This window comes from Solea senegalensis, unplaced genomic scaffold (assembly GCF_019176455.1).
Source record: "Solea senegalensis isolate Sse05_10M unplaced genomic scaffold, IFAPA_SoseM_1 scf7180000015318, whole genome shotgun sequence".
NCBI lineage: Eukaryota > Metazoa > Chordata > Actinopteri > Pleuronectiformes > Soleidae > Solea > Solea senegalensis.
Window position 1 is genome coordinate 1 of NW_025321292.1, and position 72,089 is coordinate 72,089.

Here is a 72,089-nt window from a genome sequence, read left to right on the forward strand (position 1 = left end):
AGTATGTCGCCCAAAAATGTGACAAAAAAGTCATAGTTTACTATGTCGTCCAAAATGTGACAAAAAAGCTTTAGGTTAGTATGTTGTCCAAATTGTGACAAAAAAGTCATACTTTAGTATGTTGTCCAAAATTGCACCAAAAAGTCATAGTTCAGTAGATCTTCAAAATTTTGAAAATAAGACATAGTTTAGTATGTTGTACAAAATGTGACAAAAAGTCACATTTGCGTCCAAAATCGCACCAAAAAGTTATATTTTATTATGTCGTCCAAAATGTGACAAAAAAGTCATAGTTTAGTATGTCGTCCAAAATTTGACCAAATAGTCATAATTTAGTATGTCGTCCAAATTGTGACAAAAAAATCATAGTTTAGTATGTCGTCCAAATTTTGACAAAAAAGTCATAGGTTTGTATGGCGTCCAAAATGTGCCAAAAATCATAGTTTAGTATGTCGTCCAAAATGTGACAAAAAGCCATAGGTTAGTATGTCGTCCAAAATGTGACAAAAAAGTCATAGTTTAGTATGTCGTCCAAAATGTGACAAAAAAGTCATAGATTAGTGTGTTGTTTAAAATCGCACCAATAAAGTCATATTTACATTAAGTTTTGTTTGTGGTGGCTCTGTCTGTCTGCTGCCACAGATGCTTGCAGTATGAGCAACAGCAATTGCAACACTGACAGGATTCAATCACACAACCTTCTGATGGGAAGTCAAGCATTATATCTCTGCACCACAGAGAAAGACAGAGAATGACAGAGGGCGGTTGTGTGAATGGGGTGAAGTCTGCCATCTCTGGTTTCCTTGTTTAGTATGTCGTCCAAAATCTGACAAAAAAGTCATAATTTAGTATGTCGTCCAAAATGTGACAAAAAAGTCATAGTTTCGTATGTCGTCCAAAATGTGACAAATAAATCATAGTTTAGTATGTCTCTGATTGACTTGTTCAAAATGTTAGTGTATGTGCTGGGACATAACATAGCACAATGCCAATGATGGCATTCTCAGGTTACTGCAGGTAAAAAACAAGTGAAGAAATTAAATTAAGATTTCAGGGGGAAAATTTAATTCCATTAATGCCATAAGTCTAAGGAAATAACCGATTTAAACATCAGAATATCTGACAATAAAACACAAACCTTCGTCTTTGGATCAATGAGACTGACTCCATGTTTATTGATGGCGATCAGCAGGATCTCTGGGTAGTTGGGTTCTGTGGTTTGCTAAAGACAAGAGACATTTAATATTTAGACGATCCAACAACATCACTGATCATCTATCATGATAATATTTCTGTGTCAGGAGACAACAAAGAAATGTATTTTAATTATTAGGTTTTGCTGGAAAAAAATACCCATAATATGCTAAATAAGATGAAAAAAAAAGGAAATGAAATGATGGTTAAAAAAAATAAAACAAATGTGGGCTGCAGACAGGAAGTGACACGCTCAGGTGTGTTTACCTTGACCTCAAAGAAGGCGGAGCCAAAGGTCGGCCATTTGTAAATGATCTTCAGGAACATTAGCTTGGCCTCTTCCCTTGATTTACCAGCCTGTTTATTGAAGTATGCCACCACAGACTGTAACACACAAACAGATTTACTTTTCTAGCTTTGCCATGCTGTAGGTAAAAACTCATTTGATTTTTGTTGTTCACCTCGAGCAACAATTTCTTTTATTTTTAAGTATGTATTTATAAGTATGAAAACATTTTTAAACTAAATTTAGAAAATACAAATTACTCCACATTGACTCTGGAGTACAAGAAAACAAGTCAACATACATTATAACCTTAAAGGAATACTTCACTGATTTGCATTTAGCTTTGTATTACTAGAATAGGGGTAGTATTTTTGAACAATTGTGCTTCCCAACCTTAGTTTCCCCTGAGTTGAGACACATCTTCATTCTTTTCTTTATTACATGCCAACCAGTGACACCTGGTCCTGATTAACTGTTAGCAAAGATGGCGGACATTGTTTACATTCTGGGAATGAGGTCCCGTCCCCCTGTGAATGGGTCTAAAAAGTGCAGAATTAGCGCTGCAGTTTCTTGGACCAAGGATCGGACCAAGCACAATTATTCAAAAATACTACCCCTATTCTAGTAATACAAAGCAAAATCCAAATCGGTAAAGTGTTCCTTTAATTAATAATATTGTTTTTGTAGATTTACCCTTTTCCAGTCATCTGGCGACATCTGACGAATGAGGTCCTGGGGAACCAGCTCCCGAAGCATCTTCGGAATTGAAGGAAAGTGGGACTTGTCATCTTCAAACTTGACACGGTAGATGAGCGCCGCAAGCTGGAAAACCTCTTCTCGTGAACATTTGTGGTAACCGCGCAGGTATTTAGGAAGTTCCTGATTAAAGGAAGTTGTGAATTACACAAGGGTAAATCATTTCAAAATTGGCAAATATAGAGAGAAATAGCAGTTCTTCAGTGTGAATACAACTCGACTTACCTGGTAGTAGTGGAAGATGGAGTCGGCAAAGGAGTCCTTCCCTGGAACTGTACTTGTCCACAACTTCTTCATGAAGAACACCTGATAGGTCAGAGAGGGAACAATACCTGGGAGCAAGGAAAGAGGGGTTAATTAAGCTTGCCCAATGACATATCAGCATGTAGAGTGGTGGAGGTGGGAATCAAACCCACAGCCTTCAAGTTCTGACATATCAAATGCATCCCACCATCTAATGGCCATTTGGCAGAGATGATCCATCCTCAATCTTCCTCTGAACTGCACGACAAAGCTGAAATTCCTGCTCAAAATCCAGTCAAAACTGGCTTTAATAGTACAGTGTAACTACAGTGTAACTCAATTTATGTCTTTGTTTAAATAAGTAGAAAAAAAATAGGCAGCTACTGACAAAGAATGTAAAAACATAACTGATAACAGGTTGAACTTGATACGACAAACAGGTGACATAACATTTTAGGTTTCCTTGTGGTGGTTGTTTAGTCTGTGTGATAAAATGCCGGTAAGGACACAGGTACTTTTCCTCTGTATTGTGTCATAATAAACCCTCCTGCCGTGGAAAATGTGATGTATATGGAGTGAACGCCATTCTCAGCAGTGTTTTAACTTATAACAGATACTGTTACTAACCGTCTTTTGCTGGACGTGATTTCTTGATCCAGTCTGTCAAATGTCTGACAAAGTCAAAAAAGAAATCTCCCTCTGGCACACTGATCACCTACACACACACACACTCAGAGTTTAATTATGTGAAAGAAACAAAACCTGAATTACTTGAGGGGTTCTGTCATATTTAACTTGTGACAAATAATCTTTGACTTCTGACCTTGTCTGAGATCTTTACAAAGAGGCTGAAGCCTTCAGGAGATTTGAGCAGCAGCCGGGTCGAAATGTTCAGGCAGAAATCCTTTGCTTTGGTGCTGGACTCCACCTCAAACGCCTGCAGATTTCACACAATTAACTCAATAAAAACACTGATATTCTCTGTTCATGGTATCAATGTGCCATACTCGTACCTCATCTGTGTCATCGGGGAAATAGACTTTATGGAAGATCTGTGTAGTCTTATGTTGGATGGCCTCCACTTCCACCAAATGAGGAGGATACTTCCTGGATCCATTACTGCAAACATAACATGGACAAAAAGACACTTAGATGTGGTGTTTAAAAGGTGTATCATGCTCTTCTCTCTGACAATCCAATCCAACTTTATTTGTTAACCACTTTAAACAAACCACAGTGGACCAAAGGTCTGTACAGAATAAATAAAAGGCATAATAAGTAAAAGGTTCAAAATTAGATATGAATAAATAAAGAAATAATAATAAATCAAAAATCATAAAAAACACAATAAGAAATAGCAGCCATACAATAAAAAACAATAAATTATATTCAAATTAAAATAAGTAAAATAAATAAAAATCAACGTCTCACTAAGTGTCAAAGGCCAAAGAGAAAAGGTGGGTTTTAAGGAGGGATTTAAAAACAGACAATGGACTCAAGTGTTAACTTTTCAAAGCTTCAAAAATCCACATTTATTTGATAATAAATTAAATCCAATTTAGCCCCTCCACACTAATGTAAATGATCTGATGCATAGCAGGAGACTTTGACCAATCACAGGGAAGTTCAGAGGGAAAGAGAGGGCGCTTCCTATTGGCTACTCTACTTAGCAGCTGCACATACAAGAAACCTCAAAAAAAGAAAAAAGGGTAAAGAAGAGTCAGACAATTAATGCAATCAAATGTGTGTCAATTCAGAGATGTAGAGATTGACTCTAATAATCTATGAAGTATGAAGAATATGTGGGTGGGATGACTTCACTCCAAAACTTTAGTTTTTAATCTGCAGAAGAGATTCAAGGACCTTCTACCCACTCTACCTACTGTATCTTTAAACTGTATCTAGTTAAAAGTATATATACAGTTATAAATCAATATAATAAGTTTTACCGCAAAGCTTTGTGCAGCCTCTGCATACAGTCTGCAGAGAGTGGGTGGTGCCTCTTGGACTGGAGGAAACGCTGAATGTGGGGCAGCAACACGTTACTGGGAGGAAACAGACCAGAACACAACCACAGCAGCTCCCAGCCTTTCTCCTCACTGTACCTGCACCAGCACAAAAAACTTTGTTAAGACATCATATAGTTTTACACAAAATGCAACAATACTGCTTAAATTAAAACTTGTGTTCACACATATATTTTTGTGAATCTTGTTTTAGTAAATTCTTAGTAATCAATCAAAGTCCTGGTGTGCGAGTGTTGCGTCGGGATATCATGGCGTTTCATTTCGACTGCATTCCGACACTCACTTGACGTGGTTGTCAGTGAGCTGTTTGATGATCTGACAGTAGATCTCATCTTTCAGAGGTTCGGCCTTCAGCGCTCCTTCAAAGATCTGGTCCGTTAACTCATTGACCGAGCGCGTCCGCTTGGATGGATAGTCACCCATATACTTCATCATAGGTGGGACAAATGTCAAGGAACAACACAATGTGGATGAAAATCTGGATTGGTTTTGCCAAACTGTGTAATGAAAATGTGTGTTGCCAATAAGTCAAGATAATCCTCAATTTACAGAAAAGCAGATTTGTTTAAAATAAATATGTATGAAACTCATTGAATCAAAACATGTTAGAATATTAGTCGCATTCGGTCAGGTTGGTCCCTTGTGGCGGTGCGCTCAGTCGCAGCGACTCTGATCAACCTTCCATCTGACCTCGACATTTCGTTGTGCAATACCGGTTGTATAATGACAATAAAGATGCTTTCCCTTCCCCTTTCCCTTGGATAAGTCACTTTAATTTAAAACCTAAGGTTTTAGTATTTTTACTATATTATTACAAGTTGTTCTTTTTGTATTAGTACTGTCTTTACTAATTCTGACTTAAACTTAACATTTACAGAATATATACAGATAAAGATATTCAGGGACGATACTGAGTCAAGTAAATCCAGATGAGAAAAAAACACATTTCAGAGAGACTGTACAGTTTGAAGGATATCTATGAAGGCCATGCAGGCATCCTGAGCCAGCTCCTCATGGTTCACCACCTTCTTCAGCAGTGGCTGTTTGAGCGGCTCTCTGGTGCAGGTCCACATTTTGTCCTTCCCACGATTCTTAGTGACCATCACTCTGCTCAGAGTGTGTTTGGGAGGCGGCCTGGAAGAAACGCTAGTTTGAGGCTGTTGATGGTTAACATTGTTGACCAACACCTGAACATGTGTGTTTCTCTGTGTTAATAATGGCACACTGGTGATGAAGGAAAAATCCTGTATGTTTCAGACTGAACTGCTACATCACTATGCTTTTAGGAGCGTACCTGTCAATGTTGTGCTTTTGTTTGTAAAGATATGAACACACAAGTGTTTATTGTTTATGTCCAGTTGTGTTTTTTGTGTGTGTGTCTTAACGTCTGTACCGGAAGTAGTCGTAAGAGAACTCCTCCAGTGTGTAGGGTTTTATTTTGCCGTCAGTCTCTGGCATGACGAGCTGCGAAACACGAACTGACTGCTGCCGCTGGTCCGGTGTCATGGTTACTAGCGCCTGAAATGAGGGATTGCACCAGATTACACAACACTAGACTATATCACCTTTGGAAAAAAGGTAGAAAAAAGAGTTTACTGAATTGTTGAATTAAAAACATTAATCTTCCTAAAGATAAAAACGTTTTTGCCAGATAACTACAATTATCTTGCATCCGATTGTGTCACCAACAACAGAAATTGTTATATTTGTGACTCCACTAAATACCTGCATGAATTCTAATAAGACCAGCACATGTCACAAGGTCATCATGTATCACAAACATATCTGATCTAGAACCACATACTGAAGTGACACAAATCTGATTTCATCTATTTTATGATTGTCCTCACAACCCCGAAAAAAAAAAAATCAGATCTGAGTCTAAAAGAATCAGACATGAACGTAGCCTTCGATTTTATATTTTTCCGCTCACCACTATTTCCGGCTGAGGTCGAGTCATGGAAGGCAGGACATACACACAGTCAGCTGGAAAATCTCCTCTTTGATTTGTACGTTCGTTGACACCATGTGCCCAACCAGAGTTAAGAACCTGCTCGCCAGTGTCCTGGTCCAACAGGATCAGGTCGCCTTTCAGGAAGCTCAGGAACGTTGACTCCTCCCCAGCTGTGGCAAAAAAAAACGGCAACGTTTATTCTTAGGTGAGATCGATACTGTAATTTGTTCTCTAAGAATCTTTAGGGACCAAAGTTCAACAACAAAGTACAACAAAACAAAAAAAGACAAATTCCTTTTCTACTCCGAGTTAAAATGACGATGAAGCCAACAAGTAAAGACGATTCCTACAAGTGCCACAATTATTAAATTAATCAGTAAAAATAAATAAATAAATAATTATTTGTCTAAACTTCACGTTTGCAGTTTTACTTAAAGTGATACTAAAATAAATATTTAGAGAAGCTGATGGACACAACAATGATACCAATTATATACACTAATCAAAAAAAACTAACAGAAAATTTCATCATCTTTGATTTTTAACAGGGTCTATTTCTTTCCACTTTTTTTTTAACACAGCTGTTAAATTAAAATTTAAATTAATAAAGTTAAGATTTTCTGTGTGGTTTATGTAGGAGTTCCCTTAATATTTTCATGAAGCAGTGTGTATGAAACTTTGAGGATATACTTGGGTTGGGGTTGTCTTGTAGTGCAACCACAAACTTGGACCTCTTCCTCAGTCCCTCCAGGAAAGTCACAACCAGGTCACGGATGTCTTCTGCATTGTTGGAGGTGAATGTGTACTCGTCTCCTTTGATGGTTGCCAAAGTGAAACTCTGACCCTGCAGCTTTCCTCCTCTGAGAAACAAAAAATATGACAAAAATAGGCTGATTCATTTTTGCCCTGCAGAACAAACTAAAGTTATTACAAAACAATGTAAAAAAAGGAGCATTTAGAAAAAACATTACATTAAGGTGTCATAAAAAGAATACAAAGTTGACCATCAGAGGGAAATTAAACTTTAAACTTCACTGTTTGATCTAACTATCCAAACACTTGGATGTCTCTCGTCTGTAAAGTACTACAACACCCAGCATGCCTCACCTACTGCTGGAAACTGCAGTGATTTCTGGGAAAGAGAGCTCTAAGAGGACCTGCTCCTGCTCGTCCACAAAATAAACACCAGTCCAGTTAACAGCCACGATCAAGTCGTTTTTAGGCAAACTGGGACCTGAGAGAAGACAGCAGAATTCACAGAAAATTTTTCAATGACTCTACAACTAAAAATACATTTAATTTAATATCATAAGTTAAAACATCAACTGATAATGTTAACCAATCTTCATTACACTTAAAAATGCTTTGAATATGGACTTTGGGTAATTTCTGGTACAACATAAAGTTTGAGCAGCAGCTTTAAAGAGTAATAATCTTTTTTGGATGATTGAACAGTGAGTCACATGTGAAGGTGTCAGATAGGCCGTGGCAGACGCGATGGTCACCTGAGAACTTAAAGGCTTCGTAGAAACGAGAGAAGAGCAGTGGCCACTTGTGTCGAGCGAAGTCCACCACTTCCTCCTTCACCTTCTGAGGGTCAAACCTGTTCTGAGTGTAGATTCCCTAAGGAGACACGGTGGGGTGACAAAGAGTGACAAAGAGTAAACGTAATACTAAAATAATGTGAAATGATTGTATTAGTGTTAATGATGGATTCTATTTAGATGAGTGATGCATGTTGGTTGCCAGATAATCACTTTAGTCATATTTATTCTGTTGTTTAAATGAGAATTCCCTGTAATCCTGGCTACACAGACTCCTGTGTAGACATAAATGCAGGGAGAATGTGGATAAACGCTGTAGAGCACCTTCTTGTGAGCAGCCATGATGAAATGAGCCCATTTTTCCACCGTTTTGGAAGGGTTGATCTCTCTGTCTGGGATGTAAGAGGGGATGAGGCTGAGCAGACGCTCCAGAAGAATCTCTGAACCGTAGTCAATGTAATACTGCTGAGAGGCCAGCTCTGACAGGTCATCCTGAGGACACACACGCAGAGCAATCAGTTGGTATGAGGTTGTAATATTTGTTTGTTTTCCAGGATTAGGACATCACTCTCATCATACTAACTTAGTTGTAAGTATGAACCTTACAACACAGTTAGTATGATGAGAGTGATGTCCTATAAATAGCAGAGCGAGGTTGAATGTCATCACCCTGTCGCAGCGATACTCTCCAAACTTGACGCCCCTGACGATTTGTTGATAGATTAGGTTGGTGGCGACCAGGTCATCGGAGGGACAATGCCAGGGCGTGAAGATCTCCTTCCTGAAGAAGAGCCTCCAGGGGGCGTTCCTCTCCTGTGCTCCCTGCTCCTTTGCATACTGCTCGCACTGCGACACGGCATCCATCACATGGTCATTCCCGCTGCCTAAAGAGGAGACCTGCAGGAAGACGATGCTTTCATTACCATGAACAATAATCCAACTTGTAAAACCTGGACTCAGATTTTAATGTCTCCTCCTCGACACACTCCTGTGAAGACTTGTTGTGATGTCACAAAATCCTGCTCCTACACATGTGTATTTTAATTAAGGGCGAGTTCAGAGAAAGATGAAAATAATATTTAATTATATTTCCCACCTTGTCAAACAGTGCGATGTAGAGGGAGAAGCCAAAGCGGTCTTGCAGGTTGATTTTGTCGGACAGAGCACTGCACAGCTCCTTGGCTGTGGTGGCCGAGTCGGTCAGAAGAGTTTTGGTTGTACCGTCCATGAACGTCACCGGCAGCATGATCGGTTTCTTCGACTTTGTAGCCTGAGCAAAGGATTGCAAATTACCCCGTCATGGGACAAACAAAATATTATATTGTCTCATCTTATCTCATCTCAGATTGAAAACAAATGTGAATCAGTGATGAGGTAGTTCTTGTTGTTTTTAAAATCATTCCATACCCTCAGTCAAGCCAAACATTACTAACACTAACATCACATCAGCTGTTCTTCAGACCACATTCACTAGTAGATCTGAATGTTGCCGACTACTTTGAATGAAAAAACTTAAATTTATGGTCATTTGATTAATGCCTTTTGTTTGTGTTTTGTTTGCCTTTTTCATCTCCATGTTTCTGATGTTCTTGTAAATTGCATCTCAATTTTTATGTCAAGTTTTTAATCCCTTGCGATATACTGTGTTTCAGCTTTTTGTATAAAATATGCTTTAATACTCATTGTTTATTTGCAAATGTAGCCTTTGTGTGTGTTGTTGTTCACATCTAAATAGCAGAAGATAATTCAAATATAAATTATAATCATGACAATGATGGCTGCTGCACAATGTGATGATTTGTGACGCATTCGAGACAAAGGCTGAAAATTGCTGCTAATTACAACCTCATTCAATTCAAACTTTTCTTTACTAAGTCAGATGCGTGTGTTTGTACCTGCAGCTCCAGCCAGGATGGAGGTTGTGTTCTTGTTCCGTTCACAAACGTTCGTCTCAGCCTCTCTTCACAGTACGGAGCATAACCCGGTGGCCCGCTGCTGATGAAGTTCCTCAGGTACTGTCGGTACAAGTTATTTTTGTAAATAGATTTAAATTTCACAAGCAAATTAAACAAAAAACATTAAGATGATAACATCACAGAAAGTTACTAACAAGTGAAATATGATTGCAGGTTTTACAGTTGTAAACATCTCATTTTTAAATGTTGATGATCAATTTAGCTGTGGAAAAAAATATTTGTCCTCCCATTTATTCAAAATAAAAAAAAATATTAGAAAATGTTGAGTGTGATCCGACCTTGACAAACTTGTCTGATGGAGCAAAGCAGCCGACGCACAGAGAGATGAGGATCCAGCCACGAGCGTGAGAACTCTTAGACGGGTTCTGACTCAGCTGCTTACAGATCTGACAGTAGATCTCATCCCTAACACACACACACACACACGATTAACTATTAAACTTATATCATTATCACCATAAATGTCTGTGTGTGTGTGCACCTCAGTGCTGGCCTCAGAATCCCATTGCCAATGATGAAGTGAAGTTTCTCCAGGTTGGATGTCGGCCTGTCCTCCAACATGCTGTTACCGTGGAGACCGTACTCGCCATCATTGAGGCGCTTGGTGACCTGTGAAGCATCACAATGTATTTTTTCTAGTGGCTGTGGTTTAGTGATAGAGCAGGTCGGGGGTTTGATCACCAGTTCCTCTAGTCTAAATGGCGATGCGAACCTGAGCAAGACACTTGCTTCTAACAGCTGTGGTGTAAAATGCTGAGTGGTCATCAAGACTTAAGAAGCGTTATATAAATACAGACCATATGGATCAGTATCATGTCAGCTGGAGATGCTGAGTATCAGAAGTATGGTTTTATATTTTCCCGCTGTCTCTCACCTCCTCAGTGATCTTGGATTTCTTCTTCAGGGTCAGAGACACCAGTTTGTGTCGGACACTATTCTTCTTGTGGCTGTCGGCGTGGGGCGTCTGGGGACAGAGGAAGATGAGAGAAATCTCATCAAGAGACCAATTGCAAGATGTTTCTGCTCACAGCAAAAAAGACACGTAATGACTGAAGGCCATGACCCATCTCCTCCTCACCTCCCCCTCCCCCTGCAATGCCTGCAGCTCCCTCTTGTACGTCTTCTTTCCCAGTGTCTCGTAGATTTTGGTCATGACAGGGATTTTCTCGCTGCCGTCGCTGATGGCCGTGTGGTACTTGGGCTCCGGCAGATCCCCCATGAACCTCAGCACTGTGATCCACACCGCCAGAGCAGCCTGGGCCAGGACACGGAGAGATTATTAGTTATTTACAGAAATGATTGAACCAAAGCCTGAATGTATTGGTATTTGACAGCTGTTTATAAGGATTTAAATTTAAACAGGTTTTAGAGAGCATGTGATTAAATATTAAATGTTTTCATTTGTAAAAACAATAAATATTTTACATTAATCATTTACTGACTCAATATAATTTTCTTTTTATTTCATATAATTGCATGTTTTAATCGACACAAATCGACAAAGCAACTGTTTTAGGAGCAGCGATTAAAGGTGAGATACCAGCTGGTCTCCCTCGTCGTCATGGAAGAGCAGTGGCTGTTTGAGTGGGCGTCGGACGTAGGTGTGCGTGGTGGTGCCCTGGAAGTAGGTGGCAGCAAACTTGGCGAACTTGTACTCAGATAAATCCTCTTCATCATCGTCTTCAGGCAGAGGAAGAGCCTCGTCCAGATCCTCCACTTCCATCTCCTGATGTGTTCGCTCCAGGTCCTGCAGAAGAGTCAGGTGAAAACCTGTAGACTCAAACTAATGTTTTTATATCGCACAAAAATAAGACTGTATATTAGCTCACCTCAAAGCCAGCGGGGGCTTGTCCCTCCTGACCCGGGAAAGAGCTTGTTGTGCCCAGGAAGCCGAACATCTTGTCCACCATGTCCGAGTCATTGACAGGCTCCAAGCGAGCCTTCTCCATTTGCTCCACCAACTCCTTCTTCTTACGAGCCTCCTCCTTCTCCTTCTTCTCTCGCTCAGCGTCTTCTTTGGCCAGCTGGGCCAGGCGCTCCTAGAAAATAAAACAGCATCACATTAGATTTAGAATAAAAGAAAACTCTGTTGGGTTGCTCAGCTGGATAGATGTTTTTACCGTCTATCCTCTTTCCCTCCTACTCTACTCTAATGGTGATATTTCCTCTGCTAATCTGTGCTGAAGCACCACTGAATAATAAAGTATTCCCACAGCTTAGCATGACAAGAAAAAACATGTAAAGCAATAGTCTGAATGATGTTAAGTTTTTGAGTGCATGTAAACACACTCTTTGAGTAAAAGCAGGCAAATTAAATTCAACAAACTAAGGTTTTAAATGCATCTTGTTGAACTCCACCTGGTGTTTGCGTTCGGCCTCAGCCTTCGCTCTCTTCGCAGACATCTGGTTCCTCAGTTTGGTCTCTTCAGCCAGACGCATCTTCTCAGCCTCCAGCCTCCTGCGGTACTGAGGGGAGACAAGGAGAAGTCGGCCATTAAAGAACAACAACAACAGCAGCAGCAGGTAATTACAAACACAGTTTGTCTCATTAACATCTCAGTTCCAATACAACAGTGTGACATCAGTGCTGAGTGGAGGGACAAACAGAATAATGGTGAAAGAGGGAATTCGTTTTAGGATTTTTCCAAATTATAGAAGTATAAATTAAAGAGATAAAAAGATAAGTTTGAAATGAAAAGTGTATTAACAGATTATGTGTCTTGAATCATGTTTACTTGTAATTTACAATGTGGATTCACAGTGAACATTCACTGAAAAATTGTTCTTGGATAAATCTAGAACTGCAACAATGAATCGATCAGTAACGTTTTTCACTTAAATAAAAATAATAAAAATAATTATAAATATAATGTTCTTTGCTCTGCTATCACATTATTCTGAGTTAACGTGTTAAACACTTACGGACAATTTTGGTACAGAAAAACAAATCAATTAATCGTGAAAATGACTCTGAGAAAAATCCATAATGAACGTGATTAGTTGCAGAGCTAAATTAGTGTTAACATAGGCAAAGTGAAATCAAAGTGACAAAGTCATAGTTTTGGTTCATTATATCACTACTCACTATATTTGATAAACTGATGAGGTTTTATGAGTAAAATGTTGATCGTTCATATGAATTTAATGAAGCAAAAAGTAAAATGATATATTACTGAAGTGTACATTAGTAGATTTGTTTTTAGTGGAGTTTCTACCTCTCCCTTCAGCCTCTTGTAAAGCCGTCGAGCAATCATGCCTCTGGTGTACGCCTGGATGGTGATGACGGCCCACAGCCGATGTCTGAACGCCCGACGCACCAAGTATCCTCGACAGTGACCCTGGAATCTTGTGATCCGCTGACGGGCGACATGATACGACGCGCACAGTTTCCTAGAACGGACCAGAGCCTGCAGGCGGGAGAACCCTGCCCGCATCTGAAGAGACACAGAAAAGAAAGGTTTACAGTCATGCTGATATGAAAAAGACCTGAAAACACTTTTCTGTCATTCAACATGTTTGCTGCCTGTGTGTGATGTGGGTGTAAAACTCAGAGATGCTCCTCACAGCTCCATAGTTCTTCCGACACTGGTATCCCCTCCATGTTTTTTGGATGAACACGGCCGACTTCCTCATCCTCAGGAAGTTGGACCTGATGGCAGGAGACAAAAGAAAAATCATTATCATTATATCAATTATTATATGGCAAAACATTATTATCAATAAATACAACTGTTCTGTGAATCGTATTAAAATCTGACGTGGTCACACAGGTTTTCCGACCGACCTGTCCTTGAAACCTCGAACCACCTTCTGGATGAGGATGACCTTGTCAGTGATGGCTTTGTCTCTCTCGATCTCCAGCAGCATGTCATGGTGATCCTGCACATCAGCAGAGAAAACCAATCATTTAAGTAACTCTGCTGCTCTGGCTCTGATAACCACATAGCTCCTGTAACAGTTATTACTTATTACACTTATTACTTATATGAATTGTAATAAAACAATGTTTTCGCACCGATTCATGCATGCTGACCTGTTGTCTCTGACCAACATTTAATTATTTAACTCACTCCAATCTCAGAGTAGTTCCAGACACACTAAAATAATCATAAAATACATTTATCTTTTTTGAAGCTCTATACAATTAACTGAAAAACAAAAGTTTGTTTACAAACACACTGATCATATACTGTATCACATCAAAGTTATTAGACTTCCTCCACAGGAAATGATCAATATTTGGTCACTGCTGAGGAGTTTCAGGACACAATAAAGCTGCATTTTCCTCCTACAGGCTTTAATCTGACAGCTTTTTAACAAACGTCTGAAACTCCTTCCGCAAACTCTTCCTCCTGTGATCTGTCCATCTGTCCTCTGGCTGATCTGACCACATCCTGTCGGGGAAGTTTGGGTAGTACTGCTCCCCCCAACCCGATTGCACTTTCTACCTCGTGTCCTGTTTCCTGAAAGGCCGAGCAGTAATGCACGACAGAGACGAACCCTTAAAGCACTAAAGCAGAGAAATAAACCTGACTATTCCAGTGTGACTGTGAAAGAGAAACATACATGTATGTCATCTCCTTTCAGTCAGGGCTGAAAGATTTCATTTCAGCAAAGCAGTTTCTTCAAATCATTCTTTATAGCCAGAACTTGAAACAACTTGACTCTTGCTATTATTTAGAGCATCAGGTGAATGGCATTGAAAATTAAAATTTTAACATGTATCAGACCACATTAGTGCTTTAGATCATTTTCTAAAACATCATAAAAACTAACCTCTGTTAAACCAGGGTGTCAGAGACCTCCTTATTTTGTTACTGAGTTTTGTCCAGGTTTAAACCTCAAACAGCATGCAACATAATAGTGTATTAAATGTTTAAAGAGTATTTCTCGAAAGGCTGACAATGCAGAGATTGAAAAGAAAAACATGTACCAAGTCTCAGAAAATCTGAATTAACTGACGACTGATCAACAGCCACACACAGAGGTTAAAAGATATTAAAAAATAAATACCACTGATCACATAATCTTCAATTTGCTCTTCAGTTTTCAGCTGCAGAGCATGAGAACCAAGTCTAAACCTCATTTCTGGTCTGAGAAAAAAAAAAAAGCAACAGGCTGATGTTGGGTCTGTTCACTTTCACACACTGACAACACAAACTGCTGAACAGCAGTCATGCCCACATGATGTTTTCATTTCACCTTAGGGGACAGAAGTGACAGCATCACCTTGGCAACGAACCAACGGATGTGCCTTTACTGTGACTTTTGACCTTAGGGCGCCGCCTGTCCTCACATGGCGGGAAAGCAAACACAGACAGAGTGCATAGACAAAGTTGTAAAGAAAAGGAAAAAACCCACATGAACAAACATATTCCTGATGGGAACTGAAGCAAATGTGCTCATTTTCATCAACAACTGATCTTAAAAAAACACAGAGAAAGCGATGAACCAAAAAACACAGTCTTTCCAAACACTGAACTGGAAAAAACCTCATGTGTGTAGAAAATAAAATTCCCATTTTCATTTTTTGACTGAACAAGGTGAACATGTACAGTGCATGTGTATTTCTATTATTCTAAAGGTTGTAAAAGACATTGAGAAAACTTTACTGTAATACTGTGGACTATATTTTGTGACTTATCTATTTATCATATAATTTATCTGCCCTTTCAGAATACAAGCTTCTTTTTTTATTTAGTTATTTATTAAATGTCTTGTCATTTCATCTCAATGTTAATCTCATCACTGAAACGGAGTTGAATTGCCCTTTAAGGTGGGATTACCTTGAGGAAGATCTTGGTTTTTCCCATCTGCCAGTCGTCATCTCGCCCAAGAACAGCCTCAGCAATTCTTTGACAGGTTCCCCTCAGGTCCTCCTAATGAGAGAGAGAGAGAGAGAGAGAGAGAGAGAGAGAGAGAGAGAGAGAGTGAGAGGTCAGTTGTTAATTTGCGGAATTTGTTAACAAATGCAACAAATATAGAACAATACAACTTTAATCTAAATGCTGTAATATTTATGATGATCACCATCACTGAACATGACGATGATGATTGAGGATAACAACAATCACCAGAAAAATTTTAATTCATGCTGAGATAAACATCAATATCTGTATTATTTAATTGTTTTGTTTTCCCAAAGACTACTGTGCAACATAAATAACAGTTTAACTCAACTTTATTCTATATGCTATATTCAAAATACGAATACTGATGTTAAGGGACGGACAAAATCAGGAAAACGCCAGTGTCTAAGAAAAACAGATGATGGATTAAGAGTCATTTGATCGATGTCAAGTATCACAAATCACAGTTTCATGACAAACACACACACACACGGCTGTGGTTACACTGTACCTGTTTGTATGCCGGTTTGACTCCAGGCATGAGCACACGGTAGCGATCCACAAACTCCACAAACGTGTAGCGGATGGGATATCCTGCACGTCGGATACGAATGGTCTCCATCATCCCGGAGTACCTCAGCTGACGCACGCACAGCTCCCTGTCAAATAACTACACACACAAACATGTTTCAGGTTATGGTATTAACTGTTTGACACTCACGTTCCCTTAAAATATCCCTTTACCAATTTTCAAACAAAGTGTTTTTTACCAATAATTCTTTAAAAGATTAATATCATAAGGTTATGTTTCTATAAAAAGAGCAATGACTCACCATGGGCTTCTTGAATTCATTGGGTTTGATGCAGCGAACAAAGAACGGCTGACAGACACTCAGCGTCCTCATCAGCAGTTCAAGAGATCTTTTAAACTGACTGCTCAATGTGGGCGAGCGCTTCCTGGTCTCTGCTCCCTAAAAAAAAGAAAAAAAGAAAAAACACAGAGAGAGAGAGAAGTAAAACAGTGTAGAAAGTGTCAGGGTCAGAAACAATGAGGACTCGCTTTTTCTGTTCCTGATCTCTGACACCGTTTCCCTCGGTCTCTAAATATAATTGTTTGGCTGACAAAGCAAGTTTGGAGAATCAAAGAGCCCACAAATCAACAACTGTCCACTGCATCAGTCCAATAATCAAATAATCAATAGAATCATGAGCACAATTATTTTAAAACCTAAACTGACAAGTGTTCAATACCACTATCTTATTTTATATTAATTTAAACACATATACACAAACCCTGAATACTTGAATTAGTAAAAACAAATTATTGGATTATAGGGAATTTATTATACAAAATGTTTGATTATTATAATAAATAATGGCCATTAATGTTTATCATAATCTACAAAGGGAATATGTATAAAATATCTGATTCTGTTCATCTCTTCTGCATTTTAAATCAGGGACAAATACAAATACAACCACATTATTTTATATAATATAGTGCTGTAAAATTAAAAATGTATGTTTCGTATAAATAATCAAGATAAATACATAAATAGTATTAAGTACAGTTTTCTTGAATACTTTCCTCCACTGGTTCAAACACATTTTAAAGCAATGACGATGAGGAATTTGGGGATTTATTACAAATTGTAAATGCTCAATAGGTTTAGAAACAAGTCACCTCTTTCTTACTTGTTAGCTTAACACAAACACTGAAAATATGAACTAGCTTCACGACCGCTGCCTTATTTACACGATTTATCATTGTGTGTATACATATTCTGATTGTAAATAAAAACACACGATTAGGTTCAGACAGTTTAATTGGCTTTTCTGTGTTTCGCAGCTAACAAGCTCAGCTGTTTCCTCTTTGAAATAATTAAAATGACGCTGATATTGAAATTAGCAGTTAATATTTTTACGTACAATTGAGCACCGAGATCTCTCTGTGAATCACACTGAAACAGAAGAAAACGTAGTGTTTCGACGTTTCTCAATGAGCTTATTACTACACAAATAATGCAGCTGCGGGAGAGTTTAACACCGTCATACCGTCCTTTACGGCCATTACAGTCCTCCGAATTTTCTTTGCTCGATAACTGCCACACCGTGACAGAAAAAGTTTGCTACTAACGACCCTTACTCAAATAGCCGGCAGCTGCCTTTGTCGAGTCTTTTATTTTGAAAGTTTTACGCCGACAAAGCGTTTGTTGTATCCGTCTTTACACAAGCTCGGTTCAGAAGTTATTACCGACCTGACAACTGGGTGGCATGCCTCATTTATTGCTGCAATGAGGAACTGCAGCAATAAAGTTGCACAAAGGTATTGACATTAATCGATAGTTATATATAATAGTGCCATTTTTAGTGTAACTGATTCAGTTAATAATTAGTGAAGAGTTGAGACAATTATCTGAGCAGGGCGATAAAAATCACACGTGTTTTCTGCCATCTACTGGACAAAATCATGAACTACAGGTACTAAGGTACTACTATCAGTCAATACTTTCAAAATAAAATCATAAGTGAACTTAAAAAAGGAAATACGTTTTCGTCTTTCTTAATCTTATCTATTAATCATTCATGAACACACTCAACGGGATGTTTGTTTACCCACTAATCTACCAGTTTTACTTGATTTTACATTACAGTTCCTTTTTTTTCATTCATGCTGCTTTTTTTGTGTTTCATCACTCCACAGTCACAGTTTTAATGTTGAAGTAAAAAAAATTCATATTTGAATTTTTACAGAATTAATCACAGAAACAATATATCAAATATATATATATATATATATATATATATATATATATATATATATATATATATATAAAAAAACACTTGAGTCGTGACTGTAAACACCACCACAAAGAGTTTAAGGTGACTTAACTGTACCTGTAGGAAGATTTTTTGTTTTTTCCAACAACAATAATAATAATAAATTGGTCTGTTACCATGGCAACATCAGCCTGGAAGATTTGTTTGATGAACTTGTTCTTGGAGGAGTGAACCAGCTGGATAATGTCACCATATAAAGTATCTCTGTTCTTCTCTAGGAAACCTGCAGGACACACACAGTTTTAGAAACCAATGCTTCTCAAAAAATATTGCGCGCGTGTGTGTGTGTACTGACCTCTTGTTTCATAGAAAACCACTCCAGCAAAGTGCTGGATACCAAATTGCGTCTCATAGTTGTTCTTAGGAGGGATGTAGTTTGTGTTGACTTTGTGCTGAAAGTTGAGCTTGTTCAGCATTGTGGTGTCAGTGCCCTGCAGCAGACACAACAACCACAGACACACAAACAGACGCATGTGCTTGTTTATTTAAGCACCTGGAAACAAGCTTTTTTAAATCTGTGTGTAATCACTGACAATCTGAGTGTCTGAGTGCGTATGATTGTACCTTGGGGAATTTGCTCTCCTCGTCAATGAGTGAGATGATGTTCATGGGTTTGATGGCGATCATGTCCAGGGCGTCCTGGTTGTCGGTGAACTCGATGTGCTGCCAGTTGATGTGTTCCAGGTTGTACTCCTCCTGCTCAAGCTTGAACACATGACGCACAAAGAACTGCTGCAGGTTCTCGTTGGCGAAGTTAATGCACAGCTGCTCGAAGCTGAAGGAGGGAGAAAAGTGACAAGAAAAGACAAAGATGAGGCAAATTTATACTGTGATATATATATATATATATATATATATATATATATATATATATATATATATATATATATATACATATATATATACATATATATATGTGTATATATATATATATATACTGTACATACAGTATATATGATAGACGCTGAAACTGTGTGATGGAACAGAAGGAGGAGAAACAACAGCTTTATTCTGGTTCCTCAATCAACAATTAATGGGATTAATAGGAAATACAAGTTAATGAAGAATGAAGTTACAACGAAGATTATGCCAGAAAAATATGTCTGCATATTATTTAATTATATATTCTGAATGTATTACTGTGTGTGTGTGTGTACCTGTTGACAGTAAAGTTCTCAAAGCCAAAGATGTCCAACAGTCCGATGGAGCGTCGCAGAACTTTAGGATGCGAGGAGGGAGGTTTGTAAATGGCGGCATTGATCTTCTCCACGATCCACACGAACAAACGGCCATAAATACCCTGCACACACACACGCACACAGTGTCAGTATTCACACCACAAATTTTGTGTTAACGTGCAAAGAAATGAAGTAGCCATTGTATCAGACAGAAAGTGCAGGAGAAAAGAAAGTGAACCGCCTTTACTGAACATGCTGATAATCGAGAGATCAATGAAAGATCAATTCAGGACAGTTTGTGTTGATCAGTGTACCTTGACAAAAGCATCCCGCACATCCAGAGCTTGTTCCATGCTGAGCGGCGTGGAGACGGTCTCTCCTCTGGTGATCAGAGTCCGACTGGTGAGACAGTTCATCAGGTCCTTACTGTCCACCTGACACATACACACACACAGATGTGAGGACAGATTTAGTTTCAAAACCATCATTGTAAGGACATTTTTTTGATGTGAGGACATTTTACCTGGTCATCAAAACCTTTAAGGGCATTTTGGGGGTTAAGACCTGGTTGTAGATTAGATTTGGGCTTAGACTAACGGGCTTGGGAATGCATAATGTCTATGAATGTCCTCACAACTGTAGTGTGACTAGTGTGTGTGTGTGTGTGTGTGTGTGTGTGTGTCACCTCCAGCAGTGTAGCAGCAGTGGTGAGGTGAGGGCTGCGGACGACCTCACAGGCATCCAGGTTGTCATAGGTTCGAGCTGCAGATTAAAGTATGTACATTTTTTAAAACCCCACAAAGAAAATACAGAAATCATCTGTGATTTAATCTCTTTCTTATGTTGTCATGTGAGACTGATATCCACTCAATGTGTCTTATTAAATTAAAATAGTTGTTCAGCCCTGTGTGTTGTCTGAAGGTTTGAACAACTCTAACAAAGCCTTACAGTCAATCTACATCATTAACAAATAGAAGAGACTTTTATTACCTTCATATCTGAGGTTACCCATGTGTAAAATGGCAGCTAGCAACTTAGTAATCTCCCAGTTCTCTTTGTCTGTGAACATTAACACCTGCAGAACAGAAGAGGAGAAAAAGAAAAACCATCTATTCACAGTTTCTCTGTGCTATCTTTTCACCAGTGTGTGGATTTAGAGCTCACCTTCATGGCAGAGCGGATATTGGAGTATTCCTTCAGGTCATCTCGGCCGTCACACACTGTGCAGTTTCCCTGCAGAGAAACACAAGGATGTGTGGTCAGCTCGTTTAGTGACTCAGTATGTTGTGATTGCGATTAATACATATGATTAGCTTTAAGGGCTTTAAGTCTTTTCTACAGTATTTTGGAAAGCTATGTGTTGTTTATCTGTCTGTATCCAGGAACGTTTCAGGTGTGAGGTGCAGACAGAGGCAGATTGGCCACAATCACAATTTTTAAGAGACTAAACTAAAAATACACAAGTAAAGTCCTACTGAACGTCCAGGTGTATGCCAATTGGCTGAGGCAGGCAGTAGTTTTGACGAGCATCAACAAAAAACTGCTATACAGAGAAACACAGGGCTGGAAGACCTTATTCATCATTCAGAATAAGAAAACTGTATTTCTTTATTATGGCTTATGTGAACATATTTGGCAATGGATTTTAAACACAGAAGTAATAAAATCACAAATGGAACTTAGTGATGGAAGCAGCAGTGGTCAATTCATGTGTGCTGTGATACAGCAAATGCTGACTTCAGTGTGGGGGAGTGAGCAGTTCACAAAGCAAGGCTGTCTAAACTCAGTGACAGTGAGTGGTGAACTTCACTCACTATAGTCAGGTATGTGTAGTCTGTGGCTTTGCTCAGCCCCAGCTTCTTCTTCTCATCTGCAGTCATTCCTTTCAGCATGCAGTAGAAGACGTGGTAGTTCCTCTCATCATGGGCCTGCAGAGAGACAAGAATCTGAACGGTGTCTGTCTGTAGTAACCTTTTCACCGATCAAGAAAGGGCCACACAGTGCTTTCTGCTGGCAAGTTCTGACATGTGTAACAAATGATTCTCCAAAATTCCACCAAAAAATTTAAATATGTATTCCTTAATGATTCCGTAAAGTTAAACAATTCAGTAAAACCAAAAACAACTTTCCTATGCAGTTTAATATATTATATATCATTATACACGGTCAAAAAACTGTGTGCTTCTCCTCCCAGTTGAGCAACATCCAAACGCTCCCATCAACCTGAAGTGCTGGGAGGTTCCAAACACAAAACAACAAAAATGTCTCTTACAACATGGTTACATTAATTAAAACATAAATAACTTGTGCCTTGGTGTGGTCACTGTGAGTCGTACCTGTCTGCAGACTCTGGATTTCTCCAGCAGGTACTGCTCTATCTTTGCTCCTTCTATGGCTCCTCTCTTGTTGAAGTGGATGTCGATGTATTTCCCAAAACGAGACGAGTTGTCATTGCGGATTGTTTTTGCGTTGCCAAAGGCTGCAAGACAAACGAGAGGAATCTGTGACATGACACGAGATTCCTGGATAATGTGGTCAACGCATTAGAAGTGACACACTAACGTATACTGAGACAACATTTGAATTATAATATTTCAAAACCAATACCGCACATAGCAGAGTGCAGTCATTGTTTTTCTGAACCTGCTACTGATATGAAAATGGAATTTATTCTTTTATATGTCCTGTTTTATGGTTCTAATCTGTGAATTCCTCGATGCCTCTTTAAAAAAATTATCCATGTCTTAGTCACAGGGTGACCTTTTACCATGAACACTTCATTTTAACTGGTGCATTTTATGAAACCACACACAAATAAACAATTTCTAACTTGTCAGTCTTATCTGAAACGCTCTGACTCTTTGGAAACAAGACGTAAACTTCACAGACAGATTTACACACGAGTGAGAAAAAGACTGAAGAGTCTGAACCTCAGCTGGGATTTTATTGTTTGTAAACCTGTCTCCTAAATCTCTAATATTTACTATGACGTAAACTTTACTATGTGCTGTTGACCTCTTGGTCAGGTCACCCTTGGAAAGGAGATTTCAATATCAATGGGTTCTATCTGGTTAAATAAAAAAATAAATAAACACAATATTTGAGATCATCAGGTGAATTTGATCATTTTAAGTATTTATCAGTAAATCTGTGAGAACTGACTATGATGAAAAAGTTATTTTCAAATATAATAAGATGGAGAGGCAGACAGATGGATTGACAGACAGATACCTTCCAGTATGGGATTGGCCTCCAGCACCTGCTGTTCTATCCAGGAGTGTTGTCCACTGATGGCTGCCAGGAACTGAAGGATGAGTTTGGTGCTCTCCGTCTTCCCTGCTCCAGACTCACCGCTGTGAAGCATGGAAGGGTTAAGTTAAAGTCTGACAGGATGGTGGCGCTACATGAGAAGTTAAAGGATCACTAAAGTCAACAGACACAGGAAATGCCACCACACCAATTTGCGCTTTACTCGATCAAAACATTGAATAATTTGGACTCTTTCTTTGCTACCTGATGATGCAACACTGATCGCGGTTGTTCCTCTGCATGTTGAAGTAACAGTTGTCAGCGATGGCAAAGATGTGTGGCGGCATTTCCCCAATCTTCTTGTTGGTGTAGAGGCGGATCTGGTCGGCGGTGTAGATGGGCAACAGCTGATAGGGGTTGACGGCCACGAGGATGGAGCCAGTGTACGTCTGCATGCAGAGGAAGAAGATCATATGTAAGTAAACATACAGATGTATGTAAAAGATTAATCATTTCATAACTTTATAGCAACAGATTAACACCTTAAACATTATAATTTTTTGTCTGTAGATGAACTTTCAATTTTCTTTGCAATTTGCAGTAGTAAATGTTTAGAATTAGTGGCATCTAATGGTGAGACTGTAGAGTCGACTGTAACAAACAGAGGACTCCACTGCTCAAACATCATTATTTCATTCAAGTCAAGAGACTCTGGCATTTGCACAACAGAAAGAATGTTAGTCTTTTTCGTTTGCTTCTGTTTTAAAACACATGTTCTGGCTGGTTTGACAGTTTAGGCTGAAAATAGTGGCACAAGATGGCGGCCACTGTGAGGCAAGCCATTTGCATAAAGTACATGTAAAATGCTTATTCTGGAGCTTAAAAAAATCAACACTTTTTTTTTTTTTTCTAAAGGGATTATACACAACATGCCGTTTGGAAATATATTACATTTATGCCAATTAACTATTATAAATGTTACACACTGGACCTTTAATATCAGTAACATGTTTAGTTACATATTTGACAGCACAAGTAGGAAAATGAATCAGCAGTTTGATTTTCTGTAGTGTGAAATTTGGCTATCATCTCTCAACTCTCCAGGTTGTTGCAAAGACTCACTCTGGTCACTCACAGGTAGACAAGTCAGTTACAGACCGACTGCCACACCAGTAAATCCTGAAATGATTAATGTTATTTTAATACACAGTATTATGAGAGCTACAGACACCAGCTCCTGTGTTTCAGAAACAAATTACAGACCCAAAGCTTTCACATATGTTGTTGCATTTGGCTGAAATTAAGCTTTTCAACTTAAACTTAAAGTGATGATTCAGTGCATGAAAATCAAGTGAAATATAAATCAAACGCTTCTTAAACACATCACAGTCTGTGTTGTGTATGTCGGTGGTTGGTGTGGAGGAGGATGGATGAGGTGACACCGGCCTCGTAGCTCAGATGTTGAGCAACAACAATGAGAAAGTATCAAAGTTCACCACAGGAGAACAGGCGGCCATGTTGAAAATAAATCAACAAGCACTCAGGCTGCAGCGCTGAGGCCAAACCCTCGGTATCAGGGCCGGCTCTACCTAATTTTGTGCCCTAGGCTAGATTGCTCTCCGGTGCCCCCCCCCTCCACACACACACACACGCACGCACACACGCACACGAATTACACCAGCCAAATGAACAATCACACATGTTTAATTTGAACAACACCAGCAAACTTTCAGGTAACTCTTTCCAGCGTGTCTTTCACTTCAACGGAAATTGTACACGTCTGGACTTCCTTGCAGCAAAAGCAATCTGATCCCTGATCCCTGCTCTGACCCTGAGGTCACCCGTCATGTGATTCAGCAGCACCACATTTTAGGAACATTATTGTTTATTCATTTGTTAATATTTATTATTTTCAAGAGAGAACACACAAATGAGGGCGACTGGAAATAGAAAATCATTTTTATTTTTATTGTTTTAAATTTTTTTTTAAATGAAAAAATAAAAAAGCGCCATCTGCTGGAGGCGCCCCTCCAGCAGATGGCGCTCTAGGCGACCGCCTATATCTCCTATGCCAAGAGCCGGCCCTGCTCGGTATCATACAGCAGAACATGACACCGTCACAGCCTCAGCCTTCAAGAAAAACTGTTCTTTTCATCTAATCAGCAACAAATCCATGATTTCTTTCAGTTTCATACAAAACAGACTTTTCAGACTTTTACAACATGCAGACACATGCAGTTTATGTCAGGCCATGCAGCAGTACATTAGGTCAGAACTCTCTATTTCTCCAGCCATGCTCGCCCTCGATAGGAGCAGAAGACTTACCCGACCGCCACAGTTTGTCTTCAGAGGAAACAAGAAGAAGGATAGAGGAAGAAAGACAGCAAGGGATTTGAAGATGTGATGAGAGAATAAAGAAGCAAGAAACTGAGTTGAGAGAGGAAAAGCAGCCAAAAGTGAAAGTCAGAGCCTCAGGTTAGTGAGGAAATATAATAAATATTATAATAATATGTTCATCAAAAAGTTGAAGCAGTCCCTTAAGTAGCAGCGGAGTTTGCTGAGAGTGACACCTTTGCCAAGAACCAGTCTGAGACATGACAGTTTGTTTTCACTGAAAACATTTGCTGCCACCATGACTTTAATCACTTAACAAAAGGCTCATCTAATAAACTTTACACCTGCCTCAGTCCGCGAGAACTCAAGAATATGTTTGACACTTCATCTGTTAGAACAGCAGAAGTTTGTGCACCGCTCACTCTCCCGCAACAAAGTCCATAGAGAAATTCATCATTTTTAGATCACAGGAAACTGAACAAAAAAAAGGTTTTCAAACACAGAAGTCACAAAATACCGAATTTGAACTAGGAGCTATTGTAGACTTAAGCAGGTATGTAGTGTATTAAGTGAGTCTTTAGTTTAGTAGTAAATATTTTCAGAGAGAATGAGCGTCCGTGTCACAGGATGATCCTCAGAGAAGGAGTCGTGCTTGACATCAGTAACTCATACATCCACCACACTTTAAAATCCTTGGCTATTACAGGATTTAAACATATGTTAACAGTTATTGTTGTATCAACACTTACATAGATGAGTTTCTCTCTGTATCTGATGAGCAGATTTCGCAGAATTCCCGCTTCATTCAGGTCTCCCAGACGGATCATGTCCTCCACCCCGTGGATGGAGGTGGGATGCATTGGCTTGATGTTAGTGGCATTTTGGGGAGAGATCCAGTGCTCCTGAAGCAAAAGAAGATGCAAAATTCACTTCAATGTCATTTCTGGACAGATGGAGAAGACATGCACTTGGTTTGATGTAGGGCTCCCCAGATCCCTTTTGCCTGAGGCCCCCAAAGTCTCTTAAATGTCCTTGCTGCGTGTGAACATGACTTCTATTCAAGTTCAATCAACACCACCATCTCTACACCAGGAACAGAAGTAGACCAGATTTAGGTCACTATTTCAGAGCATGTGAAAATCAATCCAGTCCAACACATAACAACACATTGTTTAAAACATTTTGAATATTGTTTATTTTGTTGCTGTAATTATTATTAGGAGTGTTGATTGTCTGATTGTTCAAAATTCTAATGAAGGCACTTGTTTAGTGCCTATTTCTGCTCTTGTCAGTCATGGTGTTCTATTTTATAGTATACACTATCACGCATATGATAAACTACTATATTGAATATATTATATATCTATGTATATATATGTATATACATGTACTACATACAGGGTGGAAAACCCTTTTCTACTGTAGCAATGATTCACTAGAAAAACACACAACACAATCACAACTTCATTTCACACTGCTTTCCCTTTCGGTTATGTGTATTGTGTGAACTACACTAAGATGATGTGTGATGATGAGTGATCTAATTGACATGACCCAAATAAACATAAACATATAACATGTCAAGTTGCATATTTTGCATACAATACACAAAATAAACTATTTGATCATAGTATTGTACAGTAGATATATATATTTTTTTTAGATGTCTTACAGCTCACAATACAATATGTACATTTAAAAAATAAGAACAAAAAACATATAGGATATGAACACATTTATTATTGCACATTATTTTATAACTGTTTTAGTTTTATATGTGGTTCAAATTAACCTCCCTTCTCTGAGTCTGTGCTCAAGCTCGCACTCTAGTCAAAATTGTAATGCAAATCTTTTGGCAGTGGACTTTTATTTCCTGAGGAATAGTTTATTTAGTTGGGTTTTTTTTAGGAACAGGTCAGCTCAGATGAGCTGAGTATAAAACACTTACATTTCCCTCATCGTCCAACACCTGGATCTGACCCGAGTCACAGAGTTTGACCACAGCTCCGATTGGAACCTCGAACTCTCGTCCACTCTTCAAATCCAACCAGACATAGTCGCCCTGGAAATGAAATCAAGAATTTAATCTGAGAATCAGAATCAGGACTGGAACAAGAATGCAGACAAATCAGTGCTGTAAAACGATTAGGGTCAGAATAATGACTGTAAACTCATATACTGTATATAAATCAGAAAGAAGAAGAAGAAAGGAATTAATGAATGCATGAATGTGATTGACGATGATTAGAATGATTACAATCCATGATTAGAATCCTGCCGTGACATTACTGAATCACCATTTCCACACTGTAGTCTACAGACGTGTGAAGTCTTTCACCTTATTCCTCATTTCATCACTGGAATGCTTTACCGTGTTTAAGGAAACATTTCATGAATGATGCAGTCTGAAAATCAACCAAGGACAATCTTCTGGAAATCTGAAACATGTACGAGGAATTGCTGATGTGGACAGGAAAGACAGACGATATGAAGGAGAGGACATTTAAAACTAAATCATAAATCATGTGAAGCCTGAAAGATTTTTTCTCTACCCTCTCATATAGATGAAGGACTTCTACATCATTTTTAAATAACACTTTCTTGACCTTTACTTTTCCCCCAAGATACAGATTAATAATGATGTCACTACAAAGCATTTTAGCTACAGTCTGCAAAGGAAAGAGAAGGATGAGGCAGTAACGCGACATAACGGACGCCAATGGGTGTGAAACAACATAGAAGAAGAATTTATATTGTAAAACAAACGTGTCAGTGATTATGTTTAGTGTCAACATATTTGTGACTTAATGAATACATGAATGAACCTTTCACTATGATGTCTAACCACTATTAAGTTGACACTTACGTACGAGTGCATGAGTTCCAGCCCCAGACACAAACACTCACTCACTCGTATTTTCTTTTGCAGTTGAAGCGACGAATGAAACATGAAGAAAATCCAGGCGAGTGCTGTGTAAAACTGTGGCACAGGATTTTTTTTGGACGAAGGCAACAATTTTATCTTTAAACGTTTGTTTGGATATACACAATTTCAACACATACTAGCTCAGCTCCTTGGTGAATGACGTCAGGAAAGGTTAACCAGGTTCAACTTATTTCACTGGTGGCCTTTAACATTCTGCACTGATGCCTCTGTCTAGACTGACTTCATCAAGTGAAGATGGAATAAATCCTCTTAATGTTGCTTTTAGGTCAAGACATTTACTTTCTGTAAGGACACAAAGACCTAAGCTAACAATTATGATCCATGAATCCATGACTCACACAGATATGTAATTGATGTTTGATGCATGGAACACACACAGGTATTTTGTAAAAAAAAAACAACCACAGACTCAACATATATAATTATGATTCATGAAACACACACACACACACACACACATTTGTGCACCTATTCTTTTAAGGACACTGCACTCACTCTCATTCACTTTGACAGCCTGAACAAAGCATTATCACTAACCTTAACCATAACCAGTTAATGCCTGACCTTAACTTAAACACACTGAAATATTATTATTATTATTATTGCGTTGCAGCATACCGGCAGAAGCGTGCTGGGTTTCGTAGCAGTGTTGATGTTGCGTACCAGAGCCCATTTGGCCTGATCCTTTTCATATAGTTCCACATAGTCTCGACGTTTGTACATCTTCCAGTCAGACACAGTATAATCTCAGACTTCTAATTCACACAAGTGCAGGTGGAAAGCTGTAAACGTGATGTTTGTTATCTCTGTCTCCTCTGGTTCTTCCCACAAATGTGTGCACAGTTCCCGAACATCCATCCAATAATTCTCAGGTTAGTTCCTCAGTGCAGCAGGGTTAGGGTTAGTCTTCATGGTTCATCACAGTCACATTACGCCTCTGTTTCTCTTCTCTGGGTTAATCTCAAACCTAAACTGTTTCCTTAAAATGATGCTCCAAAAAAGGATGTCATGAAAAACAGGTCCAGGATCAGACTTTAGACCACTTTATCCTGTCAAAAAAATCTAAAAAAAACCAAAAACATTTTAAATATATAAAATAAAAAGAAACAAAAAGCACCTTCTGCTACCTGTCTGATCAGTGTAAACTTCTACTGCAATAGCTGTCCCTCCTGCTCTCACTCTCTCACTTTGTTAACCCACAACCTCTCCTGTCGCCCATGGCAACAAGATGTCACTTCCACCTCAGGTGTGTCCCGTGGTGTTGGATTTCTGTATGGATAAATACACCGCGGGCTCTTCTTGCAATGTAAATTCTGCAGATTATGCAGGATGGACGGTGGGAATGCGGAGGACAATGTACGCACATTAGTCATTATAATCTGAGAATGAGACTCATGAGTCTTAATAACCTGGTGTCCATCGAGATGAGTCGCACATTTTCAGGATAAGCAGTTGGTGGTGCCAAATTTATAGCTCAGGTTCCCCACAGAAGAAGGATAAGTAAACTCAACTTGATGATGTAAAGAAAGCTCTTAATGTTGTCGCTTTCAAACCTTCACACAAATCCAATACAAGCATAGAAATAGGCTGATGATGAAATAAAGATTATATAAGATAAAAATAACAGAAGCACAGGATGCAAAAATGTGTATTTACAAAGAACAGAATCAGGAATGGTCGTTTATTGAGTGACTAAATAAGTGTTAAAACAATAACAGTGACCTATACAAATTATCTTCAATCTGAATGACAGAATATGAGTTAATATCAGTGTTTTTTCTGCTCTGACACAGACAGGACGTGTAAATGTTCCTGAAAAACACTTTTCTCTTTCATTATTCTGTGGAATTGTTGGATGGATTTTAGTGAAATTTTGACATGAACAGGGTCAGGGTTAGAATTGGGTTTAAGTTAAAGGTTTAGACATTTACTTGTGACAAGGAAAAGCATTATGTCTATGATTGTCCTCACCAAGAATGCTGTACAAGAATGTGCGTATGTGTGTGTGTGTGTGTTACATACTGTATGTGTTAAATTAAGTAAATACCCTGTCTGGCAAAGTGAGCCACCTGAACATTAACACCACCATGCACCTGTCATTCCGTGGGCTTGTGCATATGTGTACACACACACACGCACACACACACGCACACACACACGCACACACACGACACACACACACACACACACACACACACACACACACACACACACACACACACACACACACACACACACACACACACACACACACACACACACACACACTCAGCCGAAACAAAGCCTTATCCTTAACCTTAACCTAATCACAATTCAAATCTTAGCCGGTTCCTTGGTCTCCATGAGGACTACTGGTCCTGACAAGGTCAGTGTTTATGCCAGAGAAGATCCTAATGACGTAACAAATACAAGCACACAAGTGCACACATACACACACACACACAAATTAAGATCAAAGTGAGCCGGGCCAGTAGCAAACTATCAGGAACCACGTGTTGAATTATTTAACGTGAACGATCTGTTTGGTGTCTGTCGTCTCGTCTCCTTTTTTCTTATTGTCTCTTTTTCTTCATCTTTTCTTCCCTCTCATCATTAACAAAGCTTCCCTTTAATTAAGTCTCATTTCCTGTGAATGTATTGATGCCATATATTGATGTATTGATGGATGTACTAAAGCTGTATGGTTTTTGCGTTTTAGATGAAAATGTCAACATTTTTCATAATTGTCACCTGACTAAACTTCCTGGACACACAACATTCTCATTGTATGCTCTAACAATAATAATAATACTCATGATAATAATAATAATAGTACATTTTATTTGTTGGCACCTTTCTCGACACTCAAGTTCACCTTACATACAGTGAAACACATCTGTCTTCAGGTTTCAGTCATCACCAGGTATCTCCAGCTTGCTCTTATAACTGCCATTTCACATTGTAGACTGTCCAGTGTCACGTGGCACTGTTGTATGTGTCACGTGACAGAGTATGCACTAGACTCAACCTCCTCTCACAGCCATCAGCTCACATGAGCAGATAGTTAGTTTAATAGAGTTTCATGGGGGTTTAGAGGCTTTTTACAGAAGTAATTTAAAGATCAATGACGCCTCAGGGCTTCATTGATCTTTAAATTGATCTTTAAGCAGACACTAAAGCAGGCTCTCTGACCCATTTAATATAGTGGATTTGTTTTTCTGCACCGAGGCTCATGAGTATGCATGTATAATGCAAAGAATAAAAAACTAATCTAGTCAGGAACTCAGCTTTCAAATCAGATTTTATTATATTCAACACTAACCACCAAGATTCAGTTTAACCTTATAGGTTATTGATTATTATAATTATTGTAATACTGAGGACAGATTCTTCCACACAGACACAGACTGCTGTGATGTCATGTCCACGCTGCCTGTGGTGAATGGGTGTGTGCTTACTTCATCATCTCTTTCTTGGGCTAAATAATTCAGGTCACACATGAGCCAAGTATTCACTTACGGCTGCTGGTGTCACTGCTGTGTGGAGAGGTAACAAACCACACAGAGGACACATGAAAAAAGAGCCGTCACAGCTCCTACGTTTCCTACGGTTCAAATGAACCACAAAGTCTGAATCAGTATGAATCAGAATGGCAACACTTATAATTACATGTCTTCTCCATGTCTTTCCTTCATTCCCTGTCATCTAACGTTTACTCTATCATTAAGACAATTATCCTCTGTGCAGACAGATTCTGTCTGGTGTGGTTTTATGTTTCTGTGAGTGGCATTTTAGAGTCATTGTTCAACATAGTGATGCATTACTATTTTGGCTAAATACAGATTTAACAACAAACAACAAATAAAAATCTTCCAAATATTCTGGAAACCTGCTGCTCTTATCACACAGTACCATCCAGAAAACTGAGCAGCAGGAGCAGCAGGAGCAGCAGGAGCAGCAGCAGCAAAGGTTCAGGAGATAATTTGTCCCTACAACCATCAGGCTTTTTAATAACTCAACTAAGCTAGAGTGACACCTTTGTTTTAGTGATGTTTTGTCCTTGCACTGTCCTCTCTGTCTTATTAAACCAGTTTTATTGTTTTATGGTTTTATTGCTGCATATTATTATATTTTTGAATGGAGTGTCATGTATTTATACAGCATGTACTGTTAATCCAGTGTGACCTTTTTAACACAGCATTAGTACTGACCTACATATGACATACATATACATACTGTACATATATACATACATAGATAATCTGACTGGTATTCTGTCTTCTGTGGGTTTTACTCAAGTTAGAATTCTCAATTTGTCTTCAGGTGCATGAATATATTTTCAGGTCCACCTCATTCGGCATTAAACATTTACCATCCAGTGTGTAAGAAGTAGTGACATCTAATAATGAGACAGCAGATTTGATCAAACAGAGGATTCCTCTGCTCACCACTCCCTTACCTAAGCATGTGAGGGAACTAATGATGCTTTTCCACAAGACAGTCCCAGCACGGTACGGCTTGGCACAGAGTCATCATTGCACGGCTGCATGAAACTGCTGTGACATCGTTTTATACACAACACACACAAACTATTGACTTGTAAAGCAGTTGTTTTCAACGTACTGACTCATTAGACTCAGTTCATTAAAAAGATTTGTTTAGTAATTCCTGCGTGACCGGACCACATTCTTGTGTCGGACGTCGCGCTCATGACTCAGAATCCGTGACCGGCAGTCTGTCGACGTCAAATTTTAGTATCGGAAACGCGCCATGAATACTAGAAATGATATCAGTCATTGAGTTTGAAGCTTCTCTCTGGCTGGTTTTTCTGTTTAAGCTGCTGTAGAAAATTGGCAGCACAACATTGGTGGCCTCCATAAAGCAACGCTCTTGTACATATAAAAGCATAAAACCCTTCTTAAATGTTTCACACTGCACCTTTAAATGTGTGCATGGACATATGTGGCTCACACTCTCATAACTGCAGCGTCTTGTTTCCCTCAGTGTGTAACATGTTTACTACAAGTAACGTGAGCTCACAGCTCATCACATCAGCTCATTGACTGTCAGCAGGTATAAGAAAGAGGCCTTTGCCAAGTGCAAGTCTGCCCCCTGCTGGTGTTTATGAAAGTCTCTATCAGCAGTTCAATTAAGCAGCAAAGAGTGCTTTCCAAATATTTTATTTCCATGAGAATAAAACAGCCACAGAAACAGCATTTCAATTAAAAATGAGGATAATCCAATTATACAGGCGCATTTGGAGGCAGGAAGCAGCTGCGACAGCTCAGCTCATTTGCATTTAGATAGATCAAATCAAAGGTCAGAGGGTGAGAGCCCGTGTCAAACTAACAGCGCTGTTATTTATGACCAAATAAAGTCATCCATAAAAACACAAGACTGCGTTTTCTGCTTCAGTGAACAAATAACATTAACATTTTGTCTTTACCTCCAGAAACACAGCAAGAGCCCCGAGATATATTTTATATTATATTATATTATATTATATTATATTATATTATATTATATTATATTATAGTATATTATATTATATTATATTATATTATATCATATTATATTGTATTGTATTGTATTATATTCGAATATATTTATGAAATGAAATGTACTTAAATAATCAGTGATGGAAGAAGAATGTGGATCCTTTAATTGAGTAACTGTTATAATAGTACACATTGACACTTAATTATAAGCCCTACATTAAATCTCTTAAATAAGTGAAAGGACAAGAGTATGATCAGAAAAACAACTTAAGGGTTTTCATACAGCAGTTTCTGAGACATTTATTGGAAACTGGAAATCATTTTATTAACTAACTAATTTAAAATTTTCAGTGCGACAACATGAAGACTATACAGTCTATTTTATTTATTTGGCTTTTTGCACTGAAGATGACTTTAAATGTATATATACATATATATGTATATATATGTATATACATATATATATTTGAAAAAAATCTCCTTTTATTGTGTGGCAATGATAATGTTTGTCATTTGTATACTTCCTGTTGTGTCTTGTACTTGCCATAAACCAAAGTAAAATAAAGTTGTACTATATATTGCATTGTAAACATGATTACAAGCAATTTCAGTTAATAGACACGAACAGTACACATGTAGAGTGTGAGCATGTGTGTGTGTGTGTGTGTGTGTGTGCTGCTAAATGAATGAATGAATGAACAAATGAATTCCAGCTCTCCACCACAGCAGAAATGAACATGGCACTGACCACAGCAGGGACAAATAAACCACAACAGTTTCAGCTTTTTTCAGATTGGACAGAAAAAGTTTGTGTCGCTGTCTTAATTAATCGCTCACTCCCTGCACCAATGTCCATAAAGACAATCAGCAATTTTACATCAAAGCATGAAGGAGTTGTTGATCCAGTGCTGCCTCCACCAGTAACTTCAAATGTGTTCTTTTGTGACTTGGTCATTTAAATCCTTTATCTTGTTCTTTCCTAAGTGACACAAACTTATGACCAAGGTAGCAGAAGACCAGCAGCTTGTGTTTCCCTCTGAGCTTTAAACACTGATTATCTCTGTGGACTTTGGTGCAGGAGAGTGAGCAGTTTACAAACTTCAGTTTCCAGTCAGAAGAGGCTGTGTAACTGCAATATAAGTCATAAATATATTCTAAAGATATCATACACTTCAGTTGACAACTATTAGTTAAGATTTATTTTTTAACAAAATGGACGACAGCAGTGCTGAATATGTGTCAATATCTCATACAAATACACTTAAAAAAAACTGTACTGTGAACTGTATGACTTGTTTGTTTGTGTTGTTTTTATACTTTCTACGGTATTTTATTGTTCTATTGTATGTTTTATTCTTTGTTTTTAGGTCTATTAGGTCTTATGTTTCTATATTTCTTTTGTTTTGTATCTCTGATATACAGTACTTTCTTTTAGCTGTTGTTTTTAAAGAGCTTTATAAATAAAGTTGGATTGGATTGTATTCTGGTTTTTTTTTTCTACTGCAACAAACCAAACCAAACCAGAATAACATGAGCTCAAAACAAAACAACAACCTATTATAGAAATCACTGTCAACATCAAAGTCTGTCTTTCTGCACATAAAGCCAGGAAAACACCACTCATATAAAACAACAAAACACTCCCACATGAGACAAATAAAGTTTGACAACGTCCGATTCACAGTCAACAGTCATCAGTGATGAATCAACTCATCATCTACCTCTTTCCTTTCCCCTGAAAATGAGCAGATTAACGAGTGTCAGTCGTACTGTTGACAGAATCCTGACTTTACCTTGGTGAGGAAGTTGTATCTGTGGCTGAGACGACGCACATTCCCCTCGCAGCCCTCCAGCGGCCAATCACATTGCTCCTTGTTCACTTTCACTGCCATGTTCAAAATATGTCTTTAAATGTTGTATCTTCAAGTGTCAAAACGACAAAAAACAAAATGAAACACTAAAAAAAGTTTACAAAGAAATAAAAAAAAAAAGGATCATCATCCCAAAATATTACACTTCCAACATTAAATAACCTTTCTTGGTGGTAAAAATTAACCAAAAGGAAAAGCTAAAAAAAACAATAAGAGTCGTTTTCGTGTCTATTTCTTCTTTCAGCGTCTTTCAATCACCTCAACCACAACCACAGATGTTTTCAGGCGTTGATCATAACAACAGTCCATGGTGTTTCTTCTCTGTGTGTGTGTGTTTGTTTGTGAGAGAGAGAGAGAGAGAGAGAGAGAGATACAGTGGCAGCACAGTCTCACTTCACACAAGCACACACTACCTGTCAATAAAATACACTCTGTAGTTTAAACAGTGTATGGAGAGAAACACTCACAGGGGAGAGAGAGAGAGAGAGGGTGTGTGTGTGTGTGTGAGTGTGTGCCTGTTCTATTGGCTCGACCCATTTGGGCCTCCACAGTGGGGGAGGACTTGTCAAAGTTGATTAGTTGATCAGAAAGGCTGACAAGTTCAACAACGCATTAACTGGGAATGAACACACACACACACACACACACACACACACACACACACACACACACTCACACACACACAGTGTGATTGTCCAATAGTCCAGGTTTTTTGGGGTAGTAACTGTTGAATCCTCTTTAGGCCGACACTCACAAGCACTAAACAATTGTAGGACCTAAATCAACCAAATCAATGTGTGTGTGTGTACATGTCTTTGGTGGGCTGTGTCAACCAATTATCAAACAAACCTATGTTTGTGAGGACATTTTGACTGCATGGTCCACAGTACTTTAACAGGCTTTTTCAGGGTTAAGACCTGGTTTTAGTGTTAGGGTAAAGCAGTACTTCTCAAATAGTGAGACGGGCCCTGTCTCACAATAAATATTATCAGGTTCTCAATAGTATTTCAATTCTGGGGGGGGTGAAAACATTTCTGTCCTCTGGGGGCGCATGACAGAAAATAATTGAAAACCACTGGGATGAAGGTTAGAGTAATGTTGTAGTTAGTGGTGATGGTTAAGATTTAGATGTTTAAGGGGTTAGGGAATGCATTATGTCTCACACAAAGAATGGAAAACCAGCGTGTGTGTGTGTGTGTGTGTGTGTGTGTGTGTGTACCTGCTGTAGAATGACCATGGTTCTGGTTTCTTTGCTTATAGTCGGACATCAGCAGTCACCTGTGGACCCTGACACACAGAGAGACAACAATATGACATATTCATATATTTATACAACACATCACATTATATGTAGTATGGCACTTACTATACAGAACTGTGCAAAAGTCCATTATATTTGTTGTTTTATCGATGCTACGATGACCATACAGTATCATTATTTCTAAATCACTTTATTGGAAAATATCCACTGGTTAAATTGTATTTAGTGTGACCTGCCCTTGCACTTACACAAACATTACGACCCAGGTCAATGTTCCAGGTTAAAGCTTTATTTGTCCTACTACTACATGTCGAAAAAGGTCTGTTACACCAGGTTTATTCACACACACACACACACACACATTGCATGAGTTAAACTCATTGACAGTTTGTGAAATATATATATGTAAGGCCAACTATCCGTCACGTGATTCCAATACAAATGTCTACGATCGCAGATAATTTCACAGACATAAAAACAACAAAGCTGGCGGTGACCTGAGACTTTTAAACATGATCAAAGGAGCAGCAGACACATAAAACTGAGCTCATTAAAACTTAACTCAGAGTAAATGAGATATTAGAGCTAATGGGATCCATACAAAACACTACAGGTAATTGTGTGTGTCTACACGTCCACCCTTGCATGTGCTATTCATTAAGGACATATTTAGACATGAAGCTGCTCAATTGTGGTATTTGCTGTTTCAGTCTTCCGTGATCTTTTTGACTTTTTGTTTTTGACAGAACAGTCAGGGTCTCACCTGAACAACAAGAAACTTTTAAAAGTTCACTTTTAACCCTGAAACACATTTGGGATCCAGTGCACAGAGTTAGAACCAGAATAAAACCTGGGAAAGACACTGACACATCTGAATTTATTGAGAGAAAACGTCTAGAAAGAAACAAACAGAACCTTCTGTAAGAGTCTTTTCTCTTGTGCTCATATTTATGTCACTGAACAAAACATCTTCATGTTCTTTCAGGACAGTGAGAAAGAAGCAAGAATAAACCTTAAAAAAACCTGTGGAGTTACATATTCCCCCGATGTTTTAATAGATTATGTTTATATCTTGTAATAATTGCAGAATCCTCACTAATATATGAAACCTGTGTGTGTGTGATTCGAGCACAATAAATTATTTACTGACTTTTTCATTATCCAGCTTTATTTGGATCATTCGACCTCTGACAATGAGCAGCAGTGGCAGCTGCCGTTCAGACGGTTAGAACTCTTTGAAAGCAAAAGTCAAACCAAATGAAGCCCCTCGGGAGGTTTCACCTCTCACAGCATTTCAGACCTTTAAAAATGATGACGACAGGAGCTGGAACTTTCCCTCTGACGAGTGGTGAACTTTCCTCACCCTGAACCCCTACAGCCCACAAACTGAAACATCACAGAATTTGTTTTAACTATGAATCCAGTCTCAATATATTGTTTTATACCACCTGAGAAAACATTGAGCTCTTGTAACACAATTATCACAAGCGTTAAAATACAGTGGAAATAGGAGCTGCAAATTTGTTCCCAAAATTAGAGGATTTTCTCTCTCTCATCCTCCTCCTCACATATATTTCAGACATTAGTATGGTGAAATTAGATTAAGATGGAGCAAGGAATAAGGTGAACCTAACTGCTATTATTTAAAAACATTTGTTGGTATTTGTTTCATTTTCCACACACTCTGGTCAAACTTCCTCAGCTCCACTCTGCACACATACCCTGGTTTACACAGTAGAACATTATTTCTCACTTTCCTCCTAGTACCACCAGAGGAAGCTCACACACCACTGGTGGTACACGCACCACAGTTTGAGAACCAAGGTTTTAGACAATTAAAACAAAAAAAGGGACATTCTAGCCCAGAATTGTGATATTTCTACCATGCAGCTTCATAAACAGAAACAAAAAACAACTTTATTAGAGGTTGTTTTATTTTCTACTTGGTCCATATATTTTTTATTAGTAGCAGGGGCAGTGGCAGATAAAAAACATCATGGGAAATATGACTTGTGGATTATTGTCTCAAGGAATGTGTTGTTCAATTTTGGTTTAACGAAAACCATTGATACTCACATTGCAATAAGTAAAGACATGTAGCACTGTAGTAACTCAGATTCATGATATGACATCACACATGTCATCCCAGCCCTGTAAACAGTGATATAAATTCAGCTCTAAATATAGAGAACTGTCATCACATGAGAACAAATACACACTGAAACAGAAGAAGTGAAATACAATGCTCTTTCTTCCCTTTCACACACACACACACACATACATACATAAATACACACAGTCTGGTTTCTATGACTTCAGAGGACGTTACATTGATTTAAATTAATATATATTATCCATAACTACTATTGACCCAAATCTAACCTCATCCTAAACATACAACATGTCTTTACCGTAAAAACTAATAACTGACTTGCATTTGTCCCCATAAGGAAGACAAGTCCCCATAATGTCACCATATAAACAGATTTAGGTCCCCGCAACATCAGTAATACATGAACACTCATACACACACACAGTGCCTATGAATATTTCAGCATCTAATTACCCCAGCAGAGATGGACAAAGGTTGTGTGTGCAGTCATGGTCTGTGTGTGTGTTTGTGTCATATTTTTAAACTGTATGTAACTGAAAGAAAGAAAGAAAGAAAGAAAGAAAATGAAGCGTGTCTGAAATTCCATCAGTCAGATGAAAAACAGCTGAAGGACACAGTCCACTGAGTCCACTGTCAACACCACTGTGAAATTAACTCTGTGTGTCTTCAAGACATATCATAAATAATGACAGAGTAAATGGCTGTGTTTTTCTTTGTTATATAAGTCTACATTTTTTATTCTGAAAACAAAAACATGTATAAATGTAGTTGGTACTGGTTCTAAGCCTGCTTTGTGTCAACAAAGGCATCCATTTTGTAACCTATAGCAAATTAGCATTAGCATTTTATAATATTTAAAAACTTAATATTTGGCTGCTTTCAGTATTTTCTGATCAAGTAACTATGTAATCAGTTGAAATACCATAAAAACTTTCTTAGCGTCCTAAAAAAAAGTCTTTCCAACAGAAAACAGAAGACTTTGAAAACCACTCATTCTCCTCCACCAAAGTCCAGAAAGAAAATAAGACACAAAAAGTCCCAAACAAACAATTTCTTACTAGACTTATGGAGGCAGCAGTGGATCAACACGTCCTGTGTGCTGTTATGTAAAATTACTGATTTTCTCTGTGGACTTTGGTGCAGAGAGTGTACGGTTAAGAAAACGACACAAACTTTAGTTTCCAGACTAAATAAGGCCGTCTAACAGTGAGATAAATATGCAAACACAATCTAAAGATATCATTGCTATAATCAGATGCAGATAAGTGTAAAATCTGTGTTTCCTGGTGGCAGCCATGTTATCAGGGAGGGTGAATGTTACTGTCTCAGGCTGCTTCTTGGCGACGGCCGCATGCTGGGCAAACATACCCACACCCAAAGAACCTGAATAATAAAACCTTCTGTGTGTCTCTACAACAGGACGACACTAGCACAGGTTTAGTGTTTTCAGGCCATAAACATTTAAATGTTGCATGGTTTTTCTCTCATCAGCAGCTTGTTTGTAATAGTGAGTGTGTACATGAGCTCAGCTGCACCCAGAGCAGACTGTGATACGGTCGCTGGCACAATGATAAGAGAATAAAGGCAGCGTGAGTACTCAGGGAGGGACGAGGAGTCAAACCCGAGCTGCTGCACAGTCACACGAAAACTACACAATCAGAACTTTGATACAAATTTCCAACTGTAAAGTCTAGTTGAGCAAATCATCAAATTCCTACAGTAGTCTGCGGCTGACAGTGTTTAAGATGATTTATTCTTCATATTAGTGGTATTATCTTTGTCTTTTGTGAATGTGGTTACTGTATTAAATTAAGTTCTTCCATGTTTCCATGTAAGCCTTATGTGTATAAGTATATGTATATGTTTTTTTTATTTTACTTTTCTGTTTTGCTCATCTGTAAGCAGCTAATCAGGATATTCACAACCCTTTGGTCAATTCCTGTTTTAAAATGTCAATATTATCAATACTACAACCACATTGTATAAAAAAAATAATGTTATAATATTTAATATTGAATGCCACAAATTGGTAAGCGTTGATTCATCTATTATTGATACTGCAGAATATGATACCGTTTAAAAGCATGTGCATCATTTTACAAGACACACGTCACGATACTGGAAACTTATTCCACAAACATTAGAATTCCACTGAAACCACTGTTTGATACAATGTATTCTGTGTGTGTGTTTGTACATTTCAAGAGAAAAGGTAAACAAAGACACATCAACTGAAACACAGTACAAACATATCCACACACAGTAAGGAGATTATGCAGAACATGCCTCTATAAGCCCGTGTTGACTGTTCTCACCTTTTTTTTTGCGTGATCTGAACTTCTATTGTTTCTCTGTTTCCTCCCTTCTTTTCAGCGGGGAGTCTCACCACACACGGACATCCTGACAGGTGGACAGAGGGATGATGGAGGGCTGAAGGACAGAAGGATGAGACGGTGCAGTCTTTCTCCAGGACATGCAGAAAAATCTGTTAATCCCACAGCAGGAGTTGGAAGAAGAGGGACACCTTCAGTTTTTATTTTCTAGTTCCTGTATTTAGTAGTGAGACCTTTATTTTTCTCCAGAGTCTAGAGACATTCTTCTAATCCTCCCCTGTCACTACTCTGTCTCTCCTCCTCCTCCTCTCTCTCTCTCGTGTGAACTTAAACAGAGTTTTATGCAGTGAATGACTCCCTCCTCCCCCCCCTCCTTCTTTCTTGTTGGTATTAACAGTGACATGGTAAGCTGCTCATTCACTGCCACTGATCCCTGTAAAAGAGAGAGGGGGTAGATGAGCTGCAGTGTAGGGGAGGTTGTAATCAGACACACACACACATTCTCATACAGCATTCTTACCGAGGACACTCAAAGGCATAAGGCATTCTCTAACCCCTTACCCTAACCTTAACCAACTAAATCTTAAGATAAACTTAATTCTAACTTTTCTACTTTTAACCCCCCAAAAAACTCTACAAACTCTCAATAGTATCCATGTTTTTTGGTTGTCATAATATAACAACATACATTTTAACAGACCCAATTTACTTATCTCCATGCAAACACATGCTGATTCATGTAATTAAACCAATTTGCATTGATGCATTTGTTGATATTTAAGTAACATGTGAATTGTCTAAAATGTATTGTTTATGGTGTGATCTTGTGGTTACTGGTGACCCTTCACATGCACAGTGACTGTGTTTTGCAAATGTGTGATAATTCAATGAGCTGACATAGATGTAAATGAATTCCCTGATAGCTAAGCTGTCCCTGCTCATTTTAATTATAACAATAACTACATGGCTAATGCTGGGTTAGCAGTTGACTATAGTCACATACTAACCCTCTTAAGAACCCATGTTGTTTGAATTTTTACCCGTTTGTTGCTTTTAATACTTAAAAATCAACCTCTCCTCATGGAGATGTGATGTGTTACTTAATCACCGTTAAGTGTTGTCTCCTTGGATCCAAATACAGGCACAGAATTGAATTTGACACTTATCCGTTCCTCCATTTCTCGACCAATTTATCCTTCACCAAGGATCAGCAGACACAGGGTGAAAGGCAGGGTGAGCCGGGAGCCGGGAGCCGGGAGCCGAGCCTTAAATAAAAAAATGTCTTCTGAAGAAAGAGTTCACACTTACATCTATCTTCAATCAGTCTTTATATCAGACTTGTAACGACTGATGGAAAGACAAAGTGAAGTCAACAAAAAACACTGTCAACACTAAGTTTATTGAAAGAAATCATCTGCCAATAAAACAGCCACCTGTAAACATTAAATACTGAAAATGAGAAGGTACAGATAAACAGAGTTGAAATAATAATAACCAGCATTTTTATTAAAAGAACATTTTACATTTTTCTAACTAGAGAGTTCAAACCTATGCCAAGGCCGTACAGTTTCCCAACGTGTCAGTACAGACAAAAGATCTAATCATCTCTGTGTAAACTACATCCACAAAAACTTACATCAAAATCTGTCTCTTACTTTTTAAGTTATGCAGCTCACAAACAAACAAATGCTGGCAAAAACAGAACCTTAAAATCGATTAGTGAGATAAACAGTGAGTGAAATGTGAGTGTGATCAGAGGAAAACTGATGACTGAACATCAGTCTAGGGTCAAAGAAAGTGGTTCAACATGAGAGCAAATTAACTCACAGTTTATTATTACAGGGATAAACGGTTTAATGTAAGACGATTTTAGGAAAACATGAAAACACGAGTGCAGAATGTGTTCACATTTGTATCACATTTGAAGTCCTTTATTGCTCCATACTTCAATTTAGGGCTGCAACTGGCGATTATCTTCATAATAGACTTAATCCATTATTTTCTAAATGAATGGAGCAATTGTTTGGTCCAGATTATGTCAGGAAAACGTAGATCAGTGTTTAAATATTCAGTTTCAATGATTTCTTTGTTATATTATATTGTTTCAATTATTAAAAATACACTCAAAATGATGAATCAATTATGAAAATAGTTGACGATTGATTTATTAATCAAATAATAATTGATTAATAGAATAATCGCTGCAGCCCTGCTTCAAACAATATTGTTAATTCATCATTAGAAATATCCTGGAACTGAATTAGTAGCAGGAAACTAATAAATAGTGTAGATGGATTAATCAGTTAAAAACATATTTGAGTTGGCGTATCTGAAACAATGGCACTAGTGGTTTTCTCGACTATGAGCATCAGTAAACATTAAACTTCTCCCTTAAAAAGGTGTTTCTACTATTTTGTCCGTGTAAAAAAAGATGACATGACAGAAATACCTCTCTGTAAAGGTGCTTTCATACCTGTATTTCGTTCCGATTCAGGGAGTAATACAATGTTGCACTTAACCTTAGTTCAATTCGTTGCCACACTGCAGTTTCGACTTGACATCACCCTTAATGCTACACGCTTATAAACATTTTTAAGATCAGTCAGAATATTGAGGGGGATTTGGACTTCAGGAAATCCCTCAGACTCCCATAATCGAAAATGGATTAACATCAGTGAGTGTGGGCAATAGCATTTATTGCCGTTCTCTGGATGGTGATATACCAGCATTCAGTATATGGACATTTCCAATTTGAGCGAGTAACTAGAGAAAACAATGGCATATTTCTGGTGATGCATCAGGACACCTCTGAAGAAAAAGACGTGTTCTGGAGGCACATAATGACCTATTCACCAGACCGTTTATCTTCTGAAGACGCATCAGGTGTAAGCTGCTTGGTTATAGCTTGGTCTGTGGGTAAATTGTGTACACATCTCTCGTTGGAGCGGTGTGCGATTGCTGTGTCCACACAAATACCCCCGGTTTCAAAACAACAAGCTAGGTATGAAAGCACCCTGAAACACACCTGAAACCTCTGAAAGCATCTAAAATGGTCTAAAACTATATACTGTAATGACACAATGAAAGATTTATGAATGCTGTGTTCAAACACGCTGTAAAACACAGCAACTTCACTTGTAAAAGCTTCATCTAACATGAAAATATTTAGACAAGACAGAAAACAAATATAATATATAAAAAAAGGCATTTATGGGATTTAAAAATGTAAATAAAAACAGGTAAGTAATAAACATTCCACAGAGTAGCTGCTGGAAGACATCACATCAGATCCCAAACATCTGTAAACAATGATTATGAACTACACTTAAAAAATGGCATTAGCACTTCCATGATTTATTAAGGTTATTGAGATTAACTGATGAGTTTTAACTCATTTTGTAAACACACATATAAAGACGTGAAGCTAACAACAAAATCATTTGGTTTGTATGTCATCACTTCCTGCTGCAGGATGTGAAGCTTTCTATAAAAGAGTGAACTCTCTGTTCTGAGAGAGTTGTAAAGTGGTCATTTAAGAAAGTTTGCGACAGAATCAGTTTGGAGGACTGCCTCAGATGTTGATGAGCACGGAGCTGGTCACTATGGCAACAGTGAGAGTACCAGGGAGATCATTGTCGCGACGATCACCCTTGTCCCTCAGGTGCAGCGTCTGCTGGAACTCACCTTGCTCTGCTGGCAATGTCACCTGACCCAGGAAGGAGTCCATCAGCGCGTTGTGGTTGTAAATCTGATCGACAACGAGGAGAGAGAGCTTTAAACCACGCTTTAAGCAGCCAAAATGTCTTCACAAAGATAGGTTTGCGGCCTAATATAGATATAACACATACATAAACACATACCCACACAGGCTTCCATGACTTCAGAGGACATTCAATTCCTGGAGTAACTCTAACCTTAACCAAAATTACTACTGGCCTAATCCTAACCCTGACTTCAGCCTAACTTTAAAACATGTCTTCATCTTCAGATTTAGGTCCCCCACAACATAAGGAATACCAGGTACACACACATACACACCTCAATGCTGATTGACTTGTTGGCTTTCTTCCTGTAGAACAGCCCCTTGGTGTTGAAGACGGGGCTGCGCGTGTTTTTATGGACTGCAGAGCGAACTTTCTCTCCTTCGCAGCGAATGATCACGTACGGGTCTGACACTGAAGTCAAGATGAGGACATCATTAAGTCAATATCCTGTCAAGTTTCTCTGAGTCACTGTTGAAAACTCATATGAAGAAACGAGTGAAAAGATGCAAGTTTACCTCCATCTGAGTCTTGTCCTGCCAGTCCATTTGCCTGCAGCACGTGGACCTGAGTGACCAGAGAGGGGTAACCACACAGGCCAGACCAGCAGGTCTGCGGAGGCTGATGCTGAGTCAGCTCTCTGCAGGAGAGAGAGAGAGGGAGAGAGGAAGGGATGGAGGGAGGGTGGCGAGGGAGAGAGAGGGAGAGAGAGAGAGAGAGAGAGGTGTGAACTTATTTTAGTTTTTCTAGTTATCAGGAAATAAAATCTAGGAATTTATTTAAAAAAAAACACAAAATTTTACAAATTGCTGTTTTAATTGTTGTAAATGCAGACTGACTCACACAGGGATGTACCGTGTGTAAAAGTGTACAGATACACAGACACACAGACATATCCTCACATCTCAACAATGAAGTTTTACAAAACAGCAGCATACAAGTCTTTACTGACTTTTAAAATAAACACCTTTTTCCCTGGGTGTGAGTGTAAAATAATACTATATCAAATTTAACTAATAAATTGTCCCTCTCCCTATTTCACATTAATCTGTCTGACCAGTCCTCTCTGGAGGAAAAGACAGGGCTCATATGCCTGCCAATGTGGTTCTGCCTTTTTTTCTGATTTTATTTTTTTTCTGTTTTTCTTTTTCAAACTGCCTTTAACATCGCGTTTACACACAAAAAAACAGACAAAACAAAAATGAAATAACACTGATGTGTCAAACTTTGAAAGAGTGTTCCTACTTGCAATCCGAAGACACATCAGTGAAGATGCGGAGCAGGAATTCTCCTTCCAGGCCGGGGTCAAATGTTGTAGGTATGACAACGTAGCGCCCCTCTGTCAATTCGATGCGTAAGAACACAGACCTGGAGTTGATGTAGACGCTCCCACCGACCTTCTGCTGAGTGACATGCATACGGTACGTCCTGTTTAACTCCACCTGAACACAGAGATGCAATGGCACGTTTCACCATGTATTAGTCAAACTGGTGACAATCTACTGTCATTAATGTTAGCTGAAAATCAGCTGACTCTGTGTATGTCGAAGCCAATGGCCAGGTTTTCTCCTCTGCCTTCTCTCAGTCTGGCTCTGCGGTCCTCCTGCAGCAAACAGATCAAAGCCTCGTCCTCTGGCTTCTTCACATCAAACACGTACTATAACAGCACAGAGCAGACACACACACAAATAAATATCAGTCTTTCTTCCACTGTTTCAAGACACACCAAATCGGAGCAGTTACAGATGAACACCTGTGGGTTTTGGAGGAAGCTGTGCTTGTTGTTAGTGCACCCTCCGGCTCGGTTCAGAAGCGGGTCGTCATGGCGACGCCAGGAGCCATGCATCACAACCTCTTCCCAGGTTTTATGGAAACTCAGGTAAGAGGTGTTAATGAGACGACACAGGATGATGTCTGTGAAGTTAGCAACGAAATCATCAAAGGTCATCCTGCAGAGAGGGAAATAGAGAGGAAGGGTGAGATGGAATGTTTATATACACTGACAGTAATTTTACAGTAGGACCAGTGATATTTGTGATAAAAACACTAACAAATCCAGTAGGATCCGTTAGGAATCAGTGCACTAACCCTAACCCTAAACCAAAAATGCAACTCTTTATAGACTTAAATTTAACATATAACTGCAGGACTGAAGTCACCTGTGCCACATGCCATCTAATCTGCCAACAGAGGGCAGCATTGCTCCAAAACTCACCAGAACTCTCCATCATCCTGCACAGTGACACCAATGCTCTCCCGCTCACTCTTACTGACCTTGTTCCACTCTTCAGAGCTGCAGAAAAGCAGACGCAACAACAACTTCAATAACGTCAGTAAAGTAATAAAGAAACATGTCACAAAACTAATAACTTAAAAGTATTTCCACCGCGAGCAGCATGAACTACAATAATTACAAGAAATTCTGTCAAAGTGACTTATGCACCTCCACAGTAAATAATCAAAACACCAAACAAACAAACTGTCTGCTTCCTCCTCTTCCTCACCTGTCGCTCCAGGGCCCGTTCCACTCTCTCTGTCCCCAGGGGTTCCTCATGCGGATCATGGTGAGTTTGTCTGACCTGAAATAGGCCAACAGCCCATGGCCGAGTCTCACCCTGCGGACGTCCGTTACAGCGTAGGCGTGACCCTTCACCAGTCCACAGGCCAGCCTGGCCTCCATGTCTGCTGCAGTGGTTGCCTGGAATGACACAGCGGAGGAATTGAGTGGTTCTGTCAGTCTAAGGATCATTTGGTCATTTACTCACTTAGCAGTTGTGAGTTTTGGAATTTGACATTTCCTTACCCGGATCGAGCAGCTGATGAGGCCTCCTCTGTTGTGGACCTTCAGGACTCTCTCAAAAAACTCATTCCGTTTATCTTCATCTTCTTTGAATCCATTTTCTATCAAGTCCATCGGCTCTGACACGCCCCCAGTGAAATCCACAAGAGCGTCGGCCGTGTTGCCCCCATCCAGCCCCTCGTAGCATCCACACATTCTAGAAAGTGCATAGTGACACAAATGTATAGAGTCGTTGTGTTGCAACCATAGACCAGACATAAAAAGTGGACATAGTCTTCCAGTTTGTTGGCTGGAGCCAACTGAGAAAAGAGAATATATTAGATAGCCACAAGAGGGCATCTTCTCTGATTGAAAAAAAGAACTCCGTCTCAGTCTATGGGAAATTAGCTTACTTATCACTTAAATAGACATGAACGTAAACATTTTCCTGGGAAGTTAATGTCTCAATTGATCATTTTGGGTCTTTGTTAATGCACATGATGTCAATTTCGTAAATTATATTCCCATAAAGCACAGCAAATATGGACACCAGTGTGATTGACAGTTGGTACTACGAAAAAAGAGCCTGGTTGCAGGTGACATCTGTGAATTTCCAGTCAACATGCTGCAGACAAAATCGAGAATCTGGAGGTCAGGTTCCCTTGGGTGATGTCACTAACAGTGGCAATAGTTAAGCAAAGATTTGTAAGTGCTTACTTGGCGTACGCCTTCTCCACCAGCGCACTCCAGAACTCATTGCTGTCCTTGGAATGGCAGTACACCAACTGTCCATTAGCGGTGGGCAGCCGGTCGTCGATCACCACGTCCACCCACTCACCAAACCGCCAGAAACAGAAGTGGAAGATACCAGCGTACAACTCTGGTTTTTCTTCGTCCCACTCCTGGTCTTTCCAGTCAGGGATCACCTAAGAAACACAACGAGAACATCATATTGTCAAACAAACATAAGGATTTGTTTACTGTGTTTGCTCACGATAGGAGTAGTAATGTGCAATGAAGATTTCAGACATGTTAGGTTGTTAGGAGAGGAGGTGCCCTCAGAACTGCCGAGTCTTCAAGAGATTCTCCTGCTCTAATATGATTTGGTAACCTGTTCCTCTGTCAACGAACCACAAATTAGCTTGGCATGTGACTAAAGTGAGCAAGGATGATAACAACAGGTGATGTTCCTCAGAGAAAGGAAGAAAAAAGGAGCAAAATTATAAGCCTTTATGATTGACGAAAGGTCAATCATATGTGTGCAGACCAAGAAGTTACTCTGAAGGCAAATATTAGTGAGGCAGATTTGATTCTGGTGATCATGGAGAGTCAGTGGAGGTCGATGAACAGTGTCTGCAAGAGAAGAGAAGACATGCAGCAAAGATCTGGGGCCAGATTAGAACCTGGGCACCTGCAGGAAGGATCCAGCCTTCAAGTATGTGCTCTACCAGCGAGTCCAAGCCAGTTAACAAGCTATCATCAGAATATGTAACACAATACAGACTTCTTCTAACTCCAAACTGTTATTTATTCACATCCCACTAATTATCTTGAGCATTTACAGTGTTTGTAAACTACATAATATGCATATAGCCGCATTAAGAAGAATAAATTCCCACAAAAACTTTACATCAATAAATCGGTATAAACATCTAACTAACAGTATATAGAAAGTACAAAGAAAATCAAATTTAGATGCGAAAAACAAGTATAAACCACCAAAGCACTGACAAACAGACAAAATGATAATAACATCAAGCTCATACTGTTTTATATGTCGCTTACTAATGTTTAAAAACAACTGATTTGTTTCCCCTTAATTAACCTTAAGAGGCTAAAATTAACACAAGCAAGTAACATTTTAACAAGGGAAAATTGTCACCCATATCCTGTCCCAAGATCCCCACTGACAGACACACACACACGCGAAGGAACACACACACACACACACACACGTTTTTATATCTTAGTGAGGACACATCATTGACATAATCCATTCCCTAGCCCCTTACCCTAACCGTAACCATCACAGCAAATGCCTAACCCTAGAACCAGTTGTGTGGACCAGCAAAAATGTCCCCACAAGGTCAGAATGTCCCTACAAAGATAGGTTCTTATGGTTCTTTTGGACCTCATAAAGATATACAAACAATACAAATCCACAGTGAAGTGAATGATATAAATAAATAACTGATCCATTGAACTAAGACCAGCTGAGCTCCCAGAAGCCCTCAGGAAACTCCCAGAGTTCCTGCTCCTTCGTCATCAGCACCTTCTGTTGCTAAGCACCCTCACACATCACCCACCTGCTTAACACCTAACAAAAAAGGGAGAAAAAATAAAAACCCTCTGAGGTTTTTCATTTGATATTCAGACATTTCAAAAACGTGTACTTTACACCTCGGATACTGCTGCTGATGGTTTCAGTCATGTTCAGAATGAGCGTTAACAAATGCAAGAGCACAGTATGTGTTAATGTGGAAATCTCCATAATCCTGTTCGGTGCAGAAATGTCACAGTGCAGGTTTTTAAAGGATTGATACTGTTTTCACATCAATACCAACTCCCAATGCTCTCCCCCTCCCCTCTCTCACTTTATGTAGCACACCACACTAATCAATGTGTCCTAACCAAACTACCCCGTGGGCAAAAGTGAGACACCCCTATACTGTGGTGGAAAGAGTTGGAGAGGGGAGGCGAGACAGAGAAGCCTATTCGTGGAGAGGGAGAGAGAGAGGGAGGGAGGGAGGGATAAAGAGAGAGGATGAATCAAACAGAAACTCTTCCAGAGCTCTATCTCTCAGAGCATCCTTGCAGACAAGTGAGTCTCGCCTTCTCGCTTTAACCCAGGATTAGACACTTGACATTGGACATGAACAAGACTGAGGCTCCCTCCACAACCATAGTCCTGCCATTCAAAGAAGACGCAGCGCTGACAGAGGTGAGATTTCAAACTTTCAAATGACAACTTTCTGCAGTTGGCAATTTTTTAAATATAAGAAAATATCGTCTCCGGTTTTATAGTCAACAGTCTTAATAATGCGTTTAGTGTGGTGATCCCGAGGTCAGTTCACCGGAAGACATTTGTCTGTTGCTCTGACAACAGATGGCTTGAGATGTTGTAACCAATCAGCCACAGTGAGATGAGGTGCAAATTTGCACCTTTGTTGTCCAGAGAAGTGTCATTTACAGCAATAATAATCCAGTGACTAATAGATTATTAAATCTTAAAAAAATTAATGAGTAGATTGGCTAAATGAAGTCTGACAGGACAGGTGATTGGACTGGAATGGCAATAAAGTTAGGAAGTCCGGGACACCCAGTGTCCATGCGGTCCTGAAGGCTGAGCTACATTGCTTTGGTAGATTAACATTTTCTTGACTTGAAAAAGTCAAGAATTGTCATTTTAATAGAAACTGGACTAAATACTCTCTGCAAATAAAAAGCAACTAAGAGATTAATTTTAAAATGCATATAAGCGATTTTCCAAGATTGATGAAAATTGAGTTGATTGAGTGGACAATCAAATTTACACTCCATTTAACAATAATACACTTAATCTTAATCTCACTCTGCATCAGACCGACGACATAAGTGTGAAATCAGATGTGTGATGAATGATACGTGACAAACGTATTTGTCACCAGATCACATCATTCACCGCTCACTTTTTAAAAGAGAAAGAAATGTTTTGTTTTGGTTAGTGTCACATACATGTCACAGTACCCTCCACTCTATTGTGTGTTAAAGAGTTTGTAGACATGGTAACTGCAGTGTGAATTTTTTGTCTTTGTTTCACCAAATCTTAAAATCAGCTGTGAGATTTGCCCGACTGATTTCACAATGTTTCTTTCTGCTGACTGTTGTAAAGAAGCCGACCCTTCTCAAATCTCTTTCCTGTCGTTCTTTATTTCCACAACAGATGATGCGTCTACGTGTGTCGTCTCTTCAGCGGTCAGGGCAGAAGCGCCAGGATGGCGAGCGTCTGCTTCTTCCCCATGAGGCCGTATATCGGCTGGACTTCCACAACCAGCAGCTGAACTTCTCCCGTTGGGATTTCTCCCTCTCTGGCCATGGTCGTGTCACCATCACTGGTATTTGCCAGCTCTGGACCCCTGACCTCACCAACCTGATGACGCGCCAATTAATGGAACCCATCGGAACAATCTGGCGCAACTCTGGCGACCCAGAGGATTCTCCGCTCAAATACCTGGAGGCGGACATGCAGGAGTTCGGTGAAAGGATTGCAGAGCTCGCAAAGGTCAGGAAGGTCATGTATTTCCTGTTTGCTTTCAAGGATGGAGCAGAAGCAGCAAATCTCAGCTGCTCAGTGGAGTTCACACCAGAGAAATGACAGAAAAGCATCTACAATATTTTTTTCATCAACCTTTAAGAAAAACACCACACTAGAGCAGGAATCAAAAAACACAAGTTTAAATACTCTCTGTCCTGCACTCTTGATGTTTTTTTTTAATAACAAAAACAACAACAAAGAGCAATGTAGGGAAAGTGTTATCACAAAACAAAAGACATTTAGTAGAAAACAAACAAACAAAAAACCCTTGGAAGAACAATGTTAAAGTAATGTATGAATGCACGTTAACTTGATTTATAAAATATGTAACCAATTCTCTTGCACACTTGTTTCCTGGTGCTACTTAAATAAAATACATGTATCATCAGTGTGAATCATTAATGTACAAAAATATCTAAAATCCATACAGAAACATGCACATTCATAGAAAAAGTCTGTACACATTATTTTTAATAATATTGACATCTCGTAAACTACTAAAATGTTCGATTTTTCTATCACAATGAAATCCTCAACTTTTGCATACAAAACTAATAACAAAACATTAAAACATGTAAATAAAACAAACCTTTACTGAGCAGCCAATGACTGATGAAATGAATGTCTTTGATGTTGTTTCTTTTTTTTTATTATTAATTTTATTATTGCTCACTGAAGTGACAGGCAGTGAATGGAAATATCAAATATTCACAATGTATGACTTTCACCCTGACACAAAGCAGAGATCAATGGAGTGACATCTATTAAAAATCGACTGAAATCTGTCTGTGTGTTGTCGTTGATGGTGATTATCAATGGTGTTACTCGGGGGGGTAAAAAAAGATGCTCTACAAGAAGCTGCATCCTCCATACTTGTTGAATAATTCCTTCAGTGGTGCAACTTGACTGTCCCTATTTTCAAGTCATGTCACCAGCTTGATGACATACCTCCATAATATGTTTAATTTCAACACTTTGTTTTGTATTTTTCCCTTAATCTCAGCAAAAATGCATAGAAATGGTTGTAACGTTGATGACCAGTGGGTGTCAGTGTCAGCATGCACACCTTGCATGAGTGTCAGTGACAGTAACATAAGAAGCTCTGACTGGTTTTCAAGGCAGCACAGAGGTTTAACAGCCAGATACGTCAGGTTATGGACATTATATACGCAACTATGAGTGTGAGCATTGAAAATAGTATTGAAGAAATACGTCAACACTCAACTGTGCACTTTGACAAAAAACAAACCAAACAACAAAATGTCGAATGTCTATGTAGTTTTCCTCCATCACACCTGAGGCTCAGTAAGTGTTTCAGAACCAGTGTTTGTGTTTTAACATTTGACTACTGTCAAGACAACTGTCTGCTCCACTGAGGCAATGACATCTAAAGCAGACATTAGTTCTCCTCCAGCTAATGGAAAACTGAGCTGCAGAGGACCTTGGAGACCAGAGAGGAGGAATGAAGTAACCGACAGTGGAAAAAGAAAAACACTGCGAAAACACTGAATGCTCACACACACCCAACCATGACTCCAGTTCGACTCTCTTATCATGTTTGTAAAACATACTGTACATGTAACAACTAGAGGGCCTGAGGCTACAACTTACAAGATACTGTTCACTCACTAGGATTCACCGTGTAATCACAATACCTTTAGATTATCAATAATTATTTCACGGTCCAATGTGCTGGTATAGTTGGGTTTATTAGCAGAAACTAAATTCACTCCCCATAAGTATGTATAAGTGTATAATCGCTTTAAAAAAAAAAAAAGAATGATGGTGTCTTAGCCTTGTATACGTACTTACAGCAAAGGTCATGCTTGAAGGCTGCCGTAGTTCACCAACAAACTTAAAAAGAGAGTGGTGAGAGCAGTCCTCTGTTTATTACAATCTGCTATTAGATGTCAACAATTTTTACACACTGATTCTTTTATAGACCACTACCACTACAACACCATGTAAGAGAGGCCTGTTATGACCACACAAACTAACATTTATTGTTGTTAAAATAGAAGTGAGTTGTCAGGTTGTTTAATACCACATTAAACCCAGGACGATAAAGTTGTCTCTAAACTTTAAACAATTTATAAAGTCTCACAATTAAGATTATTTTCCATGATGCTGTACCAATGAGGAGGAGCCTGGTTGGCCTTAATTCATTCAGTAACTCTTAACAACTCAAGAGGAAAGAAAAACACGGAGTACCGAAAAATGTGGTCTGACCCACACAGATACTGGAATGTCAAATCAAATCCAACACAATAACTGTGCAGATGAAGAAGCCTGGACCAACCTGACAACCAAATACCTTTAACAGAGTGGAGTTCTAGCAGTAAATATTGATTCCACTGACTGCACCTTCACCAATCCTACATCATACACATAGATGAGCCATGTCTGAATAATGGAGTTGTTCAGGTCAATGGCACCACCTTATGGATAAAAGATGTTATTTATTGGAGGCTTCAGACACCAGTTCAACATTTTTAACCTTACAGACAGTTTACCTGTGTTTGTGTGTGTGTGTGCGTGTGTGTGTGTGCGTGTATGCATGTGCGTGTGTGTGTGCTTCTGTGTCACTGGGTGAACATGAGCCACTATAGCTAAAGGTGCTAAAGGTGGTCTGGTCTGATGATGGATTCTGATAGTGGAAAAACAGTGTTTTCTCTAATGCAGCCAAGTGTCCAAACTTAACCCACAGCTGCCACAAAAATTAAAATAAAACATGGAAACTGTGTGTGCCTGTGTCTTTGTCTCACCTTCTGCCATAGCGCCTCTCTAGAGGCCAGACTGGAGCAGGCAGCTACGAACCAGCAGTTTCCCAGCTGGCCTTGGTGCAGGTCATGGGCGCTGATGCCGTCAACAAACAGATGGGGGTCACTGCATAACTCCTAGAGGGATAAAGACAATTAAAAATCAGAGTTAAGGTTTTCAGTATAATTTAAAATTAGCTGTATTATTTAAACCGCTGGTATAGTCAGGGTCCTTATCTACTTCATATTTCTATTGGACAAATCTACAAACATTCAGTGACCGACAGTAGTAGCAGGGCGTAACTGGAGTACTCCGTCAAGCATTTTAAGGTAAGTACTGGTTAGAGATACTTTACATTTAAGTAGAAGTCACTTTTAAATGTTCAAAGTGAAACAGAGAACGAGAGGCAGAATGAGAGAATGGCGGCCAAATGATAGAGCTGGGATAAATCAGAGGCACACACACATTAAGAATGACCATGAATTACAGACAGACATAATGTATATTTTGTTACTTTTTTACCACAAGATCCTAAAGCCATCACCACACTGAACTCTGCATTAAAAACACACGTGTCCCATAACCCATGTAAGGTATACTATATGTACATATACATATATATATATACATATACATATATATATATACATATATATATATATATATATATATATATATATATATATATATATATATATATATATATATATATATATATATATACATATACATATATATATATATATATATATACACATATATATATATATACACATATATATACATATATACATATATACACACATATATACATATACATATATACACACATATATACATACATATATACATATATACACACATATATACATATACATACATATATATATATATACACATACATGACGTACATGATGTCTTTCATATACAGTAGTTATAGAGCACTTCACATTAAAAAGATGAACCATACAGAACAATCGTGGAACTGCAACAAAACAATACGTCTGTATCTCTAAGTCTCTGTGTTCACTATGTGTTCTGTTTCATGTTGTAAAGTCACATGACAAAATGACTGATGTATATAAAAGACACCAGAGAGAACTTCAAATGCCCTCAATTGTTGGCACTATTTTAAGTGTACATACTGTATTTATACACATACACTTCAACCACAGCACACACACGTCAGATCCAGTCTGGGTGGCACTCTTCAAGCCACATCTGTGATAGTTCAGGGAAGAAACCTGGTACATGGACACTCGCTCTTACTGAAAACATGGTTGCCAGAGAATGGACATAATGGAAACAGATTTTAGACACTGAACAAATGGCTCAAGAAATGAAGTGTATGTCACCTCAAGTTTACAGTATTTTAAGATCAGGTTCACGTCTAAATTTCACTGCTTTTCTGACTTGTAAGTGACATTTGTAACTCTCACTCTCACTCTCCCACACCAAAGTCCATAGAGAAACAAAGTGAAAAAATAAAAAACTTCTTAATAACATTGTGTGCCATGACGTAAAAATCACAGATTTTATCTCTGGATTATGGTGCAGTGGGTGTGTGCAATTTATGAAACAAGAAAAACCTCAGTTTCGTTATCTAAATAAGTCTGTCTAACATTGAAATAAAGTGGTGAACACGTTCTTAAGATATTATAGTCTTTTGTTAGCAGCATTTGTTAAGTGACTAAAATTGTAACGACTGGCAGCCATGGCTCAGCCCACAAAACACAGTCAGTAGAGACTGTATGGATCAGGATTTTATACAAACACTTAAAAATCCAAACTATCCTTTTTAACGCGCGCATGCGTACAGTGAGAGAATTAACAAAATCCACACAGTCCACTCTGTGTTATGTCACAGAGAATTTCAGCAGAAGTTGAAATACAAGTAAATTAATACATAAATAAAAAAAGGTTTGATACATCAAGTGGATATTTTGTTCTGTTTTCAAGAGATTTCACTGACATATGGCTTCGAACAGCTTTTGTTTGTGGAAAAGAAAGATGACAACTCATAGAACAAAGGACTTCCGAAAATCCAGCTGTTTACTGTAGAGTAAGGATGCAATGTGAAAACTTAATGCCTGTGGATTCATGAAACCACAAAGTATCCAATCGCTTTTTCACAACACTACCAGCAATAACATCCCACAGCCATTCAACTGTATGTGTGTCAAGTTTGAGTAGGAATAACATTATCTGCAGTTTTTAGCCTATCAAAGATACACATGATGCCCATTTTATTAGGTACACCTGTTCAAGCTCTTGCCAAAACAAATATATAACAAGTCAATCAGATGGAAGCTACTGAAAGCATTTAGGCATGCAGACATGGTCAACATGGATCATTAGAATTAAAACTGAGCATAAAAGTGGGGAAGAAAGGTTATATTAGTAACTTTGAACATGACATGGTTGTTGGTGCCAGATGGGCTTGTCTAATTATTTCAGAAACTGAGAATATTATGTGATTTTCACACACAATCATCTCTAGGATTTACAGAGAATTGTCAGAAAATAAAAAATATCCCTTTAGTGGAAGATTCCCTTGGTATCCATCAATACAGATGTTTCTGCCATACCTTTAAGTCTGATATTTGACACAGTGAATTTGACACACGTTTATTTTTACAATCAGTCTGAGCCACCTGACTTGAGAGCATACATTTTTATAAATCAGCTATTAACCTGGAGGACGTGAGTCCTGAAACTGACAAGATGTGATCCACTAGAAATACATAAAACATAAGTGAAGACTACAGAAACACTCTACAGCCTAATAATAAAGTTACTTAATACTAATGTTAATGTTTGATGCAGAGTCTGGAGTGATTTAATTCTGTAATCATCCTGACTGTCACCGATCCATTGCAGTGTTAAAGAATGATAAGTGCAAGTTGTAAAACATGTTATCAGCCTGCACAGTAACCTAATTTCCTCTCTCCCCACCTGCACTCACTGTACGAATCAATAATATTGATTAATCGGAGTGCTCTCAGTTTCCTGTTTAATTATTTAGCAGCTCAGACTGACAGTAAAAAGTGAACTATATACAGTGACAGAAAGTTTTCATACTGAGAGACAACTTATCACTGGATTTGTTCCAATCACAGTCAGACATTTTTTGAGTGACTGAGTGAGTGAGTGAGTGAGTGAGTGAGTGAGAGACTGAGTGAGAGACTGACTTTGATGTCAACACCTGCTATTAATACCTGAGTGGGCGCGGCTGCATGGGCTTAGAACGGGAGGAACAAGAATGCTATAACACTTAGCTGTAGAGTGGAATAAAGACAGTGGGTGGCAGCAGAGGTTCAACTGACATGATGCAGCAGTGTATATTACAAACACTTCTACTGGCAAAATTTAGTAAAGCAGCTGATGTACATTCTGTGTAAGATATGAGTATTACCACGATACATATTGTACTGTACGACAGCCTTAGTCCTCAAACAAAGGGTAACAGAACCCTGAGGCCTCAAGGACTGACAGTGTGGACACTGGGAGTGAACCAGTAACGAGAATGATCACACCCCCTTAGTCAATTTATTTTTTTTTTTTTAAAAGCACCTTGACACCCAGGACACACCTTTGTTACTATGCATTTAGGAGTGAGTCACATCACGTGTTGTTCTTTGAGTGAGAGCCTCACCATCAGTGTCCAGTGAGAGGCAGAGCAGCAGTTTGTCACATAGACAGAAGCTGTAAACTTTTGTAGACAGACATCATCCAGAGAAGCTGAATGTATGAACGTTATTAAGAATTAGTTGAACCAGTCATAAATTACTTCATTCCATCAACTGCTTTGTACAAAGTCCATGTCAAGTCTAACTAAGCTGATGTGCAAACAGATAGCTGTCCACAGGTAGAAAGTAAATACAATGACATCATGAAAGTGTTCATGTGTTTTGCACACACTTATTTGTACCACTACCACTTTAGGGACCGTTTGTGGCATAAACACTGAGCTGTCAGAACCACAAGTCCTCAAGGACACCAAAACCTGGTCCTAATAAGGCAAAACCTAATTTAAGAGGAAATGGTTTACTTTAAGGCTAAGATTTGAGTTGTGGTTAATTTGAGGTTAGGGTTGGGCATTAACTGGTTTTGGTTAAGGTTAGGGACAATGCTTTGTTCAGGCTCTTCAAATCCATTTTCCATTTTTGGCTGTCCAAAAGCAGAAATAAGAAAAAATGTTTCAGAACCATACGTGGAGTTGTCCCGTCTATGAGTTTACCACAGGAGGTTCAGCCTAAATCACTAGGTAAGCGTTTAAAAAAAATCTCCCTCCTGCAAAAAGAAGAATAAATACCACACATGTTAAATAACAAACATCTGTATCATCTGAGATGCTTTCTGGTTACTCTCTTACCTTGGGCCTTTTCCAGGTGACTCGGCCAATGGTGTTTGACTGGTAGAACAAAGACTGATCAGATGCAGGAAACAGAGGGTCTTCAAACAGTTGTCCATTCTGACGGCACTTTCTCCTCAGTGCAGAGAAAGACTGGCCCTCATACGGAACAGCCATCCCTCTAAAATAGACAGACACAGATTATCAGGGATTTTCATGAAGCATCCTCCAAAACAAGTTTATAATGTGAAAACACAGTTGTGTCCCCATTATCCTATATGTGTTTGGATATTGAAAAATGGATTTGGTCTCCATGAGGACTACTGCACACACAGACACACACATACAGAGGCATGCAGAGTTCATCATGTGTTCTGCAGATGATCTATAGTCAAACACGGCTGTCCGTGTTTCTGTTTGTCATCCTGTCACATGGTGCTGAACCTCTATGATGCATTTTATATTTGTATTGTATCCAGGATGTCTGAAGAAGAGTTTCCTCTAACTCTATTACTTCACAGCATTTTAACTATGGTATCGTATGGTATTTAAACAGCATTAAATGTCATTGTAGTAATGTGAAGGCTTTAAATTGTATCAGTGCATCAAAAAAGGCAAAAATGATTACCAATATTATATAGAGTTTTAGGTCTTAAGCAGGGGTGCAACCAACAATTAATTTGATTATTGATAAATCTGTCAATGATTGATTGGTTATTTGGTCAGAAACTGGTGAAAAATGTGGATGAAGTTTAGTACCTGAACATCTCTGTCCTCACAGAGTCATGAAAGTATTTATCAAACCAGTGTCTATTTAGGTATTTTAAAACTGCCAACACCAGTTAAACATTAGTTTCACAGGGTTACCTGTTACCATGGCAACTAACTCTGAGTTTTGTTCATCACAATTTCTGACACAGAACACTGTCATCTCACTGTTATCAGATTTATAAGTTTTTACTGAAACACAGAGAAAAAAAGTACAAACAGCGACTTCCTGAGATGACAACATTTTGCTTTATTTCAGTATGAAAACATCAGTGAAGTTGAAAAAAATAAAACAGTCCACATCTTTCAGAATGAAACTGACACTAACAAACAAACTGATTATTAATAATGCATAGGCCTTGTTATGTACAGTGTTTTACCTAAAGTGGTGGGTGTGACGGGCAAATATCTTAAAAAGCTGAACAAAGGAGATGATGTCTTTAAATCAAACCACAGTAGGGAAATGAGCCGTTATTGAGGGATCTGTGGCATTTGTCAAATGTTACGACAAGAAAGTTGACCATTCGTGAACAGAGAATGCACAAATTTTAACTTTTGTGAAGAAAAACAATGGACTCAGAATCTGAACAAACAGGCTGGTTAAAGGAGGGCTGTCTTCAGAAAACCAGCATGGCTGGGAAATGACTCATCAGACGGGGGAGGGGGAAACAATGGGTTTGTTTGCTGTTAAGTGCATACAAAACTGTAGTGCTTAAAATTTAATATAAACAAATGTCCATTACATTAAAATCATTGTCATATTAGTTCATACGATGCAGATTAAGCTTACTGGCTCCACATGACTCTCTGCACACAGTCAGTGATTCATTGTATGTCAAAACAGATGCAAGCAACAGCAGACAAATACAAACAGGTAGGAATATGACTCAAAAACACAAAGAAGGGCCACAAAACAAACCCTCAAACTTACAGTCGCCCCATCACCTGTGTTCACATCAGTTCTGTTATCTACAACAGGTTACTCAAGCATACAGATTTACATCTAAATTGACTGTGTAGCCCAAGAATCATCCATCCATCATACTTGTCATGTGAGTGTCAAAAGGTGACCATGGAGGGAAAATGTAGTTGACATTGTGAGAGAGGCAGGCAACACCTGGAAGTCACAAGACCAGAGGTTCTCAAACTTTTTATACCAAGTACCACCTGAGAAAATACTGATCTCTCAAAGTAACACCATTATCACCAATGTAAGAATAGTGAAAATAGGCTGAGCAAAGTCAGCTACAGACTTTTCACAGAAGGCAGATTTATTACAGATCATTTGCTCTCTCATCATCCTCATCTTCCTCACATATACGTTGGATACTGGTAAAGTGGTATAAGGAGACTCTAATTTTTATTGTTTAATTTATTTTTTGTTATTTGTTTCCTTTCTACACACTCCAGTCAAAATTCCTCAGCTCCACTGCAATCACATACTCTGGTGTATACAGTATAACAGTATTTCTGATTTCCCTCCAAGTACCACCAGAGGAAGCTTGCGTACCACTGGTGGTACACATACAACAGTTTGAGAACCATGGCACTAGACAATTACAGAGCTGGCACACTGAGAACAAACCACCATTCACACTCACAGTCAAATCTACAGGCAGTTTAGCGTCAGAGAAAATGCACACAGATGTGAGGAATACAAGCAAACTACACACAGACAAAAAACACTCAACCCAATATTTCAACCAGGACCCTCTGGCAGTGAGACACAAACCACTGCACACCACGCCACCCCGCATGGCAACATCTGGTTTTAATTTCTGCTCCGTTATCGGATGTCAACACACATCTCAATTCATGTTCATGTCATGTGTGAATATTCCCCAAGGAAAACAAATGACAAGTGAATTAGTGACATTATCTACAGCGACAGAGATTAGTCTGTGTGGAACAAGTAAAAAAAGATGAACACCAGCCAAACATGGGTGTGGCTTCATGTGGGCATCAATAGACAAATACCAGCCTGCACATGTGTGGTATAAATGTGTCTCCTAGAGACGTCTTGAACAAGTAGCAGACCAAATTCAGCTGAGGTGAACTTTAAAATCACATTTGATGGAAACGCTTCAAGCACTTTTCAGTTGTGTAAAGATGCCCACAAGTCACAAAGGAAATGAGCAATATGTACCTTCAAAATAAAACACAAGCGCAGAACTATCAGAGCCACAGCTGCTTCAACAACGCATATGAGGAAGTTTGCAATTTTTGTTCAATTACTAAATGAAATGCCAACTATTTTCATAATCCATTAATCATCTAAGTGGGATTATGATGAGGTGATTTATTTTGTCATTTTAGAAACTGAACTGAATATCTTTAGTCTATGGACAAAACAAGACATGACACAGTGTCGTCTTTTTGAGGTTTGGAAAGGACTGCTGAACATAATTTTTCTGTAATTTTATGCCCCAAACAAACAAAAAAGAAAATAATCAAAAGGTAATGAATATAATCTGTAACTGAAGCCTTTGATGGATGACTCACCAAATGCCTTTTTGCAAAACCAAGCAATACAAGAGTAGCAAAAACCCAGCAGTTTCTATTGAAAGTATTCTGATCTTGCTTTTATCTCGCTTTGATGGTTTTTATCCTGTATTGTTCTAATGTCACTTTATCATCATGTGCTAAGTGTTTGGATGAAGCCACCTCACTTCCCTGTAAACCAAATATGCCATCAAGTGTAAATAAAGTTACCTTGACATTTCAGAGGACTAGTTTATTCCAATTTTGTGATTACATGAATTTGCCGTGTGTTATCACAGATTAATAAAATATTAAAGTTATGTGTTTTAGACTGAGAAAATTAAATATTAGCGAAAATAATAAGTTTGGAGCTCCCAACAATTACGAGAACGATAACTTGGTAAATTGCCTATTGAATAGATAAGTAAATAGTTCGGTATTATATTTGGTATAATATTTTTCACAGAAAAAGCCAAACATTTGGTAGTTTGAGCTTCCCAGAAACAACAAGGTGCAACTTACTTTATCAAAAATGTAAAATAATTTTGCACCAACTTGAACTTTGAATATTGGTATGATTTTACTTGTGGTTTATTTTGTAAGTGAGAGCCGGAAGTGAGTTTGATTTAAAAGAATTAGCTTGAAAACAAAACTTTATTTTTTTTCAAGATTCTTGTCCAAAGTCAGTTAAAGCGAAAAACAACGTCCTGCCTCACAACACAGGATGTTAGGGTTTTACGTAAATTGCGTAAAATGACAACAGCGATTCAGGGTAAACATGAACGGAACAGAGATTGTTTGAGATTATGTGTTATCGAACAGTTTAACTTTAAAGAGAATTAAACTTAAGCTAAAGTTTAAGTTAACTAAACTAATTCGGACTTTACCTGTGTATGTGTATGTTGAGTGAGTTCTGGTTTTAACGGCAGTTCCGTGGCTCAAACACACGCCGCTGCTCCGTCTCCGGCTCTGTCCTGGTGTTTCTCACAGTTTTCCCGTCGTTTCTCCTCTTCCTCTTCTTCCCTCTGACAGGACACGGTTGTGAGGAGCTCTATAGTCGTGCTTTTTTGTATTTCCAAGGAGAAAAACACGGAGGAGGCGGGGGGAGCAGAGAAGCTGCGGCTTCTTCACTCCTCTGAAGCAGACACCACTGGAGACTGTGACGCCTTCACGTGCGGCTCGGACAAACTGACATCACATCACCAAGTTTAGCACACTTTTATCAGAACCGCGAACAGGTGTTTTAGCAATCCATGCTACCTATCTAAATCTGCCACTTTGCGGCTTTGCACATACGCAGAAGCACAGTCCCATATCTCATTTCCACGCCCACACATTTCTGCAACTTGTGATGTAGTCGGCACGTTTTCATGTGATAACACTTTTCACCACCCGATTTACATATGGACATGTGTTTATCAAATGACCCACACTAACAAACTCACTCAAACGTATCAGAGAAGAATGGTTTAAGTCAGGGGTAGGGAACCTATGGCTCGCGAGCCAGGTGTGGCTCTTTTGATGATTGCATCTGGCTCGCAGATTTCGGCTTTTCAGATAAAACATAAAATATTATCACTTGTTTTAATCCATCCATCGATTTTGGAAGTGGAGGAAACGCAAGTGAATGACATAAATGCAGCACCGTTCTATTCCCTGGCTTTGGATGAGTCAACAGACGTAAGTCATTTGTCGCAGTTCAGTGTGATTGCAAGATATGCTGCTGGTGACACACTGCGCGAAGAAAGTCTTGCTGTTCTGCCAATAAAAGGGTCCACAAGAACCAGAAGTCGCATTAATGGTGAGTATTATAACAACATTATTTAAAAGAATAAATTCAGAGGCTTATTATACTCACATTTAGTTAAATTCAGTCTTAAAATATATTATATGGCTCTTACTGAAATAAATTTGCAAATATTTTGCTTTCATGGCTCTCTGAGTCAAAAAGGTTCCCGACCCCTGGTTTAAGTTATTACCAGGTTGTTCTGATCAGGTTTCTGAAACCTGAAAATGTGTTGCACATGTGAACCTAACTTAAACTGAGTGTGAGTGTGTTTCCCAAACAATTATTATTATTACAATTATTTGTAAACAAATTAATTTGGGATCCAACATCATTGGATTATACATCGGTTATAATATGTAAACCCTATATGATATCATTTAATAGACTGATATCAATAAAAAAATTCAAGGTAGTGACACAAAAGTGGTGACAAAGTATAATATTATTTTGAAGAAGTAAACAGCCATTTTTTTTTCACTTGAGTGAACTTTGACCCTAGATCACTACAAAAGTACAGAGTAAAGGTGCTCCATACTACTTGTCAAGTGCAATAACGTTAAAATCACAGACTACTAATAGATGAATTGGGATATTATGCCACTTCAAAGATTTTTTGAATGTTGACCCTGGATTACTCCAAAAGCACACAGTTAAAGTACTCCATACAATGTGTGCATTAACTCCAATAAAATTAAAACCATAAACTACTAATACACTTTTTGGATTTAATACCACTTAAAACATTTTCTTTTCAGTAGCTGGATCTGAACATAAAGTATAATTATTTAATTTTATTTTGATGGGTATTTTCCAATGCATAGAAATATATAGAGAGCCTGATGTGGACAATAAAGATACAGGTTTTTGTGAAACACCACTGACCTCTGCTGGATTCTCGATTCATTACAGGAATATCTGAACTCTGTGGGTGTTCACACTGTTTCATTAATATTCATATTTCAGTAAAATATAAATTAAAGTACAATGAACCATTTTAGACAGTAATTCACAGTTGATATTATCATAAACACTCACTGGCCACTTTGTTAGGTACAACAAATATCTTGAACCTGCAGAAGTTCAAACTGAGCATTTCAGAAACTGGGATTGGGATTTTCACATACAACCATCTTGGACCCATCACAGAGAATGGGTCCAAAAAGCAGAACATATCCAGTGAGTGGCAGATTGCCTTGTCTCATCTGGACTATTGTACTTTTCTTCTAACAAGATTCCTCAAAAACTCATTTGGAGCGCTGCAGCTGGAGTTTTTAACCACTTTTAAAGTCTTTACACTGGCCTCAAGTCACATACAGAACAGGCTGCTATTCTTTACATTACATTACATGTCATTTAGCAGACGCTTTTATCCAAAGCGACTTACAATGGAATCAAGTACAATTAGCCAGAGGTGGAATCGAACTTGCGACCATGATGTCTTTGGTACACAAGGTAGGGTCTTAACCACTGACCCACTCCACTCCACTCCACTATTCTAAAATGTTTTAGGTTCAGAAAATCTTTTTTACTCTCTTTTCATTATTCCTTACTCTGGTTTATTTATGTTATAATTTGGATTTTAGGAGAATGGCCAGACTGCAAATGATAGAACAGTAGCAGGAACTCAAAGAACCACCTGTTACACCCAAGAAAACCATCTCTCAACACACAACATTTCAGCTGCAGACCACACCAGCTTGTAAGAGAAAAACTTATTATTAATTGGCTGTCTCTAAAATGAACAGCTCACATTCCAAAGCACAAACCTAAACTACTCAGGACGGTGCCACCTGCAACATGCTAATCACAAAGGCCTCGGTGTAGTACTGGCAGCCATCTGATGACACTCTTTATATTTTCGTTGAGCCTAACCTAACTGGGACAGAGGACTGATAGCTATTCTATGCAGTCCTCCCACAGTTCAGCTCACGGTATCAGCAGAGAAAGGCCTCCAAAAAAATCGTAACTCTGGGATTCACAGGCAGACTGACAGAGGATGCCCAACTATTAACGTCTACGTGTTCATGTTTGGCATTGTCTCAGTCTCAGATCTGAGCTGCTTTCAATAAAGCTTTTCAACTTAACTCATCTCTGACTCTAACTCCATCCTTGGTCGGCTCACCTAATATTCAAATCTCCGCAACACAGCTGCCATTGCTCAGTCCTCACAAATCATTAGGTGCCTGTGTATCTAACACAGTGGCCACTGTGTGTGTATATAATCAGAGTAGCTCGCGGAGGGTTCAGACTCTGAAATACTGAAATACTGCTGGAGACATTCATGGTCCGAGAAGATGAACCCTGATGACTATATCTGATCTTCTGACTTGTCCTCTAGCACCCCCAGCAGGTGTAAATCATCTACAGATCCAACTGTCAATTTTACTTTTAAAATTAGTGAAGAAATATAATATCACCACTGTGTTTATCTCTGAAAGAGATATTTATAGTAAGTCTGTGAACTTTCTGTCTGTCTGATCCATGTTTTTGTATAGTGACAGGTGAAGCAGGGATCATTTTGTGAATTTGCAGCCTGGCTGAGAAGTTCTGTACTGACTTATGGTGCACATGCTAAAAACCCAGTGACTATGAAACAACGCCTCTGTCTCTGTGATGCTATTAATCTTTAACATCATCACAGGAGAAGACATCCACAGTGTCATGTGAGGAGCTGCACTTTACACTTTGCCAGAAGAGACAGTAACATAGGCACTGACACGTCCATCTAACATGTTAGTTCACACATGAAAAGGAGAACAAGGCTGCGTTCACCTGTCGCAGGTAAATATCACAGACTTCGACGTTTGACACATTATCACAAATGATCACTAATGCACTTTAACATCTTGGTCACTGTTGGACTTTGTCTCCTACTACTCTGCACTTTACTCTCCTTTAACTTTATCTCTTTTTTATTCTGCACTTACATTTTTAACATTGTCTCTAATTACTCTACACTTTAACTTTAACGTTATTGTTACATTGTGTTATGTTGTCTGCCGAGGGACTGAGGATGTAAATTATAGCTTTGGCTCTAATCTTGCATATTTACATTTATATCGTCATTAATATGCACTGTCCCATTACAAATCAATAAATCCACAAAGATTCATATGTCGTTTGCATCCTGGACTGTTTGCTGTCACTCATGTTTACTGTGGTACATTATGACAGGGTGTGCTTTGAAAGTGCAAACCACATGGTTAAAGCATAAACCTGCACTGTTAAGTTTAGGAGTTTATTTCCTGACAGATCACATGATACTTGTATGGTAATCATTTTGAAATGGGGAAGTACAATCATGGTATTCACTAACTAGTAGCTTGGTAATAACAATGAAAAATGTATATTATTTTCATGTGAAGGTATTACACTAAAAGTAAATGTCATTACCAAGCTATTACCTGAGTATTACTTTAATCATTTACCTTTTATAGAAATATTAACATACTATGACTATGCTGTTTCTGTACTGTTATGTAAAATGTTACACCTTGGAAATCTACCTCGATATAGAATGTAAGCACATTATACGAAATTATATGAGATTTTATATCAACACGTTTGCGCGTGTTTGCGCCTCCAGGATCCAGAGTGGAGCTCATCATCTGTCCGAAATGTTAAGCAGCTGGTTAACGTTCACTGCTCTTCTGGCTGCTTCAGAGAGTCTCCTCACTGTTGCACCAACCTGCAGGGTCAAAGGTCATGCAGAGGTGGAGCTGACTCTATACTGTGGAGATGGAAAGAACAGAGGTCAGTGATCAGAACAGAGTGGTCAGTCACAGTCACTTCTCCACTTCATGTCCTCTGTTGTCAACAAATTCCATGAAAAATGTGTAATGTGTAAATTATTACAACATTCTTTGTACAACAGCTGTACACGCAGAAGTGGTTCTCACATTTCCACATCCTAGAAAGCATTCTAGGTTCATCCAATAAAATAGTAAAAATAGTAAAAATGATATGCACATCTATAATATTTGTGGCTATGAGGAGGAGGAGAGCAAGAAGAAGATGAAAGAGGAGGGAAGACGAAGCAGGGAGGAGATGAAGGTGTGAATCCTGCAGTCCCTCTAAGGCAGATGAGCAGGAGGAAAGGAGAAGGGAGGATGGAGAAGGAAGAAGAAGTTGGTGAAAAGGGGAGACAGAAAGACATTTACAGAGAATGATATATATCATTTATTAATCTTGTAGCAAGTCCTTGGATAAGAATAAAACAAGAAGCTCTGATCTCTGGTATGTACTCTTTCTCATGTGTAGGCCTGGTCCAGTACTGGCACACTCCATTTGGAGAACTGCAGACTCCAGGTTTCCAGAGTGAACTGGACCCAGTCTTCATGCGCCAGGACGGAAGCCTGGTCGTCCCCAACAGCAGTGACTTCCACAGTGGCCTGTACTACTGCCTCCTGCAGCACAGCGAGGGTGCCACACTGTGGCCATATGAGCTCCATATCATGTCTGAAAGTCAACAAAACCAAGACTATGATGAATATGAGCAGAGCAGCAGCAGCAGCAGCTGTCACCAGCTCAGGGTCAGGAGAGATGCTGAGGAGGAGGAGACAGTTGTTACAGAGCAGCAGTTTGCAGGAGCTGTGGCAGCATCAGTGCTGCTCACCTTTGTGGTGGGATTCAGTACCGGAGCACTGACCAGAACTCATGTTCTCAGGTGAGGAATGTAATGAAAGCAAAGACAGAAAAGTGACATTTAGAAGCAAATAGAAGGCATAGAAGGCAAATTACAATCTAATTAATCCCCAGCAGAAAATAAAATCTCAAGACAATGTTTGCCAGTCAAGACAGCCTTTTCCTGACTGGAAACTGTCTCTTCCAAAGTCCCAGTCACTGCTGCTTATGTGTTAGGTCCTCATGAGGTCACACTTTAAAAAAAAAAAAAACTAAAACTTTTAATGGCTCACAACAAGTAGCCTTTAGTGGTGTCACTGGGAAAAGTTGTATATGCTTTTGCACACAAACCTGGCAGACTCCATGAAGAGGAACCATTCCTAAGGAACATGAAGGGCTCATCCTAAACTTTTCTTATAACAAATACCCTGTAGTCCTTCTAAATTAGAGAGACTACTCCTTTAATGTTTGGAAAAAATCCTCATTTGCTGCAGGGAATTATAATAAAAATATAAAGCATCTAAAAAAAATTTTGTATTAATTCTAGGCAAAGTTAATGTTTGTGTCATTTGTTGATTATTAGTAAACATTGTGTGAATAACAGTAAAAACCTCTTCACTCAGGTGTTTTAGGGCATTCACTGCTAAGGTGCGATCAACTCGGCGACAACAATGCCAATTGGGCACACCAGACCACGACTCTGAGGTCTCCATGGCACCCACATACGACAACAAGACCTTTGCAAAGGGACAGGAACAGAATGATGTAACCACGACGACTTCGTCAACATCCTCAAATCCCCCTGATAAACCTCGGAGAAGCTTCAGGCTTAAACGAGACGAGGAACAGGAAACACCAGCCTATCTGGAGGGATGTGACTATGAGGAGGAGAAGAGGAAGAAGAAAGAGGAGGAATTAAGAGGAAGACAAAGTCTGAGGGAAAATCAAAAAGGGTGTGAAGAGGAGGACAGAGATCTCAGGGGCTTCTATCCATTAGAAGATGATGGACGGAGTCAAACTGAAAGAAAAGAGGAGAGAGACAGTGAGGATGGAAAGGGCATGGACGAGATGAAGGAGTGGGAACAGGAGGAGGGAGGAAGACAACTGGAGCAAATTCACAAATGGTGTGAAGAGGAGGATGTGCAGAAAGAAAGAGAGACGCTGGGTTTCAATCTACTAAAGGATGATGGAGGGAGTGAAACTGAAACAGAAGAGGAAAGGCACAGTGAGGATGGAGAGAGCAGGGTGTTTAGACAGGAGGAAGAGGTGGCAAACGAGCAGGTGAGGAGAAGGGAGGATGGCGAAGAGAACAGAGGAAAAGAGCAGGAAGAAGGAAACAAGGAGAAAGTGAGAGCTTATAAGGAGGAAGATGTTGGTGAAAAGGGCAGACAATCATCAGACGTGGATGATGAAGAGACGGGGACTAAACATGATGTCATGAAAGGAAGAGGATCATCTTCGTCTCCTGGTTCAGCCCGTCGCAGCCGCGTCATACGCTTGTACCAGTATGACGAAGAAGGCCAGAGATACTCCCACCTCCCAGACCCCTCCTCTGATGATCCAGCCCCGGCCCCTAGACTGAAGCAGCGCTCGCTCTCTCTGACACGCCTCAACACAATCATGGCTGCTGCCTCAGCTGGGCCACTGGACAGGGGGGAGACAGAGAGGGAGGATGGAGAAGGGAGGCTGCACTTCCACATGGAGATATAACAGAGACACTAGAAAATAAACATGTCGTGTCAGTTTTGTCTTCAGCCACAGACCAGAGACATTTTCACAACCAAAAACCAAGTATTACCAAGCGTATACTCAAAGGTCTGAGACTCTTGTCCTATCCAGGATGTCCATTAGCTGTGTGTCTGTTTTTGCCCGTCAACATCTTCAGTCCAAAGTAGTAATTAAGAAACAGCTCGTTACATTTCAATTTTTCTTTATTATTACTGTGAAACATCAATAAACAATACACAAAATGGGTGGGGTGGGGGGGTAATTATCAAGACAACAGATTCAAGAGCTCCGTCTTTCTCTCAGTCCTTTTTTTTCAATTTCCTTTTTCCCCCCAGAAACACTTCCTCTCTTTGTGATTCTTAACTGCAAATTAAAACAATTTCTTAAAAATAAATTCCAGTTGGTGAGAGAAAGGCCTCCTGACAACAGTTGGCCGACGTGCTCAGATGCATAGAAATGATGTCTGATGGGATGGGTCTGTAGTCCGTGTGTGTGAGCGTCATTTTCCCTTTTTCTCTCCTTCCTTCTCATGTCTGGTGTTGTGACGTTCTCTGCTCAAATGCCGACCGCGTTTTTAGCCATTCCACAAACTCGTCCAGCAGCACTGGCCCTGTAGACGGACAACAAGGAAAGATGGACAGTACGTTACAATCAGTTTTATTATATAAAAAAAAGAAACTATATGAAATTAAAAGAAATTTGTAAAAACCTAACTCGAGTCGTTTGTGATTCAGAAAATACGTCTTTGGTGATCAGCATTTATTTTCTTCCATTTTGTCTTTCATCTTTCACAATCACTGACATTTACTCTGATTGTAATCTGATTCATCAGCATCATTTGATACAGCTGAGACATTATTATAATACATTAAGCTATGAAATAACTTGTATTTTTACTTAAAAGGCACTTTTAAAAATTGGCAACAATCCACTCTCACTCTGGAAAACAGGCCTACCCTAGAAATGTAATTTAATGAAAACAATTATCAACTTAAACACTATCACCATCAAATCAATATCTAAATACCAAAACATCTAATGGCTCTTAAAGCACTCTTCACAAAAAAGAGAGAGGCGTCCACCATAACAGCACAGTTCACAGAAAACAGGCTGGGCTTGTGATGTGTGAATAACCTAAACCACTTCTTCAGGTGAACATCAGTGTATATGGGTATGTAGTAATGTCATTTGTTTTCAAGGTGCCAAACTTCAGCTACGGTCTGCTTTCTTAGTCCATGCTCGTGTCACCAGTACACGCTTTCATAACCTTCTTGTCTCATCAGCACGAAGGTTAATTTGTGTGCAAACCTCATGTAAAC

General features: G+C 38.9%; 5 protein-coding genes across 6 annotated transcripts in view; 2 read left to right on the forward strand and 3 right to left on the reverse strand.

Annotated features, from left to right (window-relative positions):
* Positions 1–1,138: 1,138 nt before the first annotated feature.
* myo7aa (myosin VIIAa) lies at positions 1,139–35,776 on the reverse strand (the record flags this gene model as incomplete). The annotated part of the gene is made up of 48 exons (XM_044017366.1): positions 35,649–35,776; positions 27,380–27,493; positions 26,181–26,333; positions 25,423–25,440; positions 23,362–23,546; positions 23,080–23,201; positions 22,185–22,327; positions 21,663–21,776; positions 21,013–21,081; positions 20,839–20,923; positions 20,534–20,610; positions 20,163–20,282; positions 19,828–19,970; positions 19,235–19,445; positions 18,966–19,101; positions 18,787–18,893; positions 16,663–16,800; positions 16,341–16,499; positions 15,767–15,859; positions 13,765–13,859; positions 13,545–13,629; positions 13,196–13,414; positions 12,339–12,446; positions 11,810–12,019; positions 11,521–11,727; positions 11,059–11,235; positions 10,855–10,944; positions 10,462–10,589; positions 10,259–10,385; positions 9,900–10,019; positions 9,101–9,274; positions 8,674–8,901; positions 8,329–8,496; positions 7,966–8,083; positions 7,568–7,694; positions 7,151–7,320; positions 6,440–6,630; positions 5,900–6,024; positions 5,483–5,640; positions 4,790–4,943; positions 4,429–4,584; positions 3,493–3,598; positions 3,303–3,416; positions 3,107–3,194; positions 2,462–2,568; positions 2,174–2,359; positions 1,462–1,578; positions 1,139–1,222 (listed from the first exon to the last, which is right to left on the reverse strand). Coding segments are annotated over exons 1-48 (6,423 nt in total), but the record flags the coding sequence as incomplete, so codon positions are not given.
* Positions 35,777–42,813: 7,037 nt separating this feature from the next.
* On the reverse strand, positions 42,814–63,902 carry LOC122762165 (calpain-5-like). Its single transcript, XM_044017363.1, has 13 exons — positions 63,518–63,902; positions 59,403–59,562; positions 55,033–55,164; positions 48,691–48,899; positions 47,998–48,190; positions 47,699–47,892; positions 47,410–47,487; positions 46,948–47,143; positions 46,729–46,851; positions 46,440–46,636; positions 45,713–45,834; positions 45,472–45,608; positions 42,814–45,181 (listed from the first exon to the last, which is right to left on the reverse strand). The coding sequence occupies exons 2-13, from the start codon at positions 59,556–59,558 to the stop codon at positions 45,005–45,007; spliced, it is 1,914 nt and encodes a 637-aa protein (XP_043873298.1). The 5' UTR covers positions 59,559–59,562; positions 63,518–63,902; the 3' UTR covers positions 42,814–45,004.
* ompa (olfactory marker protein a) lies at positions 50,736–52,368 on the forward strand. Its single transcript, XM_044017365.1, has 2 exons — positions 50,736–50,914; positions 51,896–52,368. Exons 1-2 carry the CDS (start codon positions 50,846–50,848, stop codon positions 52,325–52,327), a joined length of 501 nt encoding a protein of 166 aa, XP_043873300.1. The 5' UTR covers positions 50,736–50,845; the 3' UTR covers positions 52,328–52,368.
* A 3,169-nt stretch (positions 63,903–67,071) lies between the features above and the next one.
* Positions 67,072–71,122, forward strand: LOC122762168 (trichohyalin). Its single transcript, XM_044017367.1, has 4 exons — positions 67,072–67,200; positions 68,006–68,172; positions 68,680–69,085; positions 69,666–71,122. Exons 2-4 carry the CDS (start codon positions 68,037–68,039, stop codon positions 70,750–70,752), a joined length of 1,629 nt encoding a protein of 542 aa, XP_043873302.1. The 5' UTR covers positions 67,072–67,200; positions 68,006–68,036; the 3' UTR covers positions 70,753–71,122.
* A 157-nt stretch (positions 71,123–71,279) lies between these two features.
* Positions 71,280–72,089, reverse strand: part of dcun1d5 (DCN1, defective in cullin neddylation 1, domain containing 5 (S. cerevisiae)) — a 5,615-nt gene continuing 4,805 nt past the window's right edge. For both annotated transcript variants that reach the window (XM_044017370.1, XM_044017369.1), the window contains one exon: positions 71,280–71,380. In XM_044017370.1, the coding sequence (XP_043873305.1) occupies positions 71,298–71,380 (83 nt within the window). In that variant the 3' untranslated portion in view covers positions 71,280–71,297. The remainder of the gene's footprint in view (positions 71,381–72,089) is intronic.

Bases quoted from the DNA above. Each gene is read 5' to 3' on its own strand.
- ompa (XM_044017365.1), top strand. From the start codon at position 50,846: ATGAACAAGACTGAGGCTCCCTCCACAACCATAGTCCTGCCATTCAAA. The intron at 50,915-51,895 runs GTGAGATTTCAA...TTTCCACAACAG, and splicing joins AAGACGCAGCGCTGACAGAG to ATGATGCGTCTACGTGTGTC.
- LOC122762165 (XM_044017363.1), bottom strand. From the start codon at position 59,558: ATGGCTGTTCCGTATGAGGGCCAGTCTTTCTCTGCACTGAGGAGAAAG. The intron at 47,893-47,997 runs GTAAGGAAATGT...GTGTCATTCCAG, and splicing joins TCATCAGCTGCTCGATCCGG to GCAACCACTGCAGCAGACAT. The intron at 46,852-46,947 runs GTGTTCATCTGT...GTGCTGTTATAG, and splicing joins GCTTCCTCCAAAACCCACAG to TACGTGTTTGATGTGAAGAA.
- LOC122762168 (XM_044017367.1), top strand. From the start codon at position 68,037: ATGTTAAGCAGCTGGTTAACGTTCACTGCTCTTCTGGCTGCTTCAGAG. The intron at 68,173-68,679 runs GTCAGTGATCAG...TCTCATGTGTAG, and splicing joins TGGAGATGGAAAGAACAGAG to GCCTGGTCCAGTACTGGCAC. The intron at 69,086-69,665 runs GTGAGGAATGTA...CTCTTCACTCAG, and splicing joins ACCAGAACTCATGTTCTCAG to GTGTTTTAGGGCATTCACTG.